Source organism: Hipposideros armiger, unplaced genomic scaffold (assembly GCF_001890085.2).
Source record: "Hipposideros armiger isolate ML-2016 unplaced genomic scaffold, ASM189008v1 scaffold_72, whole genome shotgun sequence".
NCBI classification, from domain to species: Eukaryota; Metazoa; Chordata; class Mammalia; order Chiroptera; family Hipposideridae; genus Hipposideros; species Hipposideros armiger.
The window spans coordinates 2,911,637-2,972,311 of NW_017731422.1; the positions used below are offsets into that span (position 1 = coordinate 2,911,637).

At 47.2% G+C, this 60,675-nt stretch overlaps 2 protein-coding genes across 12 annotated transcripts; one reads left to right on the plus strand and one right to left on the minus strand.

Moving 5' to 3' along the window:
* The first annotated feature begins 11,160 nt into the window (after positions 1 to 11,160).
* DLK2 (delta like non-canonical Notch ligand 2) lies at positions 11,161 to 16,440 on the plus strand. Of its 4 annotated transcripts, none has more exons than XM_019642810.1 (6): positions 11,161 to 11,464; positions 12,662 to 12,792; positions 13,067 to 13,130; positions 14,152 to 14,282; positions 14,728 to 14,872; positions 15,564 to 16,440. In XM_019642810.1, exons 2-6 carry the CDS (start codon positions 12,717 to 12,719, stop codon positions 16,276 to 16,278), a joined length of 1,131 nt encoding a protein of 376 aa, XP_019498355.1. In that variant the 5' UTR covers positions 11,161 to 11,464; positions 12,662 to 12,716; the 3' UTR covers positions 16,279 to 16,440. The 4 variants fall into 4 exon arrangements, with proteins under 4 accessions (XP_019498355.1, XP_019498357.1, XP_019498353.1 ...); XM_019642812.1 differs by lacking the exon at positions 11,161 to 11,464 and adding an exon at positions 11,547 to 11,583; XM_019642808.1 differs by lacking the exon at positions 11,161 to 11,464 and adding an exon at positions 11,606 to 12,180 and having other exon boundaries at positions 12,610 to 12,792.
* ABCC10 (ATP binding cassette subfamily C member 10) lies at positions 16,401 to 35,813 on the minus strand. Of its 8 annotated transcripts, none has more exons than XM_019642800.1 (22): positions 35,685 to 35,806; positions 35,156 to 35,330; positions 31,782 to 33,000; positions 30,171 to 30,398; positions 29,402 to 29,558; positions 29,007 to 29,116; positions 27,260 to 27,339; positions 26,511 to 26,682; positions 25,266 to 25,364; positions 24,651 to 24,840; positions 23,803 to 23,880; positions 23,456 to 23,650; positions 22,927 to 23,080; positions 22,552 to 22,760; positions 20,434 to 20,839; positions 19,991 to 20,160; positions 19,338 to 19,498; positions 18,754 to 19,007; positions 17,650 to 17,795; positions 17,464 to 17,561; positions 17,117 to 17,229; positions 16,401 to 16,837 (listed from the first exon to the last, which is right to left on the minus strand). In XM_019642800.1, exons 2-22 carry the CDS (start codon positions 35,314 to 35,316, stop codon positions 16,684 to 16,686), a joined length of 4,554 nt encoding a protein of 1,517 aa, XP_019498345.1. In that variant the 5' UTR covers positions 35,317 to 35,330; positions 35,685 to 35,806; the 3' UTR covers positions 16,401 to 16,683. The 8 variants fall into 8 exon arrangements, 6 of the variants coding, with proteins under 6 accessions (XP_019498345.1, XP_019498347.1, XP_019498349.1 ...); XM_019642802.1 differs by having other exon boundaries at positions 35,617 to 35,806; XM_019642804.1 differs by having other exon boundaries at positions 22,552 to 22,622; positions 35,685 to 35,805.
* Between the last annotated feature and the right edge of the window lie 24,862 nt (positions 35,814 to 60,675).

The following is a 60,675-nucleotide window of genomic DNA, read 5'->3' on the forward strand; positions in this document are numbered from 1 at the left end:
TCCCCCAATTCCCCAATTTAAAAAATATATATTTCCAGTAAAAAACACTTAAAATGTACACTCCATACATCTTTATATAATACCGAGCCGTGTTTTCTGGTTTCTGGTGGGGCCTTGCCTTTCCCAACTCTAAGGCAGGGACTCCCTGAGGGCAGGGCTTTTCCTCCCCTCCTCGTTGTTTGTGCACTCTGAGGTGAAAACCTGTGCCTCCCCTCCCAGACTTTAATTTTGAGTCCTGGGGAAGCTCAGAAAGTACTGAAGAAACAGCTCACCTCCCTCCTGGACCACACCAGGACTCGTGTGTCAGATCCTGCTTCACTCTGACTCAGCACAGGCTGCATAGTTCTGTGGTCTTCCGTCTCGTTGCTAAATCAGAAGAGCTTCCCTCCATCCCACGTCATTACGTGAAATTTGGCCTTGAATGTATGTGCTGTCCCATAGAGTAAACAATTGTTTATACGTGTAAGGTTAACAGAGAAGGTTCAGCTTCCAGAAGCTTCAAGTAAACCTCCAGGGATGGCTCCTTTAGCAGCTGCCAGAGGGGCTGGAGCATGACCCGCCTGGGCTGTTGACGCCCCCTCATGTGTGCTGGGTGGTTCCGGGTGTCAGGGGCTTCATGAGTGTGGGAAATATCGGTACTGCTATGTTTACGAGGACACTCGTAGTTTTGGATAGGGGTGAACCTCTTAATGCTTCCAGGCCTGTGCACTCTCATGGTTCCAAATGGACATGTTCCCTCTCTTGACATTTTGGACAGTAGCTACATGACTGCACACTGGGCCCATCAGTCGGCAAAGTGTCCCCCTCTGCTACTTCTCATCTAACCCCAAAGCTCACAATCAGTATTTCCCCTCACCCAGCTTCCTCTCTTTCCCTGAACAAATATCTCCAGGTACCCCAAGCATGGCATCCAGGGACTGAGACTTGGCACTCCAACCCCTGAGGCACATAATAGGCCCTGCACACACACACACACACACACACACACACACACACACACACACACACACAGAGTCAGACACAGCCAAAAGGTGGAGCACAATGACTGGTTTGGATTTCAGCCCTGGAGCAGCTGGCTCCAACTCCTGCTATGCAGTAAGGATGGGGGTGGAAAACAGGAAACAACCAGAGAGAGAAAACATTTGTTTCAGGACCCAAAGGCCTCTGCACTGGCAGGAAGCCCAGTGAACTACTTGGATGGACTACTTGGATCTGCCTGACTCCCTACCTGCTCCACCTCAGCTCCCACCTGGGGCCCCCACTTGTTGGGCTGGCCAGAACGGGCTTGGAGAGATAGTGGCAGGAAAACAAGTACTCAGGTGACTGCCCCTTCCCTGGTGAGGACAAGGGCCAGGCCTGCATGCCCCTGGGTCTCCATGAGGTCCAGAGCCCACAGGTCCCCTGTTTACTTGGTGTGTATGGACAATGAGTGGGCATTCCTGGTCTACTAGAGTGTAAGCTGCTAGAGGTCAAGGCCCAGTACTGTGTTTTTTTTTAAATTGTATAGGGGAACAGTGTTTTTTTCCAGGACCCATCAGCTCCAAGTCAAGTAGTTGTCTTCAATCTAGTTGTGGAGGGCGCAGCTCCTTGGCCCATGTGGGAATCAATCCGGCAGCCTTGGTGTGATGAGCCTGCGCTCAAACCACCTGAGCTAACCGGCTGTCCCGGCCCAATGCTTTTTGTATTCATATTAATTATTCACTCTTTCAGCTAATGCTTATTGAATGTCTGGAGTCCATTCCCTGCTCCTGAGCACAGTGCTGACTATCGTGCTAGGCTCTGACAGGGAAGGGGGTGGGCCAATGAATGTGTGAACGGGTGAGTGCCTCCGCTTGCTCTCCAGTTCTCTTGTCTCTGCACCCTCATTAGGTGTTGGTAAATCACACAACATTTTTTTAAGTCAATTTGCTTCACACTTTATTGGAAAAGCTATGCCTTTTTCAATGGTATGAAAAGTTGTTCTTACCATATATTACTAAACGGGTTACACAAAACTTTTAATTTGAAAAGGAGGCTAGGGAGAGAGGAGGAGAACTTGAGAATCCACCCCCCAGGTGAGGAATGGGAAGGCCGTGAAGGATGCATCATGTGGCTGGAGTCCCCGGAGGAAGGATTTATTGGCAGGTACTCTGAAAAGAAACGCTCACAAAGTGGGAAATCCTGAGGGTTGGGAGACTAGGGTGTTCTAGAGCAGTAGTTACTATTCAGTTGTGGGTTCAAAGCTAGAAATGAGCCTCATATGTCTAGTGGTGCCCCCCAAAATATTGCCCCTGGCCACTATTAAGGCAGACTTAGGAGGACTCAAAGACATCAAGCTTCCAACCCAATCTGTTCCCAGTGTTTTCCAAATGAAAGCTGAGTTGATTAGCATCAGCCAGAGGGCTCTCACCACACGGCACATACCAGTCTCTTTTCCCAAAGATAGGATAGTGATTAAAAGCAGAGTTTCTAAAGCAGACTGCCTGGTTTCGTATCCTGGTTGTCACTTAACTAGCTGCATGAACATGGGCAAGCGACTAAATTCTCTTGACTCAGTTTCTCCATCTATAAAATGGGTTAAGTACAGTGCCTACCTCACAGAGTTGCCATGAGTCTCGAATGAGTTCATGCATGTAAAGTGCCTAGAACAGTGCCTGGTACATAAGATATCCATCTATTTACCAGCAAAGACCTTGAGGCTCAGAGAAGTTAGATGTCTCCTGAGGGTTATCCAGCTCTGGATGATAGAGCTAGAATTTGAAGCAGCTCCTGGCACTCTTGCCTTGACATCATCACACAGCCTGAAGAGTAATAAGAATGGTCCCGGGCTGCTGAGCCAGGAAGTGAGATGACCACGATGGTAGGGCAGAACAGTTTAACCTCAAGGCATCCTGTAGATGAGTCCATGGAAGAAAGTGATGGGCCTGAAGCTGAGTGATCAGGTAGAAAATGCTTGTCATGAGTCTGGTGTGGTGCGGGAGGAGTTGACAAGGGCTGAGGCAGGGGGCTAGATCTCCCATGGTCCTAGGGAGAAAGAAGATCAGACGAAGTTTGGTGAGCAGCCAGAACAAGGAAATGGAGGCAAGAGAGGAGGGCAGGATGGCTTTAAGATTTTAAGCGTCAGTTACACAAGGAATAACGAGGCTTCTGCCAAAGACAGGTAATTGGGGTGGGGTGTTCTTGGCAATCTAAGCAATGAAACAAGCCTTCTTTTCTGGGTGATTGTTAAATGGGGGAGGGTATGTGTTAGAAACAGATTTGCAGAGACAGAAGCCTGGACTAAATGATACCTTTTATATCAAGGGGCTCCCACCCCCAGTAGTGGATGGATGCTCAAAGATGCTTAAACAGAAACAGTTGCTAAGAGACAAGCCCCAGCACATCCCAGAACACCCAGTTCAACTTCCCATCATTGCTCTTGTCACCAATTCCCCTCCTACTCCAGAACAGGAAACTAACTTTAACCAGGGATCCTCCCCACAAAGATTCAGCAACCACTCATCCCAGCCCCCACTGTCGCCCTTCCTGTACACATAGCTGCACTTTTACACACACTATCTCATTCCACCCTCACAGCAACCCTGTAGAGAGTAAGGCTGGCACTATTCTCCATTTTACAAATGAAGAGGCCCCAAAAGTTTACGAGACTTTCTCAGGTGTCTACCTCCTTTCTTCACCAGATCCACAGACATCCCTTGATGCCTGGGGCATTAGTCTTTTTCTCTGGGAGTAATAAAATGGTGGGATAATGACTAGGTATTAAGGAGACAGTGAAAATGGACAGTGGGGGATGTGGCAACATCATGGAGAAGCACCAAACACCAGGGCAGGAAACAGCCTTAGAGATCACTGAGTTCATGTCTACTGTTTACAAGGTAAACTTAAGCCCAAGAAGACAGGACTTGCCCACTGAATACCTCTGATATTGTTATTCCCTTTGTTCTAGTTATAGATCACTACAAATCACCTCAAAATTTGTGGCTTAAGACAACAATCATTTGATTACCTCTCAAATTCCTGGGGCTCAGGGATGTAGGAAGGACTCAGCTGGGTGGTTCTGACCTTGTCTCTCTCATGCAGCTAGTTAGTCAGTGGCTGGAGCTGAAACAGCAGGAGCTCGAGCAGCTGGGGGCTGTCTGGGCCTCTCTCTCCATGTAGTCTCAGGTCCTCTCCATGTGGCCTCTCCACTGGGGCTAGTTTGGACTTCCTCATAGAATGGTGACCTCAGTGCAATTAGACTGATTACATGGGCAACTCAGATCTCCAAAGACAACTGCCCAAGAGAATCAGGTGAAACTTGGATCATCTCTTGTGATCTAATCTCTGAAGCCACAAAGCATCACTTCCACCATAGCTACAAGACTGCCTCAAGCCAAGGGAAGGGATTACAGACTGTGCACCTCAATGGGAGGCGTGTCAAAGTCACATTATAAAAAGAGCCTGTGGGATGGGACATCTTGTGGCAGCAATCTTAGGAAAATACAATCAAGCACACCTTTGTTCAATTGCCTAGATCAATAGCATGGAACCGGGGAAAGGCAGGCCTGAGTCAGAACCCTGATTTCATCACTCACTAGCTGTGACCTTGGCAAAGTCACATAGCCCCTTGTATTCTCTCTTTCCTCATACAAAAAACCAAAATAATAGTAATGCCTGTCTTGCAGGGCTGTGAGGAGGATTAAGTGGAAGGGCCTGGACCCTAGAAAAAAAAATTTTTTTTCTTTTTCCAAGTTATAAGATGGGTGGCCGGTTGGCTCAGGTGGTTAGAGCACAGGGCACATCGTAACATCAAGGTTGCCGGTTCAATTCCCACATGGGCCACTGAGGTGCGCCCTCCATAACTAGATTGAAACAACTACTTGACTTGGAGCTGGTGGGTCCTGGAAAAACACACTTTCCCCAATTAAAAAAAAAAGTTATAAGAAAGCAGTGAACACACTATCAACCTAAATTCCTCATCCTGCCCGTGAAGCAGCTGTGTTACAGCAGTAAACAAAACTAAGTCCTTGCCCTCACAGAGTTTATAATCTAGTGGAGAGGGTCAGTCAATATACAAATATTCTAAGAGATAGTATGTCAGGTGGAGAAAAGTGTTGTGGAGAAAATAAAATAGGATAATGGAAAAATGCCACAGGTGGGGGTAGGGTTATTATATTCGATGATCAGGGAAGGCCTCTTTACTAAAATGAAATTTGACCAGAGAACTGAATGAAATCAGGGAGTGAGTTATGAAAATGTCTGGGTAAGAGCATTCCAGGCAGAGGGAATAGCTAGTGCAAAGGCCCTGAGGCAGGAAACATGCTCGATATGTTCATGGATCAACATAGAAGCAGGTTTAGCTAGAGCAGAATAAGGCAGGGAGAATGTAAGGGATAGGTCAAATGGGATCCACTGGAAGGTTTTGAGCAGAGATGTGACATAATCTTTTAAATTAACTTTTTATTTTTGAATAATTTTAGATTTCCATGAAAGTTGCAAAGATTGTAAGGAGAATTCCCATGTACTATTCACCCAGTTTCCCCTGGTGTTAACAATTTATACGACCATGGTATATGTATCAAAACTAAGAAGCCAACATTGGTACCCTCGTGTAAACTAAACTCCAGATTTCATTCAGATTTCACCAGTTTTTCCACTAATGATCTTTCTCTGTTTCAGGATTCGGTTTAGAATGTTACATCACATTTAGCTCGCTTCCATTTTATCAGAATCACTCTGGCTGCTACATAAGAGAAGACCCGTTAAGGAGCTATTGTAGTAGTCCAGGCAAGAGACAATGGGGCATGGACCAGGGTGTCAGAAGTCAGACTGTGAAAAGTGGTCAAATTCTGGATGAACTTGAAGGCAGAGCCAACAGGATTTGCAAGACATGGGATGTGAGAGAACGAGGAGAGTGACGCTAAGGATTTGGGCCTAAAACGCTTAGGCATTTACCAAGAGGGTTAAGACTCACATAGGAAGACTATTTGGGGATGGAAATCAGGAATTTGCATTTGAACATGTTAATTGAGTTGCCAATTGGACAATCCAAGTGGAGGTGACAAGTAGGCAGTCGGATACACGAGTCTGAATTTCAAGGATAAATCTTGGTTGGAAATATAAACTTGGGTGTCCTTAGCTTATAGCTACTATTTCGAGCAATTAGGTTGAATGAAATCATGAAGGGAGTGAGTGAAGGTAGAAAAGAGAAGAGGTCTGAGTATTGAGCCCTGGGACTGTGGACAAAATTGGGAAGATGAGGAGGAAGCAAAGGAGACTGAGGAGGGGTAGCCATTAGGGCAGGTGGAAAGCTAGTGAGAGTGAGTGATCCTAGAAGCCCAGTGAAAAACTGTGTGAAATGCAGCTTACAGAGCCAGTGACATATGAACTGAGAAGTAATCGTTGGGGTTGATAATAGTGAGAACATTGGTGACCTTGACAGGAGTCATTTTGGTGGAGTGGTGGGGTGAGAGTGGGCTCAAGAGAAAATCAGAGGAGAGAAGGTGAAGACAACAAATATAGACACATATTTTTGAAGAGTTTTCAATGAAGGGGAGCAGAAAAATGGCGATGGAAGAGAATATGGGACTGAGGGAGCTTATTTATTTATTTTAAGATGGGAGAGAGGATGATGAAAATGATCCCATAGAAATAGGCAAACTGGGGCCGGCCGAGTGGCGCGATGGTTAAGAACTGGCTTGGGATGCCAGAGGCCCCGGTTCGGATCCCACATATGAGGGCCAGTGACACTGCCCTCTACAGCTAAGATGCTGAACAACAGCTCAACCTGGAGCTGGGCTGTCCTGAGTCGCCAGCGACGGCGTAGGCTGCAGCCCCTGTCGCAGTGGGTTGCCATGGGCTACAGTGTGTAGCCAGCAGCCAGCGTGAGCGGCCAACAGCCGCAGTGAGCGGCCGTCCAGAAGCCGGCGACTGATCTGCCTCGCCTGGGAAGAGCGCAATGATGGTGCCAACTTGGGCCAGTGAAGCAACATCCTCTGCAACTAGACTGAGGAACAAGATGACAGCAACTTGTCTGTTCCCCTTCCCCCAATTCCCCAGCACTGTTCCCATCCCCCCAATTCCCCAATAAAAAAAATCTTTAAAAAAAAAATAGGCAAACTGATGACACAGAAGAGATGGGGAAAACTGGTGAAGCCCTGTAGTTACATAGGTAAGAAGAGATGGGAACTAGTACCCAGGTGGAGGGATTCACCTAGGTAAGAACGCAGGCAGTGCTTCTATGGTAACATGAGGGATGAGAGCATATGGAGACAGATGCAGGTAGGTGGCGGAAGCATGGGGGAAATTCTCTTCAGATTGCTTCTATTTTCTCCATAAAGTTGGAAGCAAAACCACAAGCAGAGGGAAGGGAAAGGAGGAGGGGTTGGAGTTTGGAGGAGAGCGGAGAAGGTAAAAATAACTGTCGAGGAGGGTGGGAGAGTGCACACAACTGAGGAAGTGCAGGCATGTTGGTGGTCAACACAAATGCTGTTTGAAGGGATGCATTTAAGTGAGATCAGTCAGCCTGGAGATGTGTTTTTTCCAACCATTCAGCTGCTCAGGTGCAGGCTGGAGAGGGCACAGCGGCAGGGTTTTACCAGCTGAACATGGTGGGAGAGAAGAGCCAGGGAGTTGGTATATGCAAGGGACTGATTACAGTGATAGATCATAGAGTCAAAGCTGGGTAAGGAGGGAAGGGTGGGTGTGATGGAGGTAGGGGACACTGCAAAGGAAGTAGGATCGAAGGATGAGAGACAGGGCCAACTTATCCACAGGAGGCACCGTGCCAAAGGCCCACAGTTCTTTTAGGGACCCACAGAATGTTTTAATGTATTTTAAAATCAGAAGAAAAAAATGAAAATGATAAAAATGAGTATGCAGCAGGTCCTTGAGTAACATTATTTCATTCAACATCATTTTGTTATATCGTTGATGAGTCAAGAAAAAAAAACAAAACTCCAGGGCCAGCCAGGCCACTGCCTGTGTGGAGTTCGCACGTTCTCCTCACCTCTGTGTGGGTTTTCTCCAGGGATTCCGGTTTCCTACCACATCCCAAAGCTGTGCACGTGAGTGTGTCTACATTAACCCAGTCTGAGTGAGTGTGGGTGTGCGTGTGACTGCGCACTGTGATGGAAGGGCGTCCTGTCCAGGGTGGGTCCCCACCTTGGCCCTGAGCTGCCGGGACAGGCTCCGGCCATCTGCGACCCTGAACTGGAATAAGCAGGTTGGAAAATAATTATCTTACTTGTTTTTATTAATTTTCCTTAAATGTATGTATAGCTCACATTTATTTCAATGCTTAGTATTAGAAGTGTTTTTGGGTCTTTATTTAGAAGTTTGGTGATGTTTTTGTGACCAGAATATGCAGTAGGAACTTAACTCTTGTTTATATCAATTAGCCTATGGTAAAATTGATTTTGATATGCATCGTTTCACTTAAAGTCATGGTTTCCAGGAACCTATTGATGATGTTAAGTGAGGACTTATTGTATAATAATGAATCTAATGGGTTATATTTGTCTTTATACCAATGCAGTCATAAAATATAATTTTTAACATTCTTTTGTGGAGGAAAGGGGCATAAAGGCAAACTGCCCAAGGCCCACAAAAGTTGTTATGTGTCCCAGCGATCCCAGTAGATCTCAACTCAATATTTGTTAAACGCATTTATAATGGCAAAAAGTAAACACAACCTAAGTCTCCAAAATTATTTGAGTCCAGGTACTAAAGGACATGGGCTGAAAACATACGTGTGGGCAACAGGAAAGTGTGACACTTAAAATTGAAATAATGGAGTGTGACGTATTGGTAGTAACAAGGTTTGGCTGGGACCATCCTTCTCGTTAGTGGACAAGAAGAAATCAGGGAACTGGGAAGCTGGTTTTATCAGTCATCTATTACCATATCAATAAACCACCCCAAAACTTAGTGGCTTAAACAACCACCATTTATCTGCTCACCGTTTGGTAATATTAGGCTGGGCTCTACTGAGCAGTTCTATTGATCATGCCAAAGCATACTCATATGCCTGCAGTCATCTGGGAGCTTGACGGGCTGGGTAATATGACTTCACATGTCTGGTGGTTGGCGGCCAGGGCATTCCAGTTCTCCTCCACGGGGCTTCTCATCTTCCAGTAGGCTAGACTGGGCTGCTTTACGTGATGGGAGTGTTCTAAGAAGGCGAAGGGCAAGCTGCAAGGTCTCTTGAGGCCCAGACTCTAGGAACTCACACAATATCATCTCTGTCACATGCTTTTAGTCAAAGCAAGTCATAAGGCCAGCCCAGATTCAAGGGATTGAAAAACAAACTCCACCTCTTGTTGGGAGGAGCAGCAAAATCATAGCAAAGGGTCACATGGGACAGGAGGAAGTATAGTGGTCATCTTTGCAAACGAACTATCACATTTATTAGAAGATTGTCTATGTGGTACTGAATCATCAAGAATCTCCAAGAATTTGACAGAAGTGGGAGTGAAGAGAGTAACAAGCCAGGTGCTAAAATCTTCAAAGCATGAGGGAGTAGTAAGTGATACAGTCTGATGCCATCAACCTCCAAAGCTTCAAATGTCTTTACTGTTGAATGTCAATGAATTTCATTAATAAGGAGGAACTGTTCATTTTTTCAAAGCTTCTTTGACTCAGTCATTCATCAATTTAGACTTTATCTTAAGGAAGGTACCCAAACCATGGAAAAAACTATATGCATGAAAACTTGTGGCACTACTATTTATCTGGGAGCTGTGTCCCCAATGCCTAGAATGTCTGGCACATAGTAGTAGCACATAGGTGCTCAGTTAGTATTTATTGAATGAATATATAATGGCAAAAAAGCAAACACAATTTTGTAAGGATCCATGAGTAAGTATACAATAAGAAGGGCTAGGTTAAACAGATTATGATTTAGCTACTTAATGGGCTATCATGTAGGCATTAAAAATTATGTTTTTGAGAACTATCAATATGTTATGTGAAGTTAAAAAGGCACCACACCACATTACAGGTACTCTATAAAAACATCTGGATAGGAAAAGTGGCCAAAACAATAGTGGTTTTATCATGCTAGTTGGATCATGGGTGATACTTTTATTTATCTATTTATTTCCTTCTTTATTTTGGTGAGCCAGATAGACATTTGATTTTAATTATAAGGTAGGAATAAATAAATTGGCAAAAACGTTTACAGAAGATAGGTTTTTTTACAGCTATGTATAGAAATTATGATTGATTTGTCTGGTATCTTAAGGAGAAAGGAAAAAAGAAGGTAAATTTTTTAGCTTCCATGAACATTTACTGTAAGATGCTGACTGCATCTCTTGGTGTAGGTTCCAGATGACATAGCCAACTAGTCCTGGATCATCTGGGCACCTGATTTCCAGAAGCCAATTGGACTCATCCGCAAGTAGCTCTGGATTTTTTCTTTATACTTTAGTCTAAAAGTTCTTTAATGTTATTCAATTTCTTTCATATTAATAAAAAAAGCTGTACATCTTCATTGTGGAAAAGGGGGAAATGCAGAAAAGCATCAATAAGAAAAAAAACCCCTACATTTTGTTCGGTCATTCAGAACAAAAATCACTGCCAATATGGACATACGTTCTGCCTTTTTTCTTGCTCCTCCCTCACTTAACATATTCATGGCTTTTTTCTGACATCTTTAGACTTCAAAATGTGACTTTTAATAGTCACATAGTGTTGATATACCATAATCTATAACCTACTGTAATTTGGACATTATAGGTTCTTTGCAATTTTTTACTGAAAAACAAACAAAATAAATGGTTAGAGCCATGACATTACTCAAATTCAGAGAGCTCTTCCGGTGATTAGAGTTTTGGGGAAGACGGCTAGAGAGATGTGCTGCGTGTGGCTGCTATGTCCAATGGAGACGGAAAGAAAAATTAGTCCAGAGGCTCTGTCCCTGTGGGGGTGTCTATAGGAAGCTGCTCTGCACGGGCTGGAGACGCCTCCTTCCAATATTTTGAACTTAAAGGTGGTGAAACCTTGATCTGAAGGCTTAAGTGGCATTCCTAACCTCTGCCCTCACTCCCTGTGCAGACGAGAAACTGTTTCCTGTCCTTGCCTTACACAGATGTCTCTTGAGTCATTAGCCTGAAGGGTAGTTCTCCCCCAATCCCCCCCCCCAGAACTCTCTCAATCCCCCCACAGAACTCTCTCAGTCCCCCCACAGAACTCTCTCAGATCTCTAGGTTTGGGCAGTTAAATGACTAGCTTGAGGTCAAGAACGAATGTGACCTGGGGTACAGAAGTGGGAACTGGTGTAGGGGGGCACATTTACGGAGTCAGGGGCGTTCCCAATACAGGGGGCTTCCCAGTAGCGGGTCACGGAAAGGAATGGAGTGGGAAACACGGATTTGACAGAGGGATGGATGGGGGTGGGGCAGACTGATACGTATATAGGCATGGGTTGATCCTGGAAGGCTGTGGATGGCAATGAGGCGAGAAAGAAGCGGAGGGCGCGGAGGAGAGGAGCAGGCAGATAAAGCAGGTGATGGAGGATTTACAAAGGGAGGAGGCGTGGGCTGGTGACAGAAGGAGGGCGGGGAGTGGCACTGCGCGCTGGGCGTGCATGGGATACATATGCGAAGCGTGATGGGAAGCGGACTGGTGAGAGCAGAGGTGGGGCAGGGGGTGAAGGGTGCGAGTCAGCAAAGCCGTCATGCGAGAATAATAGGGCTGCGCGCCTCTAGCCGGCACTGGATAGTCCGCTCCCACTTAGACTCCCATAATTTCCTCCTTTCAATGAAGAAAGCGAGGTTCGGAGAGGTTAGGTGGCAGCGGAGGGTGGGGAGCCAAGGGAGAGCAAGGCCGTGCGGGAAGGGGCGAGCGCCGCGGCGGGGTGTGAGCCGTGTGTGGCAGTGGGGTTGGCGGCAGACGCCGGCGGGTGGGGGGCGGGCCAGCGGCAGCCCAGGGAGGGAAGCGGAGAGGCGGGCTCCGCCGGCACACGCCGCCCCTGGCAGGCGGCCTGAGTGCGCGTGAGGAGCCGCCGCCGCTGCTGCCGCTGCCGCCGCCGCCGCCGCCGCCGCCGCCGCTCGGGGTCGCCTTGAGCCCCAGATTCCCGAGCGCTCGGCTCGCATGGCAGCCGCCTCGGCGCCCAGCCCCGCGGCCCGCTAGGGGCGGCCCCGCGCCCTGGCTTGGCCCCACGGCGGAGCCCGTCGATCCGGCCTCGCTCTGCGCCCTGGGCGCGCCGCCTCTGAGCTCGAGGTGAGGACCGCGAGGGCAGAGGCGCTCGGGGACTCCAGGCCCGAAGCCGCGGCCGAGCCCAAGGCGATGGAGCTGGGAAGGGGACGTGGGAGCAAGTCCTTGTTAGAGTCGGGGGTGGGATCGGAGACTGCTCACTGCCGGGAACCAGCCCCCCGGGTCCCCTCTGTGCTGGAGACCGCCCTTCAGCGCTGTTCCCATCCCCGCGGACTCCTCCGTTCTGCTGCGTTCCCAGCGCCGGCCCTTCCTGCGCCCTGACTGCGCTCCGCGCTGTCCATCCTTGGTTTTCTTCACACGGAGCTCGCTCCCGGGTCCTGGTCCCCAGTGCCTTTGCCGGCTCAACCCTTCCCAGCCCCCGCCCTCCCGTTGCCCCTACCCCCTTCTTCTGTCTGGACGCCCCCTCTACCCCTCGGCTCCTGTCACTCGGAACAGGAACCGGCGCCGTGCCGCTATCTCCGCGTCGATCGCCTGTGCTGTCCCACAGGTGTCCGCACGTCCGGCCGTCCGTCTGTCCGTTCCTCTCGGGGCCGGCGCTGACCATGCTCAGCGGCTGCCGCTGTCTACATCTCATGTGCCTGCTGTGCATCGTTGGGGCACCCGTTCAGCCTGCCCGAGGTGAGCGCGCTCCGGGCTCAGGTCGCGGCGTTCTCCCGCTGTCCCTCGCTTGCACGTTGACCTCTGCCGGTCAGAGACTGCACTGCAGCCACTCGGACCCGCGGGGTTGGTGAGACCCAAATGATCCCTTTGGAACGGGACGAATCTCTGTCATCCCCTGCCCTAGAGCTGAACCCACCCAATTCCTGGGACCCTGCATCCTCTCCCGAGACCCGTATCTCAGAGAGCCCAACCCGGACCCCGGGCTCACCCCTCCCACATCAATCTCTTGCAGCTGATGACTGCAGCTCCCACTGTGACCTGGCCCACGGCTGCTGTGCGCCTGATGGCTCCTGCAGGTACCTCTCCTGAGCACGTGCTCCTAAACCCTTTGCTCCCCACTTCCCAGCCCTTCACACCCACAACCAGGTTAAGCCCCAGGACAGAGAGACTAGGGGTTTAATACCCTACTGTTTACTCCCTATGCCCTCATGGCACACAGGGCAGACTGGCCAGCCTCCCCAGACCGCCAGTCCCCTTTGCCTTGCCTCTTTTTCCTTCTTCCAGTTTATATCGTCCCCACTTTACTCTTCCAAGTCTGATCCAGGAATTCTGAAACATTCCTTCTCAGGATACCAGGAGAAAGACCTGAAGCTTGAGAGAATTTGGAGATTGGGAGTCTTGAGGAAAGGGAGAAATAAAGGAAAGATATACAGAGAATTGGTTCAGCCTGGAAGAGAAAGGCTGCCAGGAGGTTTGCCCAGGAGAAGCACTTATGAAAGAGGATTTTTTCCTGATGAATTTGAGTGATTGACTCACTGGGGTGGGGGTTGGGCAAATTCGGTAGCAGGAGGAAGCTGTGTCTGGGTGGACATAAGGAAATGACCTGACAGGGCAAGCTGCTGGGGGTGGGGGCTGGGCATGTTTCAGACTCTCCATCCTTGGAGGGCTTTAAAAAAAATAGGCCAGGCCTTTGCCCTGGAATCAGGGTAGTAGGAAGATAGTCCTAATGACCTTTTAAGGTTACTTTTTAAAAAGTAAACTTCTGAGCTCCTCAGACACGCCAGGAGTAGTACTGGGGGTATTCACAGATGTCATCTTAGTTTCTTCCTCAACACATCCCTGCCAAGTGTATCCCAATTTACAGATGATAAAATGAAGGCTCATAAAGATTAGATGAAGTGCAGAACCAGGACTTGAGTGCTGGTGTCTGATGGTCTGATTCCACAGAGGTGGCCTATTATCCTGCATCTATCTGGAATAGGCCTGCTTCCCTGTAGGGACTATTTATGTCCTGTTTCCTAAAAGCTCTGGTCTTGCTGCCTTCATTTCCTCACATCCACCTACCCAGAGCCCTGACCCTGCGCTTCTCCCCATCAGGTGTGATCCAGGCTGGGAAGGGCTGCACTGTGAGCGCTGTGTGAAGATGCCTGGCTGCCAGCATGGTTCCTGCCATCAGCCCTGGCAGTGCATCTGTCACAGTGGCTGGGCGGGCAAGTTCTGTGACAAAGGTAGGAGAGTAAACGGTAGCTGTTGGTCTGGGGGAGGGGACCCATGTGTCTTGGGAGAATATCCATCTATATTTATTGAGCACCTATTGTGTCCAGCTCAAATCCTCTACATGACATCATTTGAGACTTTATACCTATCTGCTGTCTGAATTGGCCCTCAGCATAACCCTATGAGGTAGGCAAGGCCACTGCCGAAAACGGTACTCATCTTACAAATGAGGAAACTGAGACCCACAGATGAGATACAACTTGCCCAAAGTTACTGTGAGACAGACTGACACCGCCAGGGCTAGGAGCCTCCTGACTCCAAATGCAGTGTGGTTTTCCCCCACCTCGCCATACCAGCCTGGGTGGGTTTGCAGTAAGCGCCATACCCGAAGCCATGGGTGGGTCTGGGTGCCAGATGGAAGGGGCTATCCCAGAGCCTTCCCTTTCTCCTCTCCAGATGAGCACATCTGTACCACGCAGTCCCCCTGCCGGAATGGAGGCCAGTGCATATATGACGGGGGCGGCGAGTACCACTGTGTGTGCCCACCAGGCTTTCATGGGCGGGACTGTGAGCGCAAGACAGGACCCTGTGAGCAGGCTGGGTGAGTGCTGGCCCCATGGGGTGAGTGTGAGGTTAGATGAGACAGGAGGAGGCAGGACTGTTGAGAGGGTGATGGTGAAGTATTAGGGTTGAGGGTCAGAAGTCCCACATGGGGGCAATGCAGGATAAAACCCCAGCCTGCCAAAGTGTCCCTTTCAGTTCAGAGTTTCTTAGTTTTTTCTATACCACCTGAACCATTTCTTCAATAACAAAAATCTACAGGAGCTGGAGGGTAACAAATCAGTGTGTGCGGACGGGGGTATGGGGAGGTTTAGGACCTAGGACTCCGTTCATCCTCTGAGGAAAGCTGCCATGTAGCCCCTAAGGATGTTCCACAGAGCAGCCTTATGCCTCATTGTGTGCATAAGGACACGGGCGGCAGGGCTGGACTTGTCCTCATGTCCGCCTCTGGCCTGAGAGCCCTTCAGGATAATAATATACTTGCCTTGAGCTTTGCCTTTGGATCAGGCCCCATGCTAACTGCTTGACATTGAATTATCTCATTTACCCCTATTTGGGAAGCTGAGTACTACCTGTATTCCCATTTTTAAAATGAGGCATTCCAGGCTCAGAGAGAGTAGCTCAACGTGACACAGCTGGAAGTGGGGTTGGGGTGGCAGCGGTCAGGGTGCTGACCTGGGCTACCCTGCAGATGTGAGTTCGTATCAATGCCCTCTCCCACCTCCGCCCAGCTCCCCATGTCGGAACGGCGGGCTGTGCCAGGACGACCAGGGCTTTGCCCTCAACTTCACTTGCCGCTGCTTAGCAGGCTATGTGGGTGCCCACTGTGAGGTGAATGTAGATGACTGTCTGATGCGGCCTTGTGCTAATGGCGCCACCTGCCTGGACGGCATAAACCGCTTCTCCTGCCTCTGCCCTGAGGGCTTTGCTGGACGCTTCTGCACCATCAACCTGGATGACTGTGCCAGCCGCCCATGCCAGAGAGGGGCCCGCTGTCGGGACCGTGTCCATGACTTCGACTGTCTCTGCCCCAGTGGCTATGGCGGCAAGACTTGTGAGCTAGTCTTACCTGTCCCAGACCCCGCCACCACAGCAGACATCCCCCCGGGGCCCACCTCAGCTGCGGCGGTACCAGCCACGGGACCTGTCCCTCACAGTGCGGGGGCTGGTCTGCTGCGAATCTCCGTGAAGGAGGTGGTGCGGAGGCAAGAGGCCGGGCTTGGTGAGTCTAGCCTGGTGGCCATGGTGGTGTTTGGGGCCCTCACTGCTGCCCTGGTCCTGTCAACGGCGTTGTTGACCCTGAGGGCCTGGCGCCGAGGTGTCTGTCCCCCTGGACCCTGTTGCTACCCTGCACCACACTACGCCCCAGCACGCCAGGACCAGGAATGTCAGGTTAGCATGCTGCCTGACATGCCCCCTGAGCCTGGAAAGACCACAGCACTGTGATGGAAGTGGGGGCTTTCCTGCCCCCTCCTTCACCTCCTCTGTCCCTCAGACTGGAGTGGTTCTTTCTTGCCACCCCTCAGCAGCCTCACACCAGAAATATTATTTTTTTAATACACAGAATGTAAAATGGGAATTTTATCCAATAAAACTGTGGGAGTGTAAGTGGGCTCCTTTGCCAGAAAAACCTGCCTGGAGTCACAGAGGTAAGAGGGCCAGGGCAGAGGTCTGGCTCTGCACAAACCTTGGGCCTCTGCCTGAACAGTGATTCCCAAAGAGGAACCCAGGGCACCTTTTCCCCCCTGGGGAAGTGCCAACTGAGGTAGAGCCGTGGAAGAGAATGTAAACAAGCAGCCAGCTCTAAGCCGCCCAGCAGGGGTAAGACAGAGGGGAGACCTTGGAGGGCCCTCAGGGGGAGGAGTGGGCTCCCTGCTGGCTGCTCTGCAGCAGCTGCTGGAACAGCGAGTGGGGCTGGTTGCGCAGGGCGACAGGGGAGTCCAGCTCCACGACCCTCCCGGCTTGCAGCACCAGCACCCGATCCGAGTTCAGTATGGTGTTGAGCCTGTGTGGAAGCATGTGGTCAGTGGCGGCATGGGGGACAATGCCCTAAAGCAGAAAGCTGGCCCGTGTTCCCTCCTCTCCTCCCATGGACAGCCAGGTCTACCCACAGGCTTTACCCCTGGCTCAGTGCTATGGGATGGAAGCTGCAGATCCCCCAGACAATGTGCTAGGAGAATGAGGAGCTGAGGTTCATGGGGGGTTAGACTCTCTAGGGCCCTGACCCCTGGGGGTCCTGATACCATAGACCCTAATTAGAGTCTCATGCTGGACGCCTGCACACCTGTGGGCAATGGTCAGCACTGTTTTGTTGGCAAAGCGTTTGCAGATGGTCTTCTGGAGCAGTTGGTCTGTCTTCTGGTCCACGCTTGCTGTGGCCTCGTCAATACACAGGATCTGTAACACGTGGAGGAGGTGGCAAGAGGTGGGGGAAGAGGGTTAGCCCTGGTTCCTCTCCAAGCACCAGTCCCCACCTCCTAACTGGCCCAGCCCAACCTACAGCTCCTCACCTCCAGCTCTAAAAGGAAAACTAACTTGGTCCCTGAGACCTCTCCCCAACCCACTTCTGTACTCCTAACATGCCCCTACCATGTTCTCGGCCTTCTCGAATGTCTCTTCCTCTCACCTTACCTTGGCATCTGTGAGGAGAGCCCTGGCCAGACACAGCAGCTGCCTCTGCCCCAGCGATAAGCTCCGGCCCCCCTCACCCAGCTCACTGTCCAGACCACCTGCAAGGCACAGCATCTTCACCCCCAGCTCCCAGCCCCCTCCCTGCTCCCTCCTCTCCCACCCTGCAGGGCAGGACCTGGTACTCACCCATGGATATGATCACCTCACTCAGGTGGCACTGCTCCAGGGCCTGCCACAGGGCCCTGTCCTCATACAGGCCCCGGGGATCCAGGTTTTCCCGAACAGTCCCACTGAACAAAAAGGGCTCCTGGGGGATGATAGCCAGCTGGGATCTGGGGGACAAGAAGGGGACAGGACATGGGGTCTAGGCTGGAGATGTGGCCATTTCTGCGCCCAGCACAGGTTTCAGCTATAGGTCTAGCACCCCCAGGAAAGCTTGGCAAGACCTGCCCATAACCCTCACTCTGCTCCCCAGCTGGTTGGCCATGTTCCTAGAACTGTGCCGGTGCTATGAGGAAACACCAAAGACCTAGGCTTTGTCCTTAAGGAGCTGATATCTCACTGAGGCACGAAACACAGAGAACGAGAGTGGGCTAACTCTGTAGCACTGACTCCAGCAGTCACTGAGACAGCAGTGATGGCAAGGACTGAACAGGGAGTTTGAGCGTGTAGGGGGTGCTTCAAGGTTAGAGGGCCTGGAATGGGGTCCTGTGGAGCCTGTGGCGGAGCTATAACATAAGGCCACCACAGGTTAGAAGAGAAGGTAGACAGGGTAGGCTCAGGGCCTGGAATCACCAATGGGCTTTAGAACAGAGCTTCCCTATCTTTTCCATGTCATGAAACTTAGTGAAAATGATACTAAGCTAACCTGGGGATGGTGGGGGGAGATGTTTAGCCCAAGACGTGGCCAGGAGCAACTGGCCCAGGTCACAAGCTGTCCCAAGCACCATGTGCCAAGCCCGAGGGCTGAGAGGATGGGTATCTCAGGCATAGCACCAGGGACGCTGTGATTCAAGATGCAGTGACTGGTGCTCTAGAGTACAGGGCGTATGCTGGGAAGTGCAAGAAAGATGAAGCTGGAAAGGTGGGCCTGGATCAGACTGAAGACCTTGAGACCCCAGCTAGGACCCTAGACTAGTGCACTGGGAGCTCGCTATCCTCGCCTACTGGCCCTGTCCTCCGTCTCACCCCTGATCGGCCCTGGCTGCCCTGAGTTGATGGAAAGCTTTCCTGGCTGGGCCTTCCTCTAAGTGCCAGTAGTCTGGCTCCCCTCTCCTCCCTCCCCCAGACCTGAGCTCGGCCAGCTCCAGCTGGCTGGTGTCCAGTCCATCCAACAGCACTCGCCCGGAACTGGGCTCCAGCAGCCGGAAGAGCACCAACAAAAGGGAAGACTTGCCGGAGCCTGTGCGGCCCACGATGCCCAACTTCTCTCCAGGCTGCACGCGGAAGGTCACCCCATCCAGGGCATTCGGCAGCCCTGGCCGGTACACCAACACCACATCCTGGAACTCCACGCTTCCCTGGGTCAGCCAGCCAGTGCCTAGCTGGTGGGGTTGGTTGGTGGGAGACACAGGGAGATGGGGAGACATGGGGAGGAAAAGGGGGCATTGGAGAGTGGAAGGAGGGGAAAAATAATAAGAAATGGATGGCATGAGAGGAAACGTGGGGGAAAGGAGGGCACGTGAAGGAGAGATGGAGAAAATGCACACAAAGATGAGGGGCATGGTGAAGAAAGGGGCGATCACGCGGGGACATTAGAGGAGCTGAGAAAATTGGTGAGGAGTGAAAGGAAAGGAACGTGGGAAGAGACTGGGGCCACTGGAAGGTCCTTCAGGGTTCCAGCGCCTAGGCCTGAAGCCGGGGTGCAGGCCTACCTGTGACAGCTGGCCCTGGGGCTCCTGGGGCAGATCACAGGAGTATTCCTCCAGCCGCTCCACGCTCACCAGCATGGCTTCCGTCTGCGTGAAGCTGCTCACCAGGCCAGAGAGCAGGCCCGTCAGGGATAGGGCGTAAGACAGTGACAGGCCTACCAGTCCTGCGGGGAGAGAAGCGCCAGCCACTAGGGGAGGCTCGGACAATGGGATGCGTGTGGTGAGGGCCGAGGCAGATCGGAGAATCCCAAGCTGTGGACTGTGAGCACTTAAAGGAGGCCAGCAGAGAAGCAGGAAGATGCCAGCACCAGAGCAGGACCACCGGAGGCTAGATGCAAGGCAATGCAGTGGGCCTGGAGAAGCTAGGAAGGATAACAGGTGGGCCTGGCAGAGTGCTGGAGATGGGGGTGGAGCAGGAAGGAGCAGAGGTCAGAAGACTTGCTCTAGTCCCAGATCCATCAAATCTGGGCACATCACTCTTTCGGACTCAGTTTCCTCAACTCTAAAATGGTGGGGCAGGAGAATTACAACACATCCTCACAGAGAACCCTGGGTGGGAGGTGAAAATGCTGGGTGGATGGTGCAGGGAGAGGTCTGGGGCAGGGGGTGGGAATCACATGCTTATGAGGTGAGAGGGAAGGGTCCCAGGGTGGTACCTGGGTCAGCGAGGCCCTGCTGGTGCTGCACCAGGGCGATGCCTGCGATGGCACTGACCACCGCGGCCCCCATGAGCTGCAGCCGAATATCCAGCCATTGCATGGTGGCACTGGAAGCAAACTGGCACCTCTGGTTTAGCTCCAGGAGTCTCTGGTTCTCCTCCTCAAACCTGGGGGATGCCAGGAGGGAAGTGAGGCCCCTCCTGTTGCGCTGAGCAGCTCAGTCTCCTTCTTGGAGCTGATCCACGCACCCACGAGCTTCACGTCAGGATACGGAGAGGCCAAGGTGCTCTTCCAAAGAGGATCTGCTCTGCCTCACTGTCCCTTTTTCCTGTTTCTTTCTTCTTTCCCATATGTGCCTTCCTTCTCAAGGGTCCCTCTGCTCCCCTCCCCACAGCATCTCATCCTTTTGGCTCTGGTTGGGAGAGGCAGACTCCACACACCTGTCGGTGGCCCCCGCAGCCCGGAGCACGGGGAGGCCAGCCAAGGTGTCGGCCAGGTGGGTGTAGAGTGGAGACAAGGTGAGGCTCCCCAGGCGCCGCAGCTCCCTGGAGGAGGCCCTATAGTGGCGCTGCACGCGGTAGTAGGTGATGCTCAAAGGTGGCAGCAGCAGCAGCAACCAGGGCAGGCCGGAGCCCAGCACAGCCAGGAGGCCCAGCAGGCCGGCTGTGTTGGCCAGCAGGATGTTGAGGATGAAGGGCAGGCTGTCATCCGCACAGGCCACGTCAGAGGAGAAGCGGTTTAGGACTCGGCCCGAGGGCGTGGAGTCGAAGAAAGTCACCGGTGCCTGGGAGAAGGGGTGTGGTTGGGCAAGGGCAGGGCCTGGCAGAACAGGGCTTGGGGACAGTCCTGCGGGGGAGGTGGGGTGGGAGAGAAAGGCCCAAGGTAGAGAACAGCAAGGGACTAAAGTGTTCCCAGAGTTTGGGGGCAGAGAGGAGGGGCAGGCGGGGCCTGGAGGAAGAATAGCCCAGAGTGAAAAGGATAGAGTCTCTTTGTCCCTCTGGCCAATGGTGGCCCTGAGAGGCCATGCTGGCCATTCCTTTACCTCTGTGCTACACACGCCTACTCCCCTTTCAAGGGCAGGGAGCTAATCTCTCTCTGGAAGATAAGGATGTCAGGCCCTTGAGTGAGATTTAGTTCTATGTCAGGAGGAACATCCTGATTGCCCAGGGCTGGAAAGAGCGGTGAGGGCAGCAGTCAATGTCAGTAGTATTATCACATGGTTAAGCACTCAGGCTCTCGAGTCAGACTGCTACTGGGATTCCAGCTCTGGCACTTAGTAGGTGTGAAACCCCAGGCAAGAGGCTTGATCTCTTAAAGACCCCTGTTCCTCACTTCAAAAACAGGGATTTAAGAAAAAAAAAAAAAAAGTGATAACAATGGAGCTGTACCTCACTGGGCTGTTAGTAGGATTAAAGACCACATACAGCAGCACAGTCTGCTTGGCATGGAGTAAGTGCTCTGTGACTGCTGGCTATCTGGACCACTATTGGGAGTAGTCTCAAAGACAGCCCCCTTTCCATTTCCCCGCCTTCCCCATCCCCCAACTTTCTGTCTTTACTTGGAGAACAGTCCTATCTTAAGGCAGGAAATTAAAAAGGGCTTTCTGAAGTACCTCCTAATGCCAGTTTATGAGAAATTCCTTCACAGACTGAAGCTGTCCCCTCTTTGACTCCTAGAGGACAGTGGACGGCTGCTCCCTGATAGGTAATGGAAAGACCCACAGAGTACTGGGTTCGCAGCCTGGCTCTCCATGGAACTAGCCTTGCCCAGGTCACTTACACTCTCAGAGCCTCAGTTTCCTCATCTGTAACGTGGGATAGCAGTACCTCCCTCACTGAGTTATTAGGAGGCCCAAAAAAGATAATGGACAAGCAAGGGCTTTTTAACAATAACAACATGAATAATAATTGCTAATTGAGCACTTACTATGTACCAGGCACTACCCCAAGCACTTTCCATGTACTAATTAATTTAATCCTCATAATAAGGCTATGGGATAAGCAACAGACTAGAATGGATATACACATAGCAACAAGGATGGAACTTAGAAACAGCCCTAAAATAAAAAATGGTAAGAAATGGAAAGTTGTTTATAAAAATATGTGTACACAAAACATAAGGCATTTCTCAAAAAGACAAAAAGATGCATATTAAACACACTTAGAATGGTTGCTTATCAAGGAAAGGAGGGAAAATAGAGATAGGGTACGCAGATAAAAGGGAATGGATAAATAAGTAAAACAATAAAGGAGCCTTGCATGAACTCAGGGGTGGCCAATTCCGCCCTCTGTACTTCGAGTCCAAAACAGAAGTGACTCTGAGGAAGATTCTCTTCTGCACATGTTCCAGATGAGAAAACTATAGGCTTGAGTAACTGGGTTTGAATCCAGGCAGCCTCTCTGCTCTTGGCCTTTCCAGGTCACAAGTTGTCACGTGCTGCACTCATCTGTGACGGGCTATTTTCTTCTGAGGACTAGGGGGTAGGTTGGGCCCCCACAATGGAACCCAAGTATTGGGAGGGCCACCCCCACGCCACCCCCATCCTCCCATCCCCTCACCATGAGGACTCGACACAGCAGGCGGCGATGCAGGGTGGTGGCCGCTTGCAGGGTGCCCACTGCAAAGAGCACTGCCCGGAGAAGGGTGCAGAGGGAGTTGACACCAGCAATGGTCGCATACACGGTGAGGTAGAAACGGATGTCTGAGGAGCCATTGGGGGCAGCGTTGGGCAGTGGGGACACTGAGGTGCTGGGTGGTGGGGAGGGGGCTGTAGGTAACCAAAAGTAGGACCACTCTGGGGGGTCCCTTCCCCTCCCCCACACCACCGCTCCTCATCCTCCAGAGATGTCCCTGGAACACCACCACCAACTCTCACTCCCTGCCTGGCAACCATGCTGAGAGCCCCAGCCCCGCTCCCAGCCCCAGCCACTCACTAGAGGCTTCCAGGAGCGAAGAGGAGCAGCTGGGCAGAAAGGAGCCCTGTGGAATCTGGGGTGGTGGGGACTGGTGCCTCCTGGGAGCTATTCTTGGCTTCTTTCAGCTGAGAGATCCAGTGTGAGAGCCACCAGTCAGCAGCGTTCCTTGTGGCTGGGTGGGGATGGGAAGGAGAAAGGAGCAAGAAAGACTCACTGCCTTCTTTCTATTCCTCGGCCCTTGACTCTAGTTTCTACCCTTCGCCCTGCTGTGCTGCCTGGGGTGCACCTCTTTCCTGGGCCTATCACCCTTCTGCTCTGGGGAGAGCCTGATATTGAATTTGCAGAATGGGGCAGGATATGGCTATACAGTGCATCCCTCTGGCCTCTGGCACTCTCTCAGAATTGGGGACACGCCTCTTGTCCCAACTGTCGCCTACGCCTGGCGAGTCTCTGGGCTTTGTAAGGATTAGTACACGGTGATGGATGTGATGGGGACCTAGAAGACAAGGCTGTGGGTGGGATAAGGGGCTCCAGGCTTTACTCCTACCTTGCATGAGGAGCAGAGAGAAGAGGATGGCCAGGCCCAGGCCGCAGCCCACGGCCCTCCAGTACGCTTGATACACGTGGAAAGCCACGGCGCCCTCCTTCTTGCTTTCCTCCTGCAACAGGCGGCCAGATGGGCTCTTCTCCACCACCAGACCCTCCTTTGTTTTCTCTGGGTTCCGTACTGACTGGGCTGTGGCTGGAAGGATCAGGGGGGATCAGGGGGAACTGATTTGCAGGATGACAGTTGAAAACTTCAGTGTCTCAGAGGGGCAGACAAGCTCTACAGACAGATATCTCTCCAGTGTGGGGGTGAGGAGCAAGCCTCTCCCTCTCACCCCTGAGCCATACCTGTTTCAGACTCTTGTCCATCCTCAGCCCAGACTTTGGGGACAGCTTGTACCAATGGCAGGATCTCAGAGGGAGGCCCTGGAAGGTAGCAGGGAAGGTTAGAAGGGGGCTGTTCTGGGAATACACTAGGCTTTTCTAAATATGTGTGCCAATCCACATCCCATTCTCTTTGGACCTCCTCCTAACCCATCCTAGCAAGGCCCTGCCCTGGACCCCCAGACTCTGAGCAGGACCATCAAGTCCATCCCTCTGTGTTTGGAGTCCAATCAGCACAGACAGACAATGTTCCCCCCTAGAAGGAGAGTCACAGCCACCCCATAAGCGCTCTGTGCAGGGTCACCTCTCGGTACTGCAAGCTTTTTCCTCATGCCTCACAAAATGCCTAACACTCTGGTGGAGCCTCATTTCCTCCTGTTTCTCTCCCCGTGAACCTGCAGATGGCCATGTCCCTCTGGGTAATACTCCTTCTGTTGTTTGTTTTGTTTTGTTTTTAATAAAAAGACTTCTAAAACTGACTGCTTTCTCTTCTCCAAAGACATCATCAGACTGTTCTCAGAGATCCTGGGCCTCGAAGCTCCCAAAGCGCCCAGTCACAAAGCCCAAGTCCCACATCCAGTGGCACTTTACCCAGGCGCTCCTTTCCCTCCTGTCCTCCATTTCCTCACACCAAGTTTGTGAAAGTGAGACAGGGGTTCCCATTAGACCCAAGGATGCCCGGGCCCAGGCCACACATGGAGAGGGCGGCAGAGGCTGCACTTAACAATCCATCTTCCCTCTTCCCCTTCACACCTGGGTAGATAGCTCCCTCACTTGGCTGGCCAGGCTCCCGCCCTGGAGGCCCACATTACCAGCCCTGACGAGGCGCCCAGCCCCCATCAGCAGCACCACGTCAGCCCTCTCCAGGTACTCGGTGCGATGGGTACACAGCAGCCGTGTGGTGTGGCTCAGCACTCCCAGGATGCACCTGTGCATCAGGTGGTTGGCCACATCTGCATCTACAGCAGCCAGAGGGTCATCAAGGAGATAGAGTTCCTTTTCCTAGAGAGAGGTGGGGGGCACCATGGGCACCAAGTCCCAGGTCCTCTAGTGAGAACCCAGACCTCTCCTAGGTTGTGATCTCAACGCAGTCAGAGAAGACGGTTCGGAGCAACTCCGGGTGCTACCCCTACAGCAGTAGAGGAGGAGGTGAGACCTGAGGGTGGACTTCTCTCCAGTCAAGCAAGACCAGTGTCCCAGAGCCAGTGCTCAGGCTTGCTGAGTCCCAGTGCTTCGAGCCACATAATGCTTTTTAAAGGGCCTCTAATTCTACCTTGAATCTACAAAAGAGGAATGGGATGGCCAAGGGACCAACACCTCAGGAGCATGAAGGGGTGAGGGAAGGAACCGGATGCTGATGAAAATATCCCCATCCCATTCCTCCCAGCCAAGATCTCAAGGCTCCAACTGCCCCACTTTTAACTTACTTGGTAGACCGCACGAGCAAGGGCAATCCGGGCCCGCTGGCCCCCACTGAGGGTCACACCCTTCTCCCCCACCTCTGTCTGGTCTCCAGCAGGAAGGATCTGATGGGACAGGTGCCCCAGTGTTGGTCAGCGAGCTTCCCAATACAGTCTACCCCATTTCCTATCCCTTTGCAGGGAAGAGAGTCAAGGAGCTTGAAAAGACGGGACTTGAAATTGGGGTGAGCAAGCCATAGGGGATAATCCTCAATTCCAATAACAGCCGGCATTTATTAAACACTTACTATGTGCTTAGCACTTTACAGGCATCATCACATCTGATCCCCATGACAACCTTATGAAGAAGGTGTTGTTATTTCCTTTTCACCGATGAGACCAAAACTCAGACAGTCACTACCTTGCCCAAGGTTGTTTGACAGCTAATAAGGGGCAGGAACACAAACACAGATTCTTAACCACTCCGTCACACTTAACTATTCTGCCTTTTTAACAGGCAAGGATGATGAGGAGGAAATTCGATGTGCAAACTTCCATAGGTTTTTCAAGAACGAATTTACCCTGAGCCTTCCTATGGCCTCAGGAGTAATCTCCTTAGCTAAGGGGTCCCCATACTAGAAGCACCTGTGGCCCACCAGATGGTGAGTCCCCTAAGGGAAAAGCTTTGCTATTCATCTCTTTTCTTAGTGCCTAGAACAGTTCCCAGTACCCAGCAGACATTTTGGTAATGCTTGATGTAGAAACAAATGATAAATGGACATAGGATGCCCAAATGGTCAAAGTCAAAGGTCCTCCTTTCCAGGGAAGTGCCACATTTACCTGGAAAAGGTGGTGGCAATAACAGTCCTGCAGTGGCCATGGGGGTTGGGTGGGGAAATCATGGGAGAAATCTGTAATCTCATCCATCCCCTAAATTTACTCTGAATGTGAGGGATCTAATGGGTTCGCCAGGCTTTCCTAGAGTAACCTTGACTCTCCCAAATTTTCCCAGTGGGAGGTAGGGGAGGGCCTCATAGGGAACCCTTCCCTAGCCTCAGAGGCCTCAGGGTTCCCCCAGCTGCTGTGTGAAATACCCAGTCACCACCACCCCTCTGGGTCCTACGCAGAACAGAGAACGAAGCAGCTGGACGCTCTGGGAGGACCAAAGCCTGACAGCTAGTCCTAGGTAAATCATGCCTGAGTGGAAGCAACCCCTTCTCAGAGTAGCGAGTCGCCGACGGCAGCCAAGAAGTTTCAGGGCCAGGTACTCACACTGAGGTCGTCATTGAGGGCGCAGGCCGCTAGCACTTCCTTGTACAGCCGGGCATCAAATGTCTTCCCAAAGAGGATGTTGTCTCGTATGGTGGCAAACTGGATCCAGGGTTCCTGGGTGGCTAGGCCAAAGCCTTTGGATAACTCCCACACTGCCACCCGTCCACGCAGCCTGCAGAGAGCCAGGCGAGCAGCATGGGGAGCTGGCTCCAGACTGAGTCCCTCCATGCTCAGCCCCCGGCTCCCAGAAGCCTTTCCGGATGGCTGTCCCCTTCATGTCACATAGCTCTCTGGGTTGGCAGCCACTGAGGTCCTAAATGAGGCTGTAGGCTCATTCTGGACTGGGAAGGGAAGAAATTGCTCTTTGGCTGCAGCTAAGCCTCTGGCATGTATATCTAGATGTGCTCAGAAGCTCAGAAGAGAGTGTGGCCACCACCCTGTATTCACACATTCTCATCGTAAAGTAAGAAGGCCCTCCTTCACGCCTCATCTCCCCTCTGGACCCCTTCCCTGCACAACCACATTTTCTCAAAGAGTAGCTGATACTGGATGTTTCCACATATTTCTTCACTCACTACTACAGCACTAATAACACCCAGGTAGGAAGGTTATAATAATTCGCTTCCTTGATTGTCTCCCCCTTCTTCGTCTTGGCATCTTTGGCCCCTAAAAGAGGTGTCCACCACATAGCAGGGGCTATGTGTTTCCTAAGGGCAGAGCCAAAGATGGGGTCACTGGAGGTTGCTTACCTGTGGAGCTCCCCAGCAATGGCAGCCAGCAGCGAGCTCTTCCCACAGCCCACCTTCCCCACGATGCCCACCAGGACACCCTGCAAAAAAGCCACACAAGTACGTGTCAGGCCTCTTCCTGAGGCTCTGGGCTACCAATCATCCTATGGAGGCTTCTCTCTAGGCCCCAGTTAGTCTGTAGGGAAATAACTCGCCACTGTGTAGGCTGAGCTGTGCTGGACCTAGAAAGGTAGGGTGTTTTATTCTTCACCCAGAGGAGCTATCAATTTCATTGTCTACGTGAAGAGCCTCTGGAGAGCAGCACCATGCCAAAGAATAGGAGGAAAACTGCCCAAGTGCTTCCAAGGAAAGCTCTGGGGAGAGAGGAAAAAGGGGCTCTAGTCTTTGGGGCCTGGATACGGGGCTGGGTAAGTCCACCTGAAGCCAGACTTCTGATATCTCAGGGGGAAAAAAGCAATGCTTTCAGAAGTGCCCATTTCTGTGACTTGCAGTTTAAAATGTTTTGTGTTCCATTCATTGCTTAGTTGTGACATACATTCATAGAGCTATCTCCCCGTAAAAGAAGGAGGGGAAAAAAAATTCCTTCTCTAAAAATCAGCGGGGCTCCCAGGAGCTCTGTCTGTGATGCCCACACCCTGCCAGCCAGGGTTGACTCATCCACAAGTGAGCAGCAGACAAACCTGAGACCCTTCCCTGGGAATGCTCCCTCTTTCTGGCTGCCACCTATAAGTGGGAGGGCTCTCTGCAGTCACATCTGCTGCTCAGTGGAGAGTGGGTTCACAGAGAAAAACCAGGCAAATAGAGAGAGAGGACAGGAGAGAACTCTGCAAGTTGAGGCCTGGTTCTGGGCTGCTGCTGAGATTGGGCTGCAGGCTTGCCTTTGGATTCTGCAATTCATCTCTGTATCTTTATTATACATTCTTGTTTGCTTAAGCTAGCTCCAGTGAATTTCTATGACTTATACCCCCCCCCAAAAAAGCCCCAGCTGACACATTAGTAAAATTCCTTTGAAAAATTCCAGCCTTGTCTTGCCTGAACTAAGAGGAAAAACAAACCATACAAGCCCAAGCCAGAAATGTGATCCAAATGTGGTGGAGGCAGTTCAGGTACCACTGGAGAACAGTGAGTTGAGCTGTGGGGCAAAGGGTCGGACAGGGGTCAGAGGAGCGTGAAAACTCAGGACTGGAGTGAACGGGAGTTGCTATCTTGCCAGGAATGTTCTTTCAAGTGCTTCTTTGAGGATGTATGCTGCGGTGTGAGTCACACAGTATGATTTCTTTTAACAGGCTAGAGGATTATCTTCCCATGTGCAAAATCCTTGTCAGAAGGGGCTGCTGGGCCTCCCCCCCCCTCCCCGCACCACTCCCCACCGCCCCACCTCAGCCTGGGTGAGATGTTGTTATGATACGCTCTGAGGTCTGTTCTGAACTCAACAGCCTCGAGGGGACATGGAGGACCCAGGAGACAAACACACTTCTTGGTCTAGAGACTGGTGGGTGTGAGCTGTCTAAAGACCAGGGAAAGGTGTGACTGCTTTGTAAAAATTATGTAGAGGAACGACATTTAGAGATAAAGTGTCATCTCTTCCCTGATTACATCCTGCTCATCAAAACCCTCCAGTCCTTCCCTCAGTAATGAGAGCTACTGGGCCATCTAGCTAGATTGGCTCCATCCTTGTTTATCTGTCCCCGAGTCCCCATCTTCCTTATTAGTCTGGGGACTTTCATAGGTTGTCTGACCAACGAACCTTCTTTACTTCAAGGTGACTGATGAAGGTCTCCTGACTGGTTCCAACTGGGTCCCATGAGAACAGGGCTTCATGCAGTTCCAATGCCGTTGATGGCTCTGTGGGGGGATCTGAATAGGGAGGAAGCCACACAGCTTGGCCTTCTAACCCACCACCTACCTGCTTGGGGCGGGAAAACCAGGGGGCTGTTGTTGGCTTGCTTGTCCCATATCTACCTGCCCAGGGCTAATTCAGCCTCAGTCTTAGTCTGAGGATTCTTCCCCAGGAAATGGCCACCTGTTTTACCTGGATTCCGCTGTCTCTGGTTCCTCTTGGTAGCAGATATGTATAGTACCCAGGGGGCTACAGTTCCCTCCTCACCCTGTGCCAGGTTCTACCCTCTAGCTTCCCATTACCTTGGCTATAGTAGGTCTTGGGGTTGTGGTTGGGAAGGTCGAGAAAACGCTGGATCCGGTCTAAGGACACTTTGGCCTCAAGGAGGCCATTGATCACCCAAGGGAAGTTGTTGAGAGGAAGAATTAGCATGCGCACCAGTGCCAGGGCTGTGAACACCTAAGTAGAGTAGAAAGCGGGCATAAAACACCTGAAGGCCTGCTGTATGGGTGGCCCTGTGGACAGGTCTGTAGAGGGAAGAACAGGGCAGTAGCAGAACGCAGGGGTTGGTTGGGTAACCCCTGGATCAGAGTTGGCAAAGGTGGCCACTCCAAGAATCCTAGAAATTCCGGATGTTCCTCCAGGGATCCAGATTGCACCTTGGTAAGCACACAGGCCTAGCTCAGTCTCAGAGATTCTCAGAATTTCTAAGTAGCAACATCATCTGGCCCTGGCCAGAGCCAGCAATGGATCATGGATATTTCCCCCCCTCAAGGCTATCAGAATGAGAATAAGGGGACTTAACACAGAGCTTGGGCCTGACCGGAAGTTAGAAAAAAAGGAAGAGGAAAGGAAAAAAAAAAAGGAATTCCTTTAAAGAGGGAAGGGTTACATATCCAAGGACCCAGAAAAAAGGGTCCTTTCGGAGAATTTCCCCTTGGTTGGGATAGTCAGGGATCCGCCTCCCGCCTTCCCAGCCAGCGCGGGTCCCACCTCCTCACTCCACTGCAGTCGTCTTGCTGCTGCCTCTCTCCCAGGCTTCCCTACAGCCTCCCCCCACCCCGTCCTCACCTTGGTGGCAGTGAGCTGGTGCCCCATGAGGACATAGGTGATGAAGATGACGATGGAGATGACAACTGGCAGGGCAGCCCATAGGTACACACAGGCCGCATCCAGGTATTTGATGACCCGGAGTCGCCCCAGCTCTTGAGCCCGGCAGGCCTCCACTCGGGTCCCCATTGCCTGTTCCCACCCGAAGAACTTGATGACCCGAATGCCACTCAGCAGCTCTGTCATGAGCTAAGAACGGGGACAAGAGAGCAGTGTGAAGTGAAGACACTGTTCATGTGTCTTCTCCTCTGCCCGGTGTTCCCCAGGCTTCTGGCAGAGGATGCCAAATACTCTGAGCCCCTAGAGACTCTGTACTTCCCTAGCCCTGGTTTTCTTCCTTACCTCAGCTCTATTTGGAAACCCTGCCCTCGAACACTTTTTAAGCCCTCGGTTGCTTCCCCTCCCAGTCTTTTACTTCTCCTGCATATGCTCCAGCTGGGGGCAGGTCAGAGCGGGATCCCCCCACTTTCCTAGGAGATGAAGTGGTGGAAAGTGCTGGAGGTTACCACACTGGGGTAAAAGCACTCCTTCCATTAGCTGAGAAACTAAGGACAATTTCCCAAAGCCAGAAGCTAAGGGCTTTGGGGGCTGGTCACCAGTTCAGCCCATGGCTTGGGTGGTATGGGAACTATTCCCATAGGAACACACAGGTATAAGCAGCCACACCACAGCCCAGGGTCAGATAGGCTGATGGGCCCAGGCAAGATTAGCAAGGGCCAGAGAAACTCCCTGGATCCTAACATTTGTACATCCCCAGCTGGCAAACCAGGGAGGCACTGGGAGCCTTCCCAGATGGCTCTGGAGACCTAGTCTGTAGCTATCATGGGCAGGGGGAAAGGCCTCATGCCATAACCAGCTATCAGGGATACCCTCCACCCCATTAGCACTCTGAGCTATTACAGTAAGATGTTGATGGCTATGCTATGTGGACTCCACGCCTGTCATCACCTCTGTAAAGGTACCCACGATCACTGCAGAACGCAGAACTGACTCAGCCAGGTACTCGACAACTAGGGCTGTCCCAGGCAGGAGAGTGACCTACTCTCTTCCCCAAAGCCTCCCACCCAGAAGCAGCTGGGGTTCCCCTAGGGCTCTCCACATGCAGCTATGGGATGATCTGTGCCCTAGATGACAAGGTGGGAGACTTGGATTCTGGCGCAATCACTAAAAACTCATTTGGTTCCCAGACAGGTTACTCCTACCTCTTAGGGTTGCTGCTTAGGATTGCATGAGCTAATATTATAATATGGGCCACAGTTTTTTAGGGTTTACTTTGTGACTGGCACTGTACCAAGCATTATCTCATACAATCCTCACAATGACCATATAAGGCAAGTTCGTTATCCTCATTTTACAGGTTAGGAAATGGAGGCCCAGAGGTTAAGTGACTTGTCTGAGGCGATTAAACTGCCAACTGGTAGAGTAGGGATGTGAACCCATATCTTTCTCCAGTCTGAGCGCCTAACTTCTAGATCACATTTACTCCCTCAGGCACTGTGCATGGGAGGACCAGGGGACCAGGATCCTGGGTGGGGTCTCCGGATTGCTGGGGGACCCCAAGCAGCCCCTCACCTTAACCCGTGCATCCTTGTGCTGCAGCATCTCCTGGTTGCTGGCCATGATGCGGGTGGCAATCACTTTGTTGACAGGTACTAACAGCAGTGCCAGGATCAGACCACCTACAAAGGCCACACCCACCTGGTGGTGCAGCAGGTAGAGGGTGATGGCCAGCTGCAGGGGCAGGCCCCAGGCCTCATGGAAGCTCCCAGCAAAGTTAAGCAACCGCTCAGAGTCAGTGCCTAGTAGGTTCAGGGCCTCCCCAGCAGGAGGACGTCTGGGTCCCAGCTGTAAAACTTTTTGGTACAGGATATTCAGCACGGCTCCCCGTGCCTGAAGTGTAACCTTCCGTATCTCATATCCATACTGATTCTGCAGCACAGCACCCAGCACAGCCCCGCCAGCTAGCCCCAAGGCATAGAGCAGGCCATTGCTTAGTGGCTCCTGCCCCTCCTCCAGGAAGCCCACCAGCAGGGACAGCAGCAGGGGACCTGAAAATCCCAGCATGGTCCCCACCAGCTTCAGTAGTCCAAGTGCCAGATAGAACCTCCCAAAAGCCCCATACAGGGCTCTCCACAGCTGGGCTCCCTCCTGCCAGTGTGCCTGGAAGACACAGGCCAGGTAGGTTGGGTGCAGCCTGTGGGGGAGGCGGCAAGTGTCCTGGGGCTGCCGGAGCTCTCCACGGGCCCCACGGGCCAACAAGGGTGACAGCCAGGCATAGGAAAAGCGTGACAGCCAACTCTCCCCATCCTCAGCTACCTCAGGTTCCTGTCCCTCTGAAAGGAGGGGCTCCTGGGCCCAGGATTCCCGAGGACCCCCAGGGACTGCCCAGCCCAGTCCATAGGCCAAGATTACAGCCAGCTGCAGGATGAGAATGCACAGGCGGGACAGGGGCCCTGGGAGAAGTGGGGGCAGAAGTGTGCCTCGCTGGAAGTGCCATAGCAGGGTCAGCACTAGGGCTGGGGCTGGCAGGAAGGCAGACAGAGCCAAGGCCAAGGGCCCCCGGGAGCGGCCATAAGGGGAATGGGCCAATGCCCACAGGGCCAAGCTGTGGCTGATCCAGGCCACAGCTGCCACACCCCCTGCCAGCACCTCTAGCCCTATGGGCCCTGGGCCTGCCCCTGGTGGCAAAGCAACTGGAAGGAGGTCTAGCAGTGGAAAGACGGAGAGCAGGAAAGCGGCTGTGAGTCGGAGGCGCCAACCAGGACTGCAGGGTAGATTGTAACCTGGACTCCTGGGGACAAGAAGGAAAAGAGAAAAAGAGGCACATCATGGTTGACTCAAGGCCCCAGACATACCTCCAATAACTTGCTTCCCTAGAGGGAATCAACTCCCTTTCCTGCCCTGTACACCTTATTTCTACCCCACTTTACCCTGGACCCTAGGGCCTTTTCTCCCAGAAAGTTTTTCTGGATTAACAGAATCCATTTTCTAATCTGTCCACACCATTTCTGATCATTCTTTTGCCATAGAAATTAACAGTTTTGAGTTACAGTTGTACCAAACATAAAGACTCTAATTAGGGGGGAAAAATCCTATATTTTCATATTGATAACTACTACAGGATGAGTATTCATTTTCACAAAGTATCTACCTAAAATAACCTTTAAGTTAACCTGAAGCACTATTAGGTAAATAAAAATTTGACTTAAGTGCACCTTCTATACTCTAGTACTATAGCCTAAGTTTCAAGTCAAGTAGTTATTTCAATCTAGTTGTGGAGAGCGCATCTCAGGCCCATGTGGGGATCAAACCGGCAACCTTGGTGTTATGACCACTGCACTCTAACCAACTGAGCTAACCAGCCACCCCTAGCCTAAGTTTTATGAAGCCTTAGAATATTCTACTCTCTGCCTCTCCAATGGTTGTAGAAATTGGTGTGGATCATTCTGTGACTCCTTCAGCTGAAGAAAAACCTCTTTCCAGTTTTGTCTATATATTCTAGGCATGCAAAACATGTTTTTAATAAACAAATAGGTGATATGTCTGCTTTGAAAATCAAGTATGGGAAAATATGCCTGCAGCAGTAAATGTCAGAATGTCTTGCAAGTTCATATAAAAAGTGGGCTGAATTTTTAACTCCCTTTGTTGGCAGGGGTGGGTTACTGAAAAAGTTTAACTGTCGATTAAAAATGCCTCAGGTTTCCTTGAAAAAGTCCAGCTGATCAGTTATACGAATGGGTTTTATTGGAATAAAAGTCAACCTTTAATAATCCTATTTCCTAAGATGTGGAGACTGAAGAAAGGCCATCGGGCACTTGGAGGCTGGTACACTGGCCCCAAGTTGGCTAGCAACCATGAACTTGGGCAAGTCTCTTTTTCTCTATGCATCTCATTTTCCTCATCAGTACAGTGACTAGTGAAGACTCTGAACCCAAAGCTCTCTGAGGTCATTTCGTGTCTGAGATTTTGGATCTCTCTAACCCTTTTCAACAATGCACAAATGTCTGATAAGTGAGATAACCACAATTTCTATTGATTACATGATGGTCTTTCTTGCCTTCTCGTTAGACTGTGAATTCCCAAAAAAAAGACTAGATACTCCTCCGAGCAAGCTGTGTATGTCAGCGTTAACTGACTAACCCTCCCTTTTCTTTCATCTCATTCTGCATAAGATACAAAACAGGATTCCTTTAGCCAAAGCAGATACGAAGCTTCTCCTACCCAAGGAAGGGATTCATCAGTCCCCTAATTCATCTTGGATAGGGACACAGTCCATCCATTAGACTAGGGACTCCCAAAGGCAGAGGCTACAGTTTCCTTCTGCCTTGTCAGTAACCAGAGTGAGACTAACTTTAGCCATATCTATCCATACCAGAACCAAGTACAAAACTAAAGTGAGTTTAGCACCTGCACCTTACAGCCTCAAACCCAGGCAGGATTAAGGTTTTGGTTTTGCTCTTTTCTTCTACCTACTGCCTCTCCAGCTTTGTACAAATGCTTTCCTTAGCCTAGGAACATCGAGGTTTCATAGATGGAAGTGGTGAGAAACTGGTCCTATAACTTCAACACAAGTTATCCTTTTTGGCTAAAAACACTGTTCACCCACTTTGCCTCCAATCCATGACAGTTGTGTTTGGGCAGCTGAAAATCTACAAAAGTGATGATTTCTACCATACATCGGGCCTTTAAAAATGTGCGAGGCACTGCGGTATAAGCTTAAATACATTATCTGATGTAAACCTCCCAACATGCTAGGAGGCTCAGAGAAGATAGGTAACTTGCCCCGAAACAGACACACTGCCAAAGTGGTAATGTCCAGATGTCATCCTGCTTTTGCCCTATTCCAGCGACCTCACTATTCTAGTCACACTGCCGCGCAGATGTGGGTTTCGGTGAGGTCTGCAGGCACACGTGGAATAGATGGCTTATAATCCGTCTCTACCCACCTCGGGGTGCCCCAGTGGCAGGCACTGAGCACGGCGAGGAGCGCGTGGGGTAGCGCGCTGAGCACCAGTTGGGTGAAGCAGTGGCCAGTGGTGCCCTCCTCCCACACCGGGAGCGGCTGCAATGCGCTGGTGCCGCACAGCTGGGCCAGGAGCCGCTCCATGGAGAAGGCTTCACCTTTGGGGAAAGCCGAGAGTAAATGGAGGGAACGTTCCTCCCAGAAAGTGGGGAACCCGCGTCCCCAAGGGCGAGGTCCAGGCAGGGAGCCGGCGCCCGGGGGCTGAGGTAGTGGGAGCGCTGGAACGCTGACCAGGCAGCAAAGGTGGTGTCAGAACGCCCTGACATGACAGCTGGCCCTGACAGCGCGTCCTAGCCGGGTTTCTCAAGCCTCCAACCCAGCCCTCCACCCGGGACCTCCCCTTGCATCCGCCCCGAAGTAAGACCCCGCCCATTCTCGCATTACCTTAAGGGGGTAAAAAGGGAGGTGGTTTGGCTGCTTGGAGCTGAGGGATTAATGAACTGGTCACTTACGTGGCCTTTGCGTTCCCTCCTCTCTTGTGTCCCCGCCGCCAGAGATCCGGAACCTTTAAACTGAAGAACTGCTTTCCACTGGATCCCGAGATCCCGAGCACTGGTGGAGGCAAAAGAGCGTGCCGCCTGCCGGGTTGGGGTGCCTGCCACACTCACGTGGCACCCCCTAGAGGCGGGATGACCTTTCAGGAGCGACTCACCCACCCATTCGCAGAGCTTTTGCGCGCATGCGCACCGCTCTCCGCTTGCGATGGCTTCTGAGAGGCATCTTTGTGTTTCCACACGTTTATGCTGCCTTACTTGCATGTGTACTACGCTACAGTGCAACGAGTTCAATAGTTGAAGTGCTTAGAGCAAGTGCTTTGCTTAGGCTAGTTCCACAATAAATCAATCGTTGAGGGAAGCAATAGGAAGGACTTAAGCTTTATTGTTAGATGGACCTGAAATTGAATCCTGAGCCCAATTTTCAGCAGTGTGATCTTGGGCAAGTTGCTTCTGCATCTTAGTTGTATTATCTGTTTATTGGGTATGGTATTGGTATACACTTCACACAAGTATACACAGCATGTAAAGAAAAGTAGCTCAACAAATAGTGATTATTATTGCATTTCATCTCAATAAGAACCCCGGTATCTCTAACATCAGGAATTAATGTTCTTACTTTTACAAATTAAGAAATGTAAGTTTGGGGGCCGGCCGAATGGCTCAGTTGGTACGAGTGCGAGCTCTGAACAACAGGGCTGCCGGATCGATTCCCACATGCGCCAGTAAGCTGCGCCCTCCACAACTAAGAATGAAGGACAACAACCTGTCTGTTCCCTTTCCCCAATTGCCCAATAAAATCTTTAAAAACAAACAAAGAAAGAAAGAAATGTAGGTTTGCATTTCACAACCCCTACTAATTAATGGATCATTTAGGCAATGATCATCAATGGCTGATAACTCACAAAAAGAGAAACCACCAGAGGTTGTATACCTCCTTATAAAAAAAATAAAATATTCTTGCCAAAAAAATCTAACATGAATGTGATCCAGTCACTATATCTAATCATCTACTTGCAAGAAATATAGTAGACATTTCAGCAATACTACAGAGCTATTTGTAAATGAGCAACTATTTGGAAGTTTACATTAGCCACTGTAGACAAATACGTCATCCTATACAGAGGCCTAAGCTAAAGTGTGTTTCATTGCATGTGTACAAGCAGGATAAGGTTAAGTTAGATGTTGGAATCTAAGAGCCAGAGGACAAGAGGGCTCTTTAGAGAGGCCACTTCTGAAAAGAGGGTAAAAGGGGCAGTTAATACTTCTGTTAAAGATTCCTCCTCCTCCTTTGCTACCATCTACCCCAACCCATGTCCAACTTGGTGCTCAGGCACACCAGGAGAACTGAGTTGCCACTGAACATATGAGGAAGGTGGTGCAGGATATGGTCCCCTCATTTTCATAACACTCCAGTGTCCCAGTTTTCAATAAGAAGTTTGATAAAAGAGTCACACCACTGATAAGATCCTTTCTGGCTGTCACAAACAACCAACTAACTTACATTTCCCCAGAGCATAGAGGAGGAAAGATCACTTGAAACAACTGATTCCTCCATTCAGTGTTTGGCCCCTAACTTCACCCAGTTCCCCAGAGAAATTTTACATATGGTTTCTTAAAAAGGAAAGCCAAAGGTACAAGTTGGTCTCCTTCCTTCCACTTGGGGAATTGTAGGTAAGTGGAGTAACAGCTAGGTGGTCAGGGGAGGTGAAGAGGGAGAGGAGGAAATCATTGGTCACTAGATAATTCACAATCCATAGAATGGAAGGCTGGCCAAATTCTCCAAAACCTGGATGGCCAAAAGAAGATTCTACCACTTTAAAAACTGACTTCAGACTCCTCACACCCAGATCTGATGTGAAGTGAGCCTGGGTGATCAGATGAGTGCCTAGGAGGGAGTGGGGTGGAAGGGAAGGCAGTAGAGGTACCTCTGATGAATTGAGGAAGAGTTCTCTCAGGCGGTGACTTTCCAAGGTAGTAGGTTCTGTCTCTTAGGTCTCCTCTTGATTTACTTTCTCCTTTCTGCTTGCACCTTGCTCTGTAGTTATCAGCAAAATGATTTGCTGGAGGTCAAGGGGCAATTTTGACTAGGGCTGAATCTGGGCAAGGCACTTGCCACACGCAGGTGTTTATACTGTTCACATGATCTTCCACCAGGTAGTCATTTGAGATGTCACTTGGAGTGGTGCTAGTCTTTTTTTTTTTTTTTAATTGGAGAACAGTGTGTTTTTCCAGGACGCATCAGCTCCAAGTCAAGTTGTTGTTTCAGTCTAGTTGTGGAGGGCGCAACTCAGTGGCCCATGTGGGGATCGAACCAGCAATCTTGGTGTTATGAGCACTGCGCTCTAATCAACTGAGCTAACCTGCCTCCCCATGAGTGGTGCTAGTCTTAAGGCTGGGAAGGGAACAGAAACTAGGTCTTCCCAGACCACTTGTCATCTGCTTCTCTTTCCCAAAAATGACCTTTAATATAAACGGTATCATACAGTATGTGGTCTTTTGTGTATAACTTCTCTCTCTCATTTAGCAAATGTTTCTGAGGTTTACCAATGTTGTAGCATATATCAGTAGTCCGTTTCTCTTTTAAAAACAGCTTTACTGAGAAATAATTCACATAAATAATTCATTCACTTAAAGTGTACAATTCAATGGTTTTCAGTATATTCAGAGATGTGTTCAACCATCACCACAGTTAACTTTATAATATCTTCTTCACCTGAAAAAGAAATCCTGTACCCTTTAGTTATCAGTCTTCTATTCCCCATCGCCCCCTACCCACATCCCTAATCTATCTGTCTTTAGAGATTTCCCTAGTTTAGGCTTTCATGTGAATGGAATCATATAATATGTGGGCTTTTGTGACTGATTTCTTTCACTTAACATAATATTTTCAAGGTTCACCCAAGTTGTAACATGTATCAGTGCTTCATTCCTTCTTTCTTTTGTTGTGGTAAAATATACATCACATAACATGATTTAGAGCAAGGGAAATATTGGCTTGGTGTGTGAGGGTTAGATAAAGAGGTAATTGGGGGTATAAACTCAGGATTGGTTGGTTTACTTATGAAAAGCACGTTTGTAGGCAAGTTGTTATTATTTTTAGGGATTAGGGATTAGCTACGCTGGGTGGGGCAGCCTCTCCTTACTCACAAAGGTGTTTTCTTTTTCTTTTTTTTTTTTTGTAAAGAGACATTTATTTTATTTTAAATTTTTCATTCTTCATTCTTTTTTTTGTAAATTTTATTGGGGAGCAGTGTGCTTTTTTCAGGACCAAGTCAAGTAGTTGTTTCAATCTAGTTGTGGAGGGAGCATCTCAGTGGCCCATGTGGGGATCAAACCGGCAAGCTTGGTGTTATGAGCACTGCGCTCTAACCAACTGAGCTAACCAGCCGCCCCCACAAAAGTCTTTTTTAAGATGTCATAATATACAGAAACTTTTAAAAATACTTACAGTACAATGTATTTATCTTATGGTATATTTTTGTCAAAATCTTGAAGCTGTATATATTTTTAACTTATTCAATGCAGGGAAAGTGTCTGCCATATAACTGTGTTGGCAAAGCCAGTCCTTTTTGTCAAATATTTCATCTATCAATTCAAATAAATAGGTTAATAATGGTCCTGTGATGGATGACATCTCACTCCGAAGTTTAATGCTAAATAAATTGAGAAGAAATGGTATCTTGCCAAGAATTCATCCTTGAATAAAATAAGGTGAATTTATCTGCTGTTGTTTCTACTTACATTCTCTTTGCTTTGCTCTCACAGGACCTCCTTCAGGTGGGTCTTGGATAGTAAGTAGTCATAAGGAGCAGAGAAAGGGAGGTTACTAGGTAAAAACTACCACCACTCTAGCCACACTCTACAACATATCTGAATTCAGAACACAACATGGGTCAAAATACCCCATTCCTAATCACACTTGCCTGTGGCAAAAACAGAAAAGACAGAGACAGGAAGTCCTACCACAGTGCCCGAGTAAAGAGGATCCTTTGGTTCTTTTTCCAGAAATTTTTATACTCTAGGGAATTACACTGTGGTTTGTGTTGCATTTCTTTTTTATTTTCATATTTTTATTTTGAAATAATTATAGATTCACAGGACATTGCAAAGATAGTATGGAGAGGTTCCATGCATCTTCATGGAGTTTCCCCCAGTGGTGACGTTTTATATTAAGTATAGTACAATATTAAAACCAGGAAACTGAGATTGGTACTGTGTGTGTAAAGTTCTAAGTCGTTTTATTATGTGTAGATTTGTATAACCAGCTCTGCAAGCAAAACTCAAAACTAATCAATCACCACAAAGATCTCTCTCCAGCTACCCTTTATAGTCACAACCCCACCCCCCAACCACTGTCCCCAACCCCTAGCAACCTCTAATCTGTTTTCTTTCTCTGTAATTTTGTCATTTTAAGAATATTATATAGGGCCGGCCGAGTGGCGCGATGGTTAAGAACTCGCTTGGGATGCCAGAGGGCCCCGGTTCGGATCCCACATGTGAGGGCCAGTGACGCTGCCCTCCACAGCTAAGATGCTGAACGGCAGCTCAACCTGGAGCTGGGCTGCCATGAGTCGCTGGCGACGGCGTGGGCTGCAGTCCCTGTGGCAGTGGATTGCAATGGGCTACCGTGTGTGGCCAGCAGCCAGCGTGAGCGGCCAGCAGCCGCAGTGAGCGGCCAGCAGCCGCAGTGAGCGGCCGTCCAGAAGCCGGTGACTGATCTGCCTCGCCTGGGAAGAGCGCAATGATGGTGCCAACTTGGGCCAGTGAAGCAACGTCCTCCACAACTAGATTGAAGAACAAAACGACAGCAACTTGTCTGTTCCCCTTTCCCCAATTCCCCAGCACTGTTCCCATCACCCCAATTCCCCAATAAAAATCTTTAAAAAAAAAAAAAAGAATGTTATATAAATGGAATCATGTGACATTTTGAGATTGGTTTTTCACTCAACCTTATTCCCGTAAGGTCCATCCAAGCTGTTGCATGTGTCAAGCAAAAAAAGAAGTTTGTTCTTTTTTTTTTTTTAAGATTTTTATTGGGGAATTAGGGGATGGGAACAGCGCTGGGGAATTGGGGGAAGGGGAACAGACAAGTTCCTGTCCTTTTGTTCTTCAGTCTAGTTGTGGAGGATGTTGCTTCACTGGCCCAAGTTGGCAACATCATTGCGCTCTTCCTGGGCGAGGCAGATCAGTCGCTGGCTTCTGGACTGCTGCACCCTGTGGCTGCTGGCCGCTCACGCTGGCTGCTGGCTGCTAACGGTAGTCCATGGCAACCCACTGCAGCAGGGGCGGCAGCCTATGCCATCGCTGGTGACTCACAGCAGCCCAGCTCCAGGTTGAGCTGTTGTTCAGCATCTTAGCTATAGAGGGCAGTGTCACTGGTCCTCATATGTGGGATCCGAACCGGGGCCCTCTAGTGTCCCAAGCCAGCTCTTAACCAACGCGCCACTCGGCCAGCCTGAAGTTTGTTCTTTTTTATGGCTGAATAGTACTCCCTGGGATGGATGTATCACAGTTTGTTTTACCACTTACCTATGGGGGCACATTTTAATTGTTTCCAGTTTTTGGATACTGCACATAAAGCTGCTATGAAAATTCATGTATCAGTTTTTGTGGGGGTGCAAATTTTATTTTGGGGGATAAATGTACAGGAGTGCGATTGCTGTGTTGTATGGGTAATGTATGCTTTGTTTTTTAACTAACAGCCAAACTATTTTCCAGAGTGGCTGTGCCATTTTACTTTCCTATCAGCAATGTATGAGAGATCCAGTTTCTCTGCATCCTCACCAACAGCATTTGGTATTGACACAGTTTTAAAATTTTTTAGCCATTCTAATAGTTGTAGAGTGATATTTCACGGTAGTCTTAATTTGAATTTCCTTAATGGCTAGTGATGTTGAACATTTTTTCATGTACTTATTTACCATTTGTATATGCTCTTTAGTAAAATGTCTCTTCATGCATTTTGCCCATTTTTAATGGGTTATTTGCTTTTTCCTGTTGAGTTTTGAGAGTTAGTTATATATTCTAGATAGTAGTCTTTTGTCAGATACGTGGTTTGCAAATATTTTCTCCTAGTCATTCTCTCAGAGCTTTTCACAGAGCAGAAGTTTTTAAATAGATGAAGTCCATTTTATGGATTTTCTTTTCTTTTATGACTCGATCATGTTTTTGGTATCAAGTTTAAGAACTGTTCACTAGGCCCTAGGTCCCAAAGATTTTCTCTTATGTTTTCTTCTAAAGGTTTTATAGTTTCACATTTTACATTTAAATCTATGATCCATTTTGAGTTAATTTTTGTATAAGGTGTGAGGTGTAAGTTGAGATTCTTTTTTTTTTTCACCTATGGATATCCAATTACTCTAGCATCGTTTGCTGAAAAGACTGTCCTTCTACTGAAACTGCACAGTCTTGATTACTATAACTATATAATAAGTCTTGAAATCAAGGAGAGTGATTCCTTCCATTTCATTCTCCTTTTTCAAAATTGTTTTAGCTATTATAGTTTCTTTACCTTTGATATAAATTTTAGAATATTCTTGTATACATCTTTTTAAAATCTTGCTGGGTGAGGCTGGTTAGCTCAGTTGGTTAAAGCTCCGTGCTCATAATACCAAGGTTGCCGATTTGATCCCCACATGGGCCACTGAGCTGCGCCCTCCACAACTAGATTGACAACAACGACTTGACTTGGAGCTGATAGGTCCTGGAAAAACACTGTTCCCCAATAAAAGGTTTTTAAAAAATATTGCTAGTTTTTTAATAGAAGTTGTATTAAACTTCTATATCAATTTGGGGAGAATTGATACCTTTACTATGTTAACTCTGCCAACTCGTGAACACAGTATATCTCTACATTTATTTAAATCTTTAGTTTTTTTATCAGTGTTTTATAGTTTTTAGCATACAAGTCCTGCACATGTTATGTTAGATTTACATCTATTATTTTAAGTGTCTGTAAATGGTATTATGTTTTTAATTTTTATGTCCATGTATTCATTGCTAGATTATAGAAGTGCAACAGATTTTTGTATGTTTACCTTATATCTTGAAACTGCCAAATTCACTTATTAGCTCTAGAAGTTTTTTGTAGATTCCTTGAGATTTTCTATGTAGACTATCATGTCATCTACAAACAGGGACAGTTTTATTTCTTCCTTCCCTGTACGTGTACCTTTTATTCCCTTTTCTTGTCTCATTTCACTGGCTAGAACTTGCAGTACCTTGTTGAACAGACCACACTTATTTTTACTTAACAGAGCCACAGTTTTTACTTTTCTGTTCTAAGCACTTTACAAATATTAACCCATTTAGCCTTCATAACAATCCTGAGTTAGGTGCTATTATGTTATCATTCCTATTTTACACATGGGGAGACTGAAGCTCAAAGAGTTTGAGTAATCTGCCATACAAATACCTACAGTTGGGTAAAAATTACCCCAATATTTAGTGGTTTAAAACAACAATAAACATTTGTTATCTTTCACAGTTTCTGTGAATCAGGAATTCAAGAATGGCTTGGCTGGGAGATTCTGGCTTGGAGTCTTTCATGAGATTTCAGTCAGATGTTATCTGGGGCTGCAGTCATCTAAACACCTGATTGGAACTGGAGGATCTGTTTCCAAGTTGGTTCATTTATGTGGTGAGCAAGTGTGTGCTGGCTGTTAGGGTGTCTCAGTTCCTCTCCAGTGGACCTCTCTACAGGGCTGCTTGGGTGTCCTTATGAAGGGGTTGGCTTTCCCAAGAGCAAGCAATCCGAAAGAGCAAGGTGGAAGCTGCAATGCCCTTTATGACCTAGCCTCGGTTGTCATACATTCATCACATAAACTAGACCTGATTCAGTAAAGTACAGAACAATGCAAGGGTTTGACTATCAGGGTTCAAGGATAATTGGAAGCCATCTTGGAAACTGGCTACTACAGCTGGTAAATAGCAGGTAATCTTGCTCCAGAGTTGGGAGTTATACTCACCATGTTATATTGCCTAACTATGGTAAGATTTGGGCTGAGTAGGTGGTATGACTTCTGTAAAGTGGGAGAAAGGCAATTGAGAAACTGTAGGTGGCATTCTATTTTAGGCAAAAAGATCAATTTTAGAAAAAGAACATTTGGAAATTGAGTATCTAGAAACTGATTCTCTCAAATTATCCCTATTGTTTAATCTTTTGGAGAGTTGTCTTGTGCCCCAGACTGCCGGCCCTGGATAACTGCTCTGTACCTTCTCCAACCTCCTACACCTTTTCATTCTCTACTGATCACATTGCTTCCTTATCCACAGAGAAAATTAAGTCACCCACCACCACATCTACCCACTGACAGTATCTGTACCCATATGTTTTGCCTGCCCTCCTCCTGCTATAGGTGGACTATCTCTGCTCCCAAGGCCAGCTTCTTGACTTGGGTACTAAATCTCTTCTTCTCTCAACTACTCAAGGACATTGAGCTTGCCAGCCATTCACCCCTCCTTCTTAAGTATCTTCTATTTCCATCATTCCCAACAGCAAGTATGTAAGACTATGTTCACCTTCCACTTTTAATTGTTCTCATGGTTCATGGTATTGTTGGAGAAATATAATTTACAAGCATAGCAGGGCCTATAAATAAACATATGAAAATGAAAAATTAAAGTATAATGATAACGTGCTAAATTGCATGGGGATTCTTTGATAATGCTATAGACGTTTAGAAAATATAGAGCTAAGTGTGTATTTAGGTGGTATGAGAAAGAGAGAACTGAGCACAGCTTTCTAAAATGCTATATTTGTCAGAGTTCTCAGTTGTAAGCAACGGAAACAGATTCTAATTTTAAGTAAAGCTATAAATAGTTTGCAAAATCACTGGGAAAGCTGGAGAACCAGGCTCGGAGCCTAGACAGCCAGAACCACAGCCAGAACCATTCCATAAACAGTGTCTGGTGAGGACACCACTGTCCACTAGATGGCATGCTTCACACCGCTGACACCATGAAGCCAGGGACCTGAGCTCCGCACTGCTGCCACAGCTGCCATGGAAACAGCAAGTTGCTGCAGCCAGAAACACTCTTTGATTGACTATTTATTTATTTTCACCAATAACTCCAGAGTCAAAGTCTAAGAATGCTGCATCTGATTGGCCCAGCCTAAGTCAGTGTCAGCACCTAGGTGCAAAAGGGGGCCGAGAAAGCAAGTATCTGGTATTTTCAGCTTCTGTAGTGGGATCTACTTCATAAAAGATTCATAAGCTGGGGAATTCTCAGATACTGAGCAGCTTCCATTTCCAGCCCCCACCCGCGACCTCCAAAGAAATGTTTACCTACAATTGGCCAAAGCTAGAAGGCAGGAAAAAAAAGAATGGTCAGTCAAGAGATCAAGAATTGGTCCAGGGCAGTGGGAATGAGCCTTTGAAGAAGCCTGAGAGGAGCATTGGAGGAAAGAAGGTTAGGGGCCAGTGTCTTGGAGAGTTCTAGAGAGAGTAGGAGTGGTCTTCATATTTGGATAGAGAGGGGTATCCTGTGACCTCACCAAGGGCAGTTTCAGTCAAGTGTGGAGGTAAAAGCCAATTATAGGGAATTATGGAGAAAATTAGTATAAAGACAGGGAGGAATCTGGTATTGAGAATATTGAAAATGTTTGCCAATGTCAATCATCACAAAAACACAATCCAATGTGTTTTGATTACTAATGAAGATGATTATCTGTTAGTGTTTTGTATCTTAGTCCCCTCTTCTTATAAGGACACCAGTCATATTGGATTAGCGCTCACCCTAACAATACCATTTTAACTTAATTGTTTCCTTCAAGGTCCTATTTCCAGATACAGGGAGCAGGGATACAATTCAGCCCATAATGAATACTCCATCTGGAATTGATTTTTGAATGTGGTATTAGGCTGAGGATCAAGGTTCTTTGTTTTTATTCCTATATGGACATCCAATTATTGTTGACTCAGCACCAATTATTTGAGTTTATCCTTTTCTCACTGTATGGCAGTGGCAATTTTGTTGTAAATTAGTTGACCATATGTATGAGGCGTGATCAAAAACTATGGTGAATGCCGCTGCTGTGTGCCATCCAACGGATGTGATCTTCAATACGGGACTAAGTGGATTAAACCTTTGTAACTGTGTGAAAAGTTTCAGCTTGTTCGGTGCAGTCAGTCAGGTGTGAGCTACGGTTGAGAGAAGGTGTGTTTTAAAGTGTGCCGTAAATCATCTTCCATCATGACAACACTCCATGTCACACATCACTCTGGTACAGCAATTTCTGTCAAATAAAAACATCACTTTGTGTCCTCATCCACCTTATTCACCGGTTCTGGCACTGTGTGACTTCTGGCTCTTCTCCAAAGTCAAAATGACCATGAAAGGTAAACATTTTGAATTGCTTCAGGACATTGAGGCAGCCACAACAGCGCAACTAAAGACACTTCCAAAATAGGACTTCCAGAACTGCTTCAGAAAGTGGAAAGAATGATGGAATAAATGTGTTAGAAGTGAAGGGGAGTATTTTGAGGGGGATTAATGGCAATGTGTCTTTACTATAATATTTTTTTTTATTTGAACGTTAACTGTATTGTTTGATCACACCTCATACTCTGTGTTCTGTTCCATTAGTCTATTTATCTCTCTTCATACTTTACCATTCTGCTTTAAGTACTCTAGCTTTATAAATTGTCTCATATTTAAGAGTATAAGCATCCCAACTTCATTATTCTTCAAGGTTGTCTGAGGTATTCTTGAGCCTTTATTTCCATATAAATCTTAGAATCAGCTTGACAATGTCCACAAAATAAATTTGCAGGAATGGTGATTGGAATTGCCTTGAATTTGTAGATCAATTTGGGGAGAATTAACATCTTTATAATACTGAGTCTTTCAAATCTTAAATTTTATTTAGATCTTTTAAATTTTCTTTCAACAATGTCTTGTAATTTTCAATTTAGTGGTCTTGCCCCTCTTTTGTTGGTTTTGTTCATCATTACCCAAATACAGAGAATTTTCATCCCTCTAAAGAGAAACCTTATACCTGTTACTCATTCCCCATTTCTCCTTCTCTTCAGCCTCTGGCAATCATTTTCTGTTTCTGTTGATTAGCCTACTATGGACATTTAATATAAATGGAATAATAAAATCCTTTTGTGTCTGGGTTACTTCACTTAACATGTTACAGTTATATCCTTTTGTGTCTGGGTTACCTCACTTAACATAATGTTTCCAAGGTTCATCCATGTTGTAGCATGTATCAGAACTTCATTCCTTTTTATTGCTGAATAATGTTCCATTGTATGGGTATACCTTTTTGTTTATCCATTCATGAGTTGATAGAGATTTGGATTCTTCCCAGTTTTTGGCTATTATGAATCATACTCCCATGAACATCATGTACAGGTTTTTGTGTGGGCATATGTTTTCTGTTCTCCATGGTATATAGCTAGGAGTGGAATTGCTGGGTCATGTGGAAGCTGTATTTAACATTTAATTGCAACTGCAATTAATTTAATTGCAAATGGTTTTCCAAAGTGGCTGCACAATTTACAACCCCAACACCAATGTATGCGGGTTCCAATTTTGCTATGTCCTTGGTAACATGTTACTGTCTTTTTTTTTATAGCCATCCTGATAGGGTGGAGTAGTTCATGATTTTGATTTGTATTTCCTTAATGACTAATGATGCTAAACACCTTTTCATGTGCTTATTGGTCATTTGTAGGTCTTCTTGGAGAAATGTCTCTTCAAATCCTTAGGGTAGGTTTATTTCTAATTAACTCTTAAACTGTGGGTATAGCCTTTTGGGTTTCTAGCTTTATTGATGGTGTCTTCTTTTAGAAGAACTTTGGGAAGACCCTGGCTTTGATCTAGGAGTCTCAAAATCCAGTGTTCAAGTTACCTTGGCTTGACAATATGCTAGTGGTAAAAACTCCTTCAATGGTCTTTCTGTCTGGTTTTCTGTCTTTATTCAATTTCTGGTCTGGACATTTCTCACTTTCTTAACTCATGAATGCATTCAAGGGGATTTTTTTCTTCTATTTTCTCTGGCAGTTTAGTTGTTTTCATTCTATTTTACTCCTACTTTACCATGTTGTCAGAAACAAACGTTGAATTTCTTACAATTTTTTTACTCTCTTCTATTTCTTTTCTGTTAGTTTTTTTTATTAAACTATTTTTTCTTTTCTGTTAGTTTTTAATAGTTAAATTTATTGAGGCATAACTCAAATGCAAAATTTCACCACTGGGCTGGCCAAGTGGTGTGTTGGTTAAGAGTTGGCTTGGGACTCCAGCTCTGAGCAGCAGGGCCCCGGTTTGGATCCCACATTAGGCCCAGTGACGCTGCACCCTCTATAGCTAAGATGGTGAACAACTTGACCCAGAGCTGGGCTGCCGTGAGTCACCGGCGATGGCATAGGCTGCAGTGGGGCTGGCCGGCTGCTGGTGTGAGCTTCCTTGAGCTGCTGTGAGCCACCGTGAGCAGCCGTCCAATGGCAGGCAAGCAACTGCGTCACCCGGTAAGAGCGCAATGATCACAATACCAATATGGGCCAGTGAAGCAACGTCCTCCACAACTAGACTGAAGATCAAAAGGATAGCAACTTGTCTGTTCCCCTTTCCCGATTCCCCAACTCTGTTCCCCTCTCCCAATTCCCCAATAAAATCTTAAAAAAAAAAAAACATTACCACTAAATGTATATACTATACAACTAAATATATAGTTTAATGAATTTTGTATACACTCATGTAACTACCACCACAATCAACATATAGAACATTTCCATCACCTCAAAAGTTCCCTCAAGACCCTTTCTAGTCGATTCCTCTCTCCACCTCCAGTTCCAAGGAACTATTGACCTGCTGTCATTATATATGACTTCTTTTTCTGGGACTTCACATAGATGGAATTATATGGTATGGATCCTTGGGCCTGATTTCCTCCACTCAGCATAATGTTTTGGAGATTCATCCATATTGTTGCATGTCTCAGTGGTTCATTCCTTTTTGTTGCTGATTAGTAATCTAATGTCTAGAGATATCGCATTCAAGTAATTTTCGAGATAGTATTTCTGCATATTTCAGGGCAGAGAAATATACTAATGTGGATGGTTATAATGGGAAGATTCCTGCTGTATGTTCCTTATTAAATAAAACCCTTCCATCTCTTTCTTCGGCCAGTTAAATCATGATCTAAAAGGTTGAATTTAGCTGTTAATGATAACTAATGAAATTCCAGAGCCTGGCCTTTAAAAGCAAGTCTCAAAAATTAACAAGAAGATGTTTATGAGAGCAATGAAGATGTCTCCTGTTCCTTGCAGCAACAGAGGAAGAAATATCATTCTGCTTTATAAAACTATTTCAAGGAATATGATTTGATAAGGTGTTAGATTGAGAACATTTACAAAAATGTCAATCTTGCTTTCCATTTCCACTTGTGCAAAATGGACACTTTGTGACTATTTATAAGTATTATCTACTTGCTATGTTCTCTCTTAATATACGATATGTTCTTGGGGGCTGGCCGAGTGGCTCAGTTGGTTGAGAACTTGCTCAAGGGTGCAAGCTCTGAACAACAGTGTCACCGGTTCAATTCCCACATGGGCCAGTTACACTGTGCCCAAACTGAGCTGTCGCTGAGCTGCCAACAGGTGGCAGGATGGCTCACCTGATGAGAGCATGTGCTCCTAACAACAAAACTGTTCGATGGTGGGCTATGCCTGCCCGCAACTAAGACTGAACTCAGCACCTTGAGCTGAGCTGCCACCCGGATGGCTCAGTGGATAGAGCGTACACTCTTAACAACAAGGCTGCTGGTTTGACTCCCACATGGGATGGTGGCTACACCCACCCCCAACTAATTGAACACAGCACCTTGAACTGAGTGGCGCGGCTGGACTTGGAACTGAGCTTGCTGTGCCCTCCACAACTAAGATTGAAGGACAACAACTTGGCTGTTGCCATTCTCCAATTCCACAACACTGTTCTCCTTCCCCAATTCCCCAATACAATCTTTAAATCATATATATATATATATATATATATATATATATATATATATTCTTAGAAGTTTAATTTGAATTTAATTTATAATTTAATTTGAATAAAGGGGTCATGTAAGACTTTTGTCCTGGGAAATTTATTTTTAAAATAAACCTCTTTTTAGTTTTCTTACTTGATCATGTATTTGATGTATCACCCTAAAAAAACTGTGCTAATTGACATTTCTATGTTCCTATACAGTACTAATACTGCAAGTATAAATACTGTCTTCTCAAATCAGAAGAGGATTGGCGTAATGCAAAACATTAAAATCCCTAACTCTGCTAGGTTTTTTATTTTCACAAAGAAATTGAGCCTGGCCTCACTTAAATTAATATAAAGAATGGGAATAATTGTGATAGAAGCTCCCTCCAGAAGCAGGAAAGCATAAACTCATTTACACTTATAATACTAGTGTGGTTAAAAAATTACAATCACACGTGCCAAGAAAATACAATTCATTTTCTATAACGGAGTAAACCTTCACAACCTCAATATCACTAGTTTGTTGTTAAATTAAAACTTTCCAATTAATAGAATCTCCATCTCTTTCCGTTTAAACAGACTCTTCTTGGCAAAATAATTCTTGCAAGTAAATTCTCAGGCTTTTAGAGAATATCTTCCTCCTCTTGCTCCTTTGTAATATGTTTTCAGGGAGTATGAAAGGATTATGTGACCCCCTGGTGAGTAGAAAGAGAGTCTTAATCTGCTCTCACAGGGTCTCTGGCACCCCTGGTTTCTGAAACAATTTTCTGTCTTTCTGATCACTGGGAACCCTGTTCACAACTGCCCTTGAAGTCTGCAGGCAATGAAGCAGTTGGTCTAATCTCTTGGCTCAATCATGACTAAGCAGTGCCTCCATTGATAACTCAGTCTCCTGTTGGCTCTTGCTGGCTCTGAGGATGTCTCTGAGTCTTATTCATACACTGCATGAGTTGCTGGTTCAAGCTGAAACACTATTTCTCTGAAACATTGTGGAGTCTCAGGGAATGAAGGAGGCTGTCTTATGCCTTTTTTGCCTAGTTATAGCACATTACCACATGGACATTTCTATGCATGGCAAGGGAGGGAGGGGAATTGAGGTGCAAATCACCCACTCTTGAATCCCTCAAAGTCCAAGTTCTGTGCTTTACTTCTCCAACTTCCCCTTTCTTCCCTGACTCAAAGAATTTTCGATTTCTCTAGGACTATAGAGAAAGAGACGTGTGTCAGAAAATTTTCTTTCAAGAGTATTGTTTTTAAATTTTATGAATTGAGGTTTTGGGCCTCCTGAGTTTTTACACTGAAAACTTTTGTATCAAATGATTTTCTCTGCCATGAGTTTAAAATAGCAATTTTCAAGTGCAGGAGTTGATAAGACATCAAAAGGTATCATTAAGGGCCTGCGGCATGGCGCATTGGTTAAGAGTTGGCTTGGGATTCCAGCTCTGAGCAGCAGGGCCCCGGTTTGGATCCCACATGAGGGCCAGTGACTCTGTGCCCTCTACAGCTAAGATGGTGAACAACAGCTCAACCTGGAGCTGGGCTGCCATGAGTCACTGGCAACGGCATAGGCTGCAGCCCCTGCTGCAGTGGGCTTCCGTAATCTACTGTGAATGGCCGGCAGCCAGTGTGAGCTGCCAAGAGCCGCTGTGAGTGGCCGTCCAACGGCCGGCGACCCATCTGCCTCGCCCGGGAAGAGCACAATGATAATACCAACATGGGCCAGTGAAGCAACGTCCTCCACAACTAGACTGAAGAACAGAAGAACAGCAACTTGTCTGTTCCCCTTCCCCAATTCCCCAACGCTGTTCCCCTCCCCCAATTCCCCAGTAAAATCTTTAAAAAAAAAAAAGAAAGTAAGAAGAAAAACCACTCTATGAAAGAAAAAAATTGTAATGCATGTAACTGACAAAGAACTCACAGCAGACTATATAAAGAATGCTTAAAAATCGATAAGAAAAACAGAGACAATCCAATACAAAATTAAGCAGGAGAATCAAACAAGCAATCCATATTTGAATGACCAATAAACCAATATTAAAAGGTGTTCAATCTCATTTGTTATTAGGGGATATGGAAAATAAAAGCAACAATGATATAGTACTTGAATCGATTGTGTCTACAGGATTCACAGAGGTGACTGAGTGAGGACATGGAGAGGCTAATGCCATTGAAAGAAGTTTTTATTACTTAGAGTTTCCAGGAGAAGAGGGCACACATGCCATACAGGGACACATGGGGAAGCACCAGGCTTGGTCAGGAGGCAGAAGAGGAGTTAGAAGAGCATTGGCCACAGCCTTTATTGAGGTTTTTGCAAGAAAGGCAAGGTAAACGGTTTAAGATTGGCTGGTTTGAATAATGTCAGCAGGCTCTGGGCTATAGGAGTGGGCTGTACTTGTCTGGCACTGAGCCCTAGGTGATTGAGGGCAGGGGAAATATTGTCTTGGTGTGTGAGTTAGATAAGGGAGGGGGATAGAGTGTTTGTAACATGGTTTTTGCATGCTTGCAAAAGCTGGATTGCAGGGGAAATGTGAACTTTGGCTGTTAGTTTGACCCTCTGATCAATGAATGCCAAATAGACAAATACAGAATCTAAGAAAACACAGTTAAAACAGCACCAAATTTACTAGCAAGGCTAACATTAAAAAGAAAAACTGAGGATACCAAAATCTGCCAAGGATGTGGAGCGACTGTAATTCTCCTATACTGCTGGTGTATGAAGTTCAAGAATAGGAAAAACTAATCAAGGATATTAGAAGTCACAATAGTGGTTTCATCTTTTGTGGGGGAGTGTTACTAAAAAAGGAGGTGCACAAAGAGGATATTGACTTGGTGAAGACTTTTTCTTTGGCTTGATGAACAGGAAATAACAGATAGTATACACAACAATATATATTTACATATTGTCTCATGGTTACATGAACTCTCTGACTCTGTGCCACAGTTTAATAGATAGGCATCTTAACTATCTCAGCCATCTCACAAGACATCTTGCTGGTTGGGACATAATAAGAAATATACAGAGAGTGCCAAAAAAATGTATACACATTTTAAGAAAGGAAAATTGTATTAAAATTGTAATAATATATACCAATAACAAAAGATAAATACAAGTCACATTTGACTTCTGCAATTATAAGAGATGCTCAAAGTGGTTACCATCAGGGCCGGCCGAGTGGCACGATGGTTAAGAGCTCGGTTGGAATACCAGAGGGCCCCGGTTCAGATCCCACATATGAGGGCCAGTGACACTGCCCTCCACAGCTAAGATGCTGAACAACAGCTCAACCTGGACTTGGGCCAGTGAAGCAGCGTCCTCCACAACTAGATTGAAGAACAAAACGACAGCAACTTGTCTGTTCCCCTTCCCCCAATTCCCCATCACTGTCCCATCCCCCCAATTACCCAATAAAAATCTTAAAAAAAAAAAAAAAAGTGGTTACCATCAGCGTCCAGACACTTCTGATTACGGCGAACCACTGCTTGAGCAACGTTGATCAAAGTGTCCACTTGTGTACATTTTTTTGGCACCCCCAGTATATTTGGTCTCTGTCCCCAGTTCCTGACACAGAGTTCCTAAATCCCTTGGGATTTCTGGGGTGACTGCAGTGTCTTTTGTTCTAATGAGGCTACTCTTGGTGGCTCCTGAATAGCTTCAGGATCAGGGTTGTCACCAGAAGGATCAAGCCATAATTAAAAGCTTGGAACTTCAGTCCTACCCTCTGTCTTCTCAAGAAGGGAATGGGGCTAAGATTGAGCTAATAATCAATGATACCTATGTGATGAAGCCTCCATCAAAATTCCTGAACTATCGGGTTTGGAGAGCTTCTGAGTTGGTGAGACTATCCGTGTGCCAGAAGCTTGGCACACAGGGCTCAGGATCCTTCTTGACCTCACCCGATGTGTCTCTTCATCTGGCTGTTCATTTGTATTGTTTGTGATAAATGAGCAAGAGTAAGTAAAGTGTTTCCCTGGGTTCCATGAGCCGTTATAGCAAATGATCAAACCTGAAAAGGGGTTTGTGAGAACCCCTGATTTGTAGCTAAATCAGACAGAACCGGTCCACTGAACTGATGACATCAGACTGACAGGACCTATAGAGTATTAAACAGCAGGTACCTTACATGCTTTAGGAAACACATGTATACCAAACAAAGGGCAAGGAGGCTGCAGTATACAAAGGCCTTTCACTTCATTGGCATTTCTTGGTCTTTTGTGGTTTTGCATACAAGTGTACCCTCCAAAATGAAGTTGCTTTATTTGTGCTACCTAAACTAAATGAAAAAATGAAGAGACATCACTCGGTTGAGTTTAGAGACCGTATTTTCCATATTTGGGTGTACTGCTCCGACCTCCTTACCTGGTCACCAGAATTGAAGCCACAGTTGAGTGAGACTCAGGGGAAGTGAAGGTTCGCCAGCTGGTCCAGTCTTCAGTGTCACTTGGTCTTATTATCCTTTTGATGTTCACAGTGTTTGTGGCAGATTGAGGTGCTGCATTGAACCTGTGGCAAATTCTGACAGAAGAATCACAGCAGAGGCCCTTTGACCATGACCTTTGGCAAGTAAATATTCTCTGTGAGAATCAGCTCCCAGCTTGCTGCTGGGCCTTGGACACAGAATGACCACGGAACTCAAGCTCTTTATCATAAGCTGGTTACTATGTGGTCCTCCTCAGTATGAAGCTGGATATGAATCTATTGTGAAGTAGAAATGATATCTACAAGATGAGGCTCGAGCAGATCCTGAAGACACAAGTGGCTCACGGTACCCAAACCCCTTCCTCTGCTGCATTACCACTTCTTGCACCACTATGATCTGATGAGATATGCCCTATTACTAATTGGCTGCGGTGGGAAAAGGTCAAAATTAGTTTATAGCTGTCTTTACCAAATATGCTGACATTAGAAAGAAATGGATGCTGCAAAATCACGGCCCCAGTACAAGGGTGGCCTGGCCCTGGAGGATATTGGGGATAAGCAGGACTTCAAGAAATACATCTATCTATCTAGTTTTCCCAGAAGGTGAGAGGGCCTGAGGTTAAGAATCTACACTGAGGGCCGGCCGAGTGGCTTGGTTGGTTAAGAGCTGGCTTGGGATGCCAGAGGGCCCCGGTTCGGATCCCACATAAGAGGGCCAGTGACACTGCCCTCTACAGCTAAGATGCTGAACAACAGCTCAATTTGGAGCTGGGCTGCCATGAGTCGCAGGCGACAGTGTAGGCTGCAGCCCCTGCTACAGTGGGTTGCCACGGGCTACCGTGTGTAGCCAGCAGCCAGCAGCCAGCGTGAGCGGCCAGCAGCCGCAGTGAGCAGCCAGCAGCCGCAGTGAGCAGCCGTCCAGAAGCCGGCGACTGATCTGCCTCTCCCGGGAAGAGCGCAATGATGGTGCCAACTTGGGCCAGTGAAGCAACGTCCTCCACAACTAGACTGAAGAACAAAACGATAGCAACTTGTCTGTTCCCCTTCCCCCAATTCCCCAGTGCTGTTCCCATTCCCCAATTCCCCAATAAAAATCTTTAAAAAAATAAAAAAGAATCTACACTGATTCTTGGGTAGAGGTTAATGTTTTTGCTAGATGGGGAATTAGGGGTAATATTGAAAGGAAGTTTGGAGAAAAGTAATGTGGGTGAAACTCTCAGGATGGGTTCTAAGTGTGAGGATATCTGTCAGGTTTCAGCTGCAGACCACAGATACCACTCTATCTAGTCCAAGAAAAAGGATTTATGACCAAGGATTAGGAGACTTATACAATATTTGGAAATGCTAAAGGAATAAGCTTTATTTGGAGCTTGCAGGAGCAACCTCCTGCCCCCAGAATCTCACTAATTCTGCTCTGCTTGGGTTAAGCTATGACTGCCACTGCAGGAAACCATCAAATCAGCTAACTGGTAACCACAGAATCACATTTCCTCTGCCATGATCCACAGCTGGCAAGTAGATATGTCACACTCTGCCTCCTCCCTATTTAACTCAGTTAATTCCGTTTTAAATTCAGGTCTCATGCAAGTGCATCTGATTGGCAGAATCTCAATCACATCTAGAACCCTAACTGCAACAGGATCTAAGACTTACAGCTTTTAGCTTTCCAGACTGTGAATACAGGAAGGCACACTAGAAGGAGGTTAGAATATAAGTTGAGCAAACCAATCTACCACAGTGAGAACATTTGTGTCTTAGAAGAGGCTCTCAACAATCAGGCAGACAATGTGACCTGTTTTGAATGATATCAGGCTTCTACCCTAGTTACCCCGGATGTTACTCTATGAGCTCATGCACAAAGTGGTCGTGAGGCCATTGGTGGGGGTTATGCAAGGGCTCAACAATAAGGACTTTCTCACACTAAGGCTGACCTGGCTACTGCCAACTTGCACCCCTTCCATCATGGAGGGGGCAGCAGTATGTTCTCATTATAAAATAAACTTATTTCAGAATGCTATATATTTTACCTGCCCATCATACTTTTGCCAGGACCACCCAGGAACTTACTGAATGCCTTCTACATTAAGATGACATGTCACGCAACACTGCTTTCTTTTTTTTTCCCCAATTGGAAGCTCTAGTTGACTTTATTATGTGACACACAATACTGCTTTTGACCAAGGAAATTTATAATGAAAGAAGTAAGGCAGTTGGGATGCACAATTCAACTCTCATGGGATTCCCTAGTCTTATTGTGTATTCCAGCTGGCATTATAGAGCAGACCTATCGAAGTCTTAGTTATTTTGCCAACTGGAAGACAAGATCTTATAATATTAGAGTGCTATCCTACAGAATGTGCCATGTGCTCTGAACCAGTGACCAACTAGAATGGAGCTATTATTCCTCTCACACCTGAATTCACAAGTCTGGGGATGAGGGTATAAGTGAGGTGGTACTTCTTAAAATTACACTTGCCCCTGTAACAAATCACCACAAACTTAGTGTCCAAAAAATAACAACTTTATTATCTTACAGTTCTGGAAGTCAGAAGTCTGAAATTGTTCTCACTGGGCTAAAATCAAATGTCATTATGACCAGCTTACTTTTGGAGGTTCAAGGGCAAATCTGTTTTCTTGGCTTTTCCAACTTCTACAGGCTGCTCACATTCATTGGCTAACGTCTCCCTTCTTTTTTCAAAGCCAGCAATGGCTTGTCAAGTCTTTCTCATGCTTCATCACTGACATTGACTCTCCTGCCCGCCTCTTCCATTCATACAGAAACCACTTGTGATTACACTGGGTCCACCTGGATAATACAAGATAGTTTCCCCATCTCAAAGTCAGCTGATTTGCAACCTTAATGCCATCTGCAACTTTAATTCTCTCTTCCTATGTAACCTAACATATTCACAAGTTTTAAGGGACATGAATTATTCTGCCGATCACACCATCTATCAACTCTGAGATCTACTAGTAATAAAGATTCTATCCGTAGGCACAACAGTTGATGGTCAGATTGCCAGTTGGCCATTTTGGGCTCCTCATTGTAGTGGATCAACAGGGAAAAATAGAAATTACAGCGTTGACTAGAATCATTAATCATAATTTTCAAAAATAAGATTGTGACTGTACAGTTGGGCAAGAGGCATATGGATGGGACCTGAGGAGGTCCCTGGGGTACATCCTCATATGGCTGTGTCTAGTAGTACTAAAGTTAATGAAAGACTCCTTCAACCTCTTATATAGACAGGACCACCAAAGGCTTGGATCCCTCAAAAGTGAGATTTGGAACACACATTGGGTAAAAAGCACTAGTCAGCTAAAGTTCTCCCTAAAAGCAAAGAGAACATGGAATGAGTAGAGAGGGCAGTAGTCATACATACCCACAGCCTTATAATCAACTGTGGAAATGAGAATTATATTCTCTACCCATATTCCCTTCCATTTTTTCTTAAATATATTCATACACCTAGATGAATTTCCCCTTTTCTCTCTCTCGTTTCCACTTTAAAAAAAGGTGTATTGGTGATTGATAACTTTCCAAGTTAATCTACAGAAATATCAAGACAAGACTGGGCAGAACTAGCAGTGGGCATCATGGAGACACTGGACTTGGAGCTGGATGCAGGAATTTAGCGTGAGTTTGCTTCTTTTCGAGAAGGCATTGATTGACTTCCATTTGTATAACGAATGTCTAAAGTGTGTTGGATAGAATTATTTTTTCGAAGGGTAAAAAAGAATATACAAGTAAAAATAAAAGAGTAAAAAAGAATATGGAAAGAAAAATATACGAGGTGTGACCACAAAATACAGTGAATATTTAAATTAAAAATTATTACAATAGGGCCAGTCGAGTGGCCCAGTTGGTTAAGAGCTCGCTCAAGAGTTTGAGCTCTGAGCAACAGGGTCCCCGGTTTGATTCACAGCCCGAGCTGAGCTGCCACTGAGCTGCCAACCGGTGGCAGGATGGCTCAGCTAAAAAAAATTATTACAGCAAAAGACACATTGCCATTAATCCCCCTCAAAATACTTCCCCTCACTTCAAACACACATTTTTTTTATCATGCATTAAATTTTAATTATATACCAAGGGTTCTACATACATTGGATCACTTAATTCTTACACTAAGCCTACAAAGCAGATGACACCATCCCTCACCTGAGGCTGGGAAAGTGAATGACTTTGCCCAGGGCCCTCTGGTCACAGGTTTTGAACACACTTATCCTCATTCTTGCCACTTTCTGAAGCAGTTCTTTCGTAAGTGTCTTTAGTTGTGCTATTGTGGCTGCCTCGATGTCCTGAATCGATTCAAAACATTTACCTTTCATGGTCATTTTTATTTGGGGGAAGAGCCAGAAGTAATATGGTGCCAGATCCGGTAAATAAGGTGGATGAAGACACACTGTAATGTTTTTATTTGACAGAAATTGCTGTACCAGAAGTGATGTGTGATACGGAGCATTGTCATGATGGAGGATGAAATCATTTGCCCATTTCATGTTCATGCATTGTTTGTGATCCATGATGTACAGCACACTTTAAAACACATCTTCTCTCAACCATAGCTCACTGAACAAGTTGAAACTTTTCACACACTGTTACTAAGGTTCAATGTACCGCTTTCCGTATTAAAGATCTCTGCCTTTCCGTTGGATGGCACTCAGCAGCAGCATTCACTGTAATTTTTTATCACACCTCGTATGTGGATAACAGGCCACAGGAGGGATTTTCTGAGCCTTGTTCTTTAGATGTCCCATCAATACTGAGAACTGCACAATTTACGTTCAGGCAATTTATTTTCAGCTTAAGTTAGCCAGAGTAGATTTTTCCTGCTTACAACTAAAAATCCTGAGTGACACAACCTCTCAGCCTGCCTTACCCCTTCCTCTCTCTTCACACCTATAAATTTCTTCCTAAAACACATGAAGGGTACATGTTTTTTTTGTTGTTGCCATCCTATGTAAAAACCTCCGAAGTCTTCCCCAGTACAACAAGGTAAAGTTTAGACTCCTTACTCTGAAATCCAAGGTTCTCACCAGGCTGATGCCAAGCTGCCTTTCCAAATGTGTCTTTGCCTGCTCCCCTCTAAAAGAATTCAAGCCAAATCATCTCCTGGCTGGCTTTGGAATCACCAAGAACATAGCAATGTAACCTTTTCTCAGGACAGAGGGGTGTAGCCTTCGTTGGCCACCCCAGTCCTCAAAGAGGTCTCCATATGCAGAACTCCTGTCTATAATAACTGGACATAATGATTCACTACCTTATGATATGTTTTTATTGCTATCTTGAACTGCTACAAAAAAAACCACAAATGAATCTGTGAGCTCCTCAGAGCTAGGTACTATATCTTATTCATCTTTATAAACCAGAACCTAACAGTATTCCTGGCAGCTATTAGTAGAGCTTTAAACAATTCAGGGATATTTTTAAAAAGTTTTTATTTTCTTTTTGCAAGTAACTGTACTAATTTGAGATGGCTTAAACTAAAAATGGAACCTGTTAGAAGGTTAATTTTGTGTCAACTTGGCTGGGTCATTGTGCCCAGATATTTGGTCAAACATTTTTCTGGGTATCTTTGTGCAGGTATTTTTATGGATGAGATTAACATTTAAATTAGTAGACTTTGAGTAAAGCAGATTACCTCATCCAATCAGTAGAAGGCCTTAATAAAACAAAGTCACCTCCCACCCTGAGCAAGAAGGAATTCTTCCAATACCTTTCAGATTTGAATTGCAACTCCTCCCTGGGTCTCTAGCCTGCTGGTCTACCCTGCAGATTTTGAACTTGCCAAGCTGCCACGTAAGCAGTTCCTTACAATAAATCCCTCTCTCTCTCTCTCTCTCTCTCTCTCTCTCTCTCTCTCTCTCTATATATATATATATATATATATATATATATATATATATATATATATATTCACATCCTATTGGTTCTGTTTCTCTGGAGAACCCTGACCAATACAGAAGGTTATTAGCCTATCGTGTTATAATAAGAAATATATTTGGTCTTTGTCCCCCATTCCTGCACAAATCTCCTCTGCTAAAACCCTTGGAATTTCCTGAGTGATAGGAGTGTCTTTGGTTATATATGTGCCCCTTATGAGCACACCTGAGTTTCTTATAGTGAAGTAATTTAAAATGGAGACCCTAGATAGCCTTAGGATGGGGCTGGTCACCAGCAAGACCAAATGATTAGAAGGTTGGAACTTTCAGCTCCATCCACCAACCTCTGGAAAAAGGAAGGGGAGGGGCTGCAGATTAAGCTCTATAAACTCTTGAACAATGAGATTTGATGAACTTCAAGGTCTATAAATGAATCCATGTGCTAGGGAGGGTGGCTCACCCCTGTTCCATGAGGACAGAAGCTCTTGTGGTCAGGACACTTCTGGACCTCACTCTATGTAGTTCTTCATCTGGCTATTCATCTATATTCTTTATAGTAACTACCATATTTGCCGGCGTATAAGACGATTTTTTGGCCCTGAAAAATATGCCTCCAAGTGGGGGGTCGTCTTATACGCCAGGTACACTTCAGATAGACTGCCC

Bases quoted from the DNA above. Each gene is read 5' to 3' on its own strand.
- DLK2 (XM_019642810.1), top strand. From the start codon at position 12,717: ATGCTCAGCGGCTGCCGCTGTCTACATCTCATGTGCCTGCTGTGCATC. The intron at 12,793-13,066 runs GTGAGCGCGCTC...AATCTCTTGCAG, and splicing joins ACCCGTTCAGCCTGCCCGAG to CTGATGACTGCAGCTCCCAC. The intron at 14,283-14,727 runs GTAGGAGAGTAA...TCTCCTCTCCAG, and splicing joins GGGCAAGTTCTGTGACAAAG to ATGAGCACATCTGTACCACG.
- ABCC10 (XM_019642800.1), bottom strand. From the start codon at position 35,316: ATGGAGCGGCTCCTGGCCCAGCTGTGCGGCACCAGCGCATTGCAGCCG. The intron at 30,399-31,781 runs GTGAGGGGCTGC...CCCCGTTCTTAG, and splicing joins ACAAGGATGCACGGGTTAAG to CTCATGACAGAGCTGCTGAG. The intron at 29,117-29,401 runs GTAATGGGAAGC...CTCCCTATTCAG, and splicing joins CAAGACCTACTATAGCCAAG to ATCCCCCCACAGAGCCATCA.